This window comes from Myotis daubentonii, chromosome 11 (genome assembly GCF_963259705.1).
Source record: "Myotis daubentonii chromosome 11, mMyoDau2.1, whole genome shotgun sequence".
NCBI classification, from domain to species: Eukaryota; Metazoa; Chordata; class Mammalia; order Chiroptera; family Vespertilionidae; genus Myotis; species Myotis daubentonii.
In genome coordinates this window covers 26489310-26550257 of record NC_081850.1, presented here as the reverse complement: position 1 = coordinate 26550257, position 60948 = coordinate 26489310, and the positions used below count along the sequence as shown (strand labels likewise).

Here is a 60948-nt window from a genome sequence, read left to right as displayed (position 1 = left end):
AAACCCACCAGGACAAAGACCCTGCCTTGCAGAAAACTGGTTTTGTAGAGTGATTAGCTTATGAGGGTTTTATGAATATAAAAATATGCATAACGTACCATAAATACCATCAGGGAGAGAAAAGTAAGTAAGATTAGGTCTTTTGTGGCAGCCAGATGTGTAGCTCCAATAAACTCTAAGTTCTGGGGCCAAAATCAATGTTCTTTCCAATGTGACCTGTTCCAAACAGCCTCTGATAGGATCACTCAGGAAAATGCTGATATTGATGAGCCCTGGTAATTTGCTGCTAAAAATAAAACTGCCATGGTCCTCATCAATGATGAGAATCAGACTTACTGTACAAAACAAAAAGCCACAAGCCCTTTACTGTGAAGATGACTTTACCTCTTGGTTATGAAAAGATTTCTTTTCAGTGGGATCAGAACAGGATTGAACAAGTTTTCATAAAAAAAAAAAGTATGTAAAGTAAATGTGAGGAATCAGTACATGGGTTATATAAGACCAGAATAAAAGTTTCAAATCAAAGAGGGAACCGATCGATAAATATCACAGAAGAAATTAAAAATGTATAGTCATTGTAGGTAAATGACTATAAAAAAGACATATAAGACCATATATGAAAATCACACTTTGACTCCCCTCAGAGTTAGTTATTCATTAATGATTTGACCTTTCTCCTTCTCAACATTTGTTTGGGGAGGAAGATTAAAAAAGGACCGTTTCTCTGCCACGGACTTCCCTCACAGCAGTTCTAGAAGCAACTCGACATTATCTCCATTTTACAAAGTAAGCACTGAAACTCAGAGAGGTCAAGTCACCTATTTACAGACCGAAAGTAGGATCCAGATTCAGACAAAATGATTTCAAAGTTCAAGGTTTCCTCTGAACCCAAAGACATTGAGGTGAGTGGTGCTTAGTGACGGCAAAATAGGAAGCCGGGGAAGACCTGGAGCAGAGAAGACACTCGACAAATACTTGTTGCATGAACACATATTTATGCATTTGTAAAGGAAAATTCTATTAAAATTTTCCAAATGTTAAAGGCTAGTTAATGTTTAGAATTCACTTGAAAGGCTCATTTTCAGAACTTTATAAGATACAAGTTCACCAGGAATTCATAGCAGGTAACATCATGACTGAAAGACTTAATGGAAGATATTGGTCTTCATTCATTCATGCATCAGATCGATTTAGGAACTACTGGAAAACATGAGGATAAACAAAGACCACAGTATCATGAGTAGCCAGGCCACATAATAATACAATAAATGCAAAATGACATCAACGTAAGTGGTTTGGGGTACAGCAAGATTAGAGCAACTGGCAACTATCACTGAAGTAGGTCACTGGTGGCTTTCCATATATATTGAGGTTCGATTTTTTAAAATCCTCATCTCAGGATATGTTTATTGACTTTAGAGAGGAAGGAGGGAGGAGAGAGAGAAAAACATCAGTGTGAGTGAGATACATTGATTAGTTGCCTCTTATACGTGCCCTGACCAGGAATGAACCTGCACCCTTTTGGTGAATGGGATGATGCTCCAACCAACTGGGCCATAAGAAACAATATACATATACTCATAAGAGAAGGGCATTCTAGGCAGAAGGAGCGGTGGGTACAAAGGTGAGAAAGCATGAAAAAGCCTGGCTAATTAGAGAATTTGTAAAAAAGTTCAGAAGGTCTGGAGTATAGAACATAAGTAGAAGAGTGATGAAGAGCATGTGGCAGGTAGTCAAATTGTGAAAGACATTAAGGTTCAAATTAAAGAATTTGGTGGAAACACACAGACTTATGTCAGAATTAGTCCCATCTTCTCTACAATCTCAATTAAATGTGAGATCTAAAAGCAACAACCAAAGTTGTTGCTCGTAGTATATCTGTTGTTAAGATCAATGCATGGGAAAACTACCCATTTGTTAAGTCCTAGGCAATGTATCTGATCTCCTCAAGCACAATTAACCTGGGCCACTTTTTGTGTATTTCACAGCACTTTTCACTATCTTACAATATCTGTCACATTTCACTTTATTTTTAAAAAAATGTATTTTATTGATTTTTTTACAGAGAGGAAAGGAGAGGGATAGAGAGTTAGAAACATCAATGAGAGAGAAACATTGATCAGCTGCCTCCTGTACACCTCCTACTGGGGATGTGCCCACAACCAAGGTACATGCCCTTGGCCGGAATCGAACCTGGGACCCTTGAGTCTGCAGGATGATGCTCTATCCACTGAGCCAAACCGGTTAGGGCACATTTCACTTTATATTCTATAAGTGAATTGTGCCATTTCCCTCAACTACAATTTTAGCCCCTTGCTTATTTCTGTGTCTACCACAGAGGTTGGGTTAAATGAATGGCACCAAATGGAACTCAGGTAAAGTATTATTTCTTTCTCATAAATTTTATAATTGTTATCTTTATTGAATGAAGGCAATACCAGAAAAGGTCTCTCATAATATGGTTAAACACACACACACACACACACACACAGAGACCCACAAGAGAACACTGTGTTTGGTTACTCACACCTGACCCTTTGTTTTTCTTAGACTTGAGTCAGCAGAAATAGGGAGCCCATGAAGACAGCCTGTATTCCCAGCCTCTGTGACCCTGCTTACACATCTAACTATTGTGAACTTTACCCCCATTATTTTCTTTTGCAGCCTGTACATGTGTGTACCGTTTACCTGCATGAGAGAGAAACTCCCTCTTCTAAAGAATCCAGTTACAGAAATTTGGGAGGCATTGAGAGAGGTGGCTGGTCAACATACTAGTACACATTTCGTATTTCTGCATAGAATGACCAATTGATCTCTTTCAAGGTAATCTTGGCTCTAACTGCTAATCCAGATAGGAAGTGCGTAATCTTTACAGACCTACTGAAGAAAGGAGTATGTTTTTCTTTGCTTATCACAGGTTCAATTATAGGATAAAACCTCAAAGAAGTGTGTGCCAAGCCACCCAAAGGGCTCAGTGTAAAAGAAAAAAAAATCTAAAATGTTAAATGCTAAGGGAATACAACAGTTACATGATCTAAACCCCAAATAGGGCTATAAAGGGAATATGGAAATCAGAAGTAGAAAAGTTAATATTTTTCACGTTGCTTCCTAGAATTTTTATTTCATTTTTTTGTAGCTAACACATCACACATTTCCAATTAGATATTTATGTGAATTTACCCTGCCATAGTTAATAAGTCATTTTAGGGTTTTTTAAATAGTGCTGAATTCAAAAGGTATAAATCCTATAGCTAAAGGTATCTAATTTCATAGATATTTATGCTAAGCTCTTAATAATCATATCTATCAGTTTTATGCCATGATCTTATTATTTGGTATACAAGTACATTACTTTAGTTCAGGGGTCCTCAAACTATGGCCCGCGGGCCACATGCAAATACAAATATTGTATTTGTTCCCGTTTTGTTTTTTTACTTCAAAATAAGATATGTGCAGTGTGCATAGGAATTTGTTCATAGTTTTTTTTTTAAACTATAGTCCGGCCCTCCAATGGTCTGAGGGACAGTGAGTGAACTGGCCCCCTGTTTAAAAAGTTTGAGGACCCCTACTTTAGTTAATGATGCTTTAGTTTCCTATGGGAATTAATGTGATTTCTAGAAGTATTCATAGCTAGAAATGCATCTTAAGCTCTGGAAAAATGCAAACAACTAAAACCAGTATCATAGTTCATGATGAATTTTAGGAGGAATCAACAGTTCCTCAAGTTCCTTCAGTGAGGATTACTTAGGTACATGATTCAGGGAAGGGGAAATAGCATGGGAGAGAGGTGGTCTCAGATAAGGGGTTTCATATTCCATGATTGCAAAGAATTTAGGAGAGTCTTAATACTCTCAGGCTTGTCCATTGTGATCAATTATATAAAAAGATCTAAGTGGATAGCTTTTGAAAAATGATCTGTTTCTCTCTTCTCACCGCCCTCACCCCCCCCACACACACACACCAAGATATGTCAGTCTGTTCCACACCATCATGCTTCAGGTCTTATCTTGGTAAATTAATTTTGTTCATTAGATTCCACAAATAAGTGAGATAAACCAAATAACCTGTATACTTATGTGCTTAGTCCATGGACACAGACAATAAGGTGGTGAAGGGGTGGGGGTGGGGCAGAAGGGGGTCGGGGGACATCTGTAATACTGTCTGTAATACTGTCAACAATAATATGTATATAAAAAAAGGATATGCTTTTTTCTATCATCCTTTTGGTACCAGAAAACTCAATGTAATTTACTTGTGAATTGTGTGCACTCTTTTACATTGCATCAAAAGTAAAATTAAGTACCTTCTTTGGTTTCTGTGTTCTGTAAAAAATATATATTACTTCGGATTTCTCTTTTGAATATTCCTCTAATATGTGTGCTATCATTATAATATGCAGAAATTGTTTTTAGAAAGGCGAAAATGCACTATAAATCAAAAGAACAGAAAATAGATCAAATTATAATTCATTATTCTAATAAAAATAAATTATTATTTTTTCATCCCCTTGGAAAAGATGCAATTTCTGTAACATTATATTTTATTAGATAAATGTTTGGGAAGATTTGAAGTTTCTTTCCTTTTGGTTTTACTTTTTTCTACTGTTTTTAAGAGAAATAGCTTGGTTATATGAAACCTCTTTTCTGTCAAAGAGGGTTTAGTTCTCTTCTAATAAATTTTATATTAAAGAAGACAATGGAAACCAATGATGGGGGATCAACTCTCCTGTGAATGGGAAGAATCAGTGACTCCCAGTTTAGTAGTTTGGAAAGCTAATGCAAATCGGTGCCACCAACTAAGATACAGATTAAAGAAGAGATAACAAGTTTGAAAAGGAAGATGACGAGCTCAACAGTAGTGATACCATTCATTCATTCATTAGGATAAAAAAAGAAAAAAAAAAAGAAAGACAAACCATAGAGGGAAAATGTCAGCATCTAAGGTAACTACTCACTGAATCCTACCACAAACACCCACTCCAAACACTAGATGGGAGGCCCATTTCAAAGGTGAGCTTTCCAATGCTGATGTGAAAAATGGACCGCAGTTCAGGGAAGCACATAACACCTAATAACTTAGATCATCCCCTCGGGTTGAAAGGTAAAGTATAATGTAACACAGCCCACAGCCAGAGGATAAACCGGCTTGGGTTACCAGGGCATTGTCTGGCTGCCCTCATCAGAAACATAAACCGTCCCCACAAGTTTAAGATAAAACAGGCCAGGCCTGATCATTTGACTCAAACAAAACCATCTTAAGTGCCACTGCTCTCTTCCCTGCTGGCTGGGCCCAGGGCCCTGTGTCAGGCCCAGCTGGAGACTGTATCTACAAGGATTACAGTTGAGTTTTCTGAATCTGCCCTTTTCTTTTACACACTCTCACTAATATGATCATTGTGTTTTTATTGAAACAACATGATAAAAGGTGCATAAAGTCTGAAAACAGTAACTGCACATGGAGAAATTCTGCCAGGAGCAGTACCACCCTGAGATGAGTCTTGAAAGGTAATAGCTTTGTGGGATTTGGCCGCCTGTTGATAATATTTCATGTAAGTTTCCACGGCCAAAAAGAAACACATCAATCCAAGGGATTTTTGCAGCTCCCCCCACCCTGTCCCCGCCCCATATGTGAAAATACAGAGGAAAAAAGTGCATAATACAGGCTTCTAATAAAACTTTGAGGATCATTTTTACTGAGATGGCCATACATCTGTGAATATTAAAAATAAACTTTGGCACTTTTATTCTTTATTGTAATATTATCATCGTTTATTTCCTTCTCTATGAATATTTTATACCCCACCCATTCTATGACCCAACCCAAAATAAATCTACTCCAAGCAAAACATGTCTGCTTATCTAAACAATGCAAGCAAGTATAAAAGATTAAGACCAAGTCCCCACTAAAAACTGAGAATGTTAAAAAAATAAAACTGAAGGGTTTTTTTTAGCAATGTTTGCTTCAAATAATATTCTCCTGGAGACACTGTAAGCATTAAATATTTCAAGAAAGAAGCATTCCCTTTTGTAAAGTTTAATAAGCACTGAAATATATTTATATTTTTCATAAACGTGTAGATCAGATACACTAAAAAATTAAGGAAATTATTTGTAAGATTCTAAGAAAGTAGGTGATTTAGTTTTTGTTATAGTGATAATTGCTTCAAATGTTTCTTGTCTAATTAATCAATTCATTAATTAGTTGATAATCTATTATAATTCAGACCTCTGCTAAAAAGAATTATAAATGTAAATATATATGTATATATATACATGTACACAAAATTTATATAAATGCAGTTTAATTATTTTAAATATGAAAATGTCAAAAAAGGGGGCCAAAGGATTAAAAGTAAATGTTCTAAAATGTCCTGATTCATTTACGACTTTTGATGTTTAAGACTCACAGGATAAATACAGACTTCAGAGGAAGGTATTCCTTTGTGCAGTGAAGCTGAGAGAGAAAGATGGATGATTCCACTAAAAGTGGCTCAGATAATTAGATTGTGCCTCCTTTGTGGTTTTGTAAATATTTGTTTTTTTTTTTAAAAAAAACTCCTCAAAACAAAAACAAGGGAAGTACTATTGATTTGGCCTTTTTCTCTCTGTCTAAACTAAGTCTGGTGTCACTCTGACACTTTATTGAGATGTAATTGACAATGAAAAATTGTATACATTAGAGCTATACAACTTGATTTGAAACATGTACACACTGAGAAATATTCACCACAGTTAAGCCCCTTTTTGTGTTTTGTCCTTTGTTTACAGTTTGGATTATTTTTACCATGTATATGTATTAGCTACCTAAACTAAATATATAACATCAACACTAATAAAAGAGAAAAATGGTAATTGGTGTACGACGATACCCTTTTCATTGGCTAATCAGGGCTATATGCAAATTAACTGCCAACTAAGATTGGCAGTTAACTGTCAACAAGATGGCGGTTAATTTGCATATGTAGGCACAATGCAGGGAGGCGAAAGGGAAAGCAGGAAGAAGCCCCCTGCCACTGACAGTGATCGGAAACCCAGGGGGGAGCTAAGAGCTGGGGGGCAGGGCAAAGGCGGCCCTGGGGCCGCCTTTGCCCTGCCCCCCAGCCATGATCGGAGAATCAGGTGCCTTTTCCGCCCTGGCCAGTGATAGCAGGAAGTAGGGGTGGAGCCAGCGATGGGAGCTGGGCACGGTCGAAGCTGGCAGTCCCAGGAGCTAGGGGCCCCTTGCCTGGGCCTAAAGCGAAGCCCACGATCGCGGGGCCGGACGCCTCAGCCAGAGACATCCTGCAGGGGCAGGGGCGGAGCCCGCGCAATCGCGGCGCCCCCCGCTGCCACTGCAGGTCCCTGCTGCCCGGGCCCGACGCCTAGGCCAGAGGCATCAGGCCTGGGCAAGGGGCCGATCCTGCGATTGGAGGGTGATGGGTGTCAACGCCTGAGGGCTCCCAGTATGTGAGAGGGGGCAGGCTGGGCTGAGGGACACTCCCCCCACACACACCCAGTGCACGAATTTTGTGCACCGGGCCCCTAGTTGTTAAATAAAAACGATTTTGTTTACCAAAGATAAAATAACAAATCAAGTTTACTGAGTCTTATGAACTGGAGTGGAACACTGCTTATAATGAGTTGACCGACTCCATTTATGCAAAACCCCACTCTGGTCCTTTCGTGTGAAGTTTTGCAAAGCCTCTTGTGGTCAGCTGCAGGCAGCAAGGGGCTCTTTGGAGTTCAAGATGGAAATGAGACCAGGGCCGGACTGGGAGCTTTACACAATGTCAGTCCACCCTTTCCCTGTGGAATAGGAATTGTTGGCAAAGCAGACATCCTCTCATAGAATAGTCTCAGCTTTCTCTTTGAAAATATACAAAAAAGAAAAAGAACATTCTAACATGCAACCACAAGGAATGTGCATTAGGATCCTGTTTAGAGGAAACAAATCTGTATCTTGAATCGGGATTCTGACTGCCCTCCATATGTCTGTCTGAACTAACAGTAGGATGATCCTTGTCTTCATTTTCGTACAGTGATATTTGAAAGCCTACGGCATTCACTGCACTAAAGTAAGTTGTCAGTGAAAAGCAAAGGTAAATGGAATGTTCCAAAGTTATCCAGTAAATTCATCCTAAGAAAATAAACAACCAGAATAATTCAAGTCAAAAAATTCCATTACCACTCTTTTTTGTTCTAATTATCAAGTTTATTTTGGCTGCATTATCCTAACATCTATTATATCAAGACCAGAATATACCAAAATAACTGAATTGAGTTATATTTCACTATGAATAATAAGATTTAGTAGTCTGTTTGTATTTGAAAACTTATTTTGGAGCTATTTTAATGAATGTCCTAACCTTATATCTCCCTATTCTGCAAACCAAACAAGTTCAGTCACCTCAAAAGTTGTGCCAAATAAGGTAAGAAATAATTCCAAGGCGGGGGGGGGGGGGGGAGACATGTGTAATACTCTTTGTAATACTTTAAGCAATAAAAAAAGAAATAAAGCTGAGGCAATCTGAGGTTTCACAAATCCTTCACAGATTTGCTATGACTTTTCATCAGCATTTGTCTATTATAGTTACTTTTATATCCTCTAAAATGCTACCATTCATTTAAGCAAGTCTGAAAGGGAATTTTTATAAAAATTTCCCAGGAAGGTCTCATAATATTTGTATGTTATCAATTGCAGATTATGACAAGATTTTGGCATTGACATCTATGTGGTCTTGCTGGTGTGTGTGTGTGTGTGTGTGTGTGTGTGTGTGTGTGTGTGTTAGTTTATCCTCACCCGAGGATATTTTCCCATTGATTTTTTAGAGAGAGTGGAAGGGGGAGAGATAGAGAAAAACATCAATATCAGAGACACATGGATTGGTTGCCAACAACACATGTGCCCCAACCAGGGCCAGGGATCGAACCTGCAACCTAGGTACATGCACTTGATCGGACTCAAACCTGGGACCCATCAGTCTCCAGGCCGACACTCAATCCACTGAGCCAAAACAGCTAGGGTGTATTGCTGAGTTTTCTTTCCATTCTGTGATCCTAAATCAGTGATGGCGAACCTAAGACACGCATGTCAGAGGTGACACACGAACTCATTTTTTTGGTTGATTTTTCTTTGTTAAATGGCATTTAAATATTTAAAATAAATATCAAAAATAGAAGTCTTTGTTTTACTATGGTTGCAAATATCAAAAAATTTCTATATGTGACATGGCACCAGAGTTAAGTTAGGGTTTTTCAAAATGCTGACACGCCAAGCTCAAAAGGTTCGCCACCACTGTGACCTAAATTCTACTCCATACAGATGAAACGAAATTGTGCATTTTGCACTGTTACCCAGGAAGCTCATCCTCTTCAATAATGAGGAGGGCACTGACTGTAGTTTTCTTTAGGAATGGGAATATTGTGATGTAAAAAGGATCCGATACCCTAAGCCCAACGCTGAAAAACATCTGGTTCACTCTGGAGTGTTTCACCCCACAGTCAAAAGGAAAGAGAGTTTCTTGAAGCCCCATATCTCTAGCTTGCTTGCTGCTAGCTAGCTTCTCTGACTGTATTTATATGTATAATTTTTTCTACCATCTTGCCTTGTGCAATATAACACCAGGAGATGATTCTAGGATCTAGGCTATACATGCAAGGAAAGTATTATGAACTCTATACAATTAAGAAATATATAGAAGTATGTTTTTTCTCCTCCCTCATACTCACCCTCCACCCAGCCAAAAGTATAATCCTCCTAAATGAAATAAGGCTTAAAATCTTCCAATGGCAACACATTACCTGTGAGACAAGCACAAATGAATTGCAGGCCACACAAGCCCAACTATTACCCGGTTGCTACTTGTCTTCCTCATCTTTCACTTGATGATCTACAATTACCAGATTGCTATAGTTCCTCAATGCCCATGATGATGAGTCATGCATGGTGTTGTCCATGTTTCCTCTGCCTGCGCTCTGACAGACCTTGACCTGGTGACCCATATTTAAGACTTGGGTCATACATATCTTCTCCAGAAAGCTACTTCTCAAGCCACGAACCCTCCTGAACTCCTCAGACCGAACAAAGGGCCCTTCCTGTTGATTCCACAGGACCCTCCGCTGTCTGCCATTACAGAATGTATCATAATGGGTTTTCTTCCTCCTTCCTTCTCAGGAAACTGTGAACGCCTCAAGGTCAATGACAAATGTGTTCACCAATATTTTACTCATCTCTATGCTGCCACCCACCTTTCAGGATGGGAATGGGTGGAGAAAGGGTGGAGGGAGGGAGGGAGAGAGGGAGAGAGAGAGAGAGAGAGAGAGAGAGAGAGAGAGAGAGAGAGAGAGAGAGAGAGAGAGAGAAGCAAAGACAAAGATAACAAAAATGTCTAGAGAGAGAACCATGACACCAGAGGAATTCTAGAGCCAAACAATTTGCTTAAAGGAAAACAAACTTCATTACAGGAAATTGTCTGGTATGTCTCTCTTGCTTTCAATCTGAAAGAGTAAAAGGAACACAAGACTCAATTAATGTCCACGGGTTAGCTTCTTGGTGAATGGTAAATATTATCTCTGCTTCTACAACATGCTGCTTCCCCTCTAATCATTTTTCTCACTTGAAATGTCTGTTCCAGCTCTCTAGGCCCATTTAGACATAACTCTTTAAGCCTGGGCAAGGTATTATGTCTCCATGCTACCTTCTACAATTACTCCAGGAAACACTGTTTTTATCATCTCTGAAACTCTAGAACACTGACCCTTTCCTCTCACCACTCATACATATTTTAGGGCTTTCTTTCCTTCATACTTGTTTAATCCGATTAACATATTGATAACTGTATTGTGGCTAAACCACTGATACTCATATTTGATATTGACAATAAATAAAATTAATGCTCAATTAAATGTTTTTTCTCTTTTCTCTAATTTCTCTTTCAGTTAGGATATTAATAAATCTATGGAAAACAGTTGGCTAGATTTGAATGTATTTTAGACTTCTTTTACCCATCTGTGTGTTCTTTTCTTTTTTTTCATCTGTGTGTTCTTATAAAAACCTGGAATTTCAAGTGTCTGAGGGTAGATAAAGAAGCTGTTTATAGACTGGGGAAAGCTTACTTCCCCTAAACTAATTGAAAAATATTTAATGTTTAAATTTGCCAGGTACTTTCTATGTGACCTTGGGAAAGTATATTTATCTTTCAATTTTAGGTTCCTCCTTGTAAAATTGTACACCAGATGATAAGAGGAATCTTTCCAAATATAAATTTCCAATGTGTACAAACCCATAATATCTTGTTTTGATTGGTGTTAATGAGTAGTTTTATTTGTTTTTTACTTTTTTAAACATATATTTTAATTGATCTCAGAGAGGAAGGGAGAGGGAAAGATACAATCATCAATGATGAGAGAGAATCATTGATTGGCTGCCTCCTGCACGCCACCTACTGGGGATCAAGCCCACAACCCTGGGCAGGTGCCCTGACCAGGAATCAAACCATGACTTCCTGGTTCACAGGTCAATGCTCAACCACTGAGCAACACCAGCCAGGCCAGAAACACTTGTTTAAGAGCTTTTATTATTGTATTTACTTTAAGTGCTTTTAAAATAATACTAAGTTATTTCTCATACAACCCTCCACTCTGAGGAATGTGCTATTGGTAGCATCCTTCAACATATAAGGAAACTGAGGCTCAGAGAGTAACATTTGGAAAGCACAGGTGAGATTTAAATTTAGCCCTTCCACCCTAACACAGCTATTATAATTTCTATCTCTACCCATCTAGCCTTTGCATATACATATATTTCAACAGTATTTTTGTTCTGATTTCTTCATGGACTTTTGAAAGTTAGAACTGCCAGTATTCTCAGGAATACTTAGAATAGTCTAAGAAGTAACTTATGGAGAACAGGACTAAATAGGGGAGTAGCCACAGACTCTTGTGTACCAGTGGTAATCAAACATATGTTTAATCTTTACCTTTGAAAACATTACTTAGAAAGCATTGGCAGTTGAATAAAATCAAGAATACTAACCTCTAATAATAATGACTTACATTAAAAAACACATTCAGTCTCTCTTATCCTCACATCAATTCTATTGGGATATCTTCCTTTTGACTATCTCTGTTGTTGATTTTCCTTTTAATCCATCTTGTGCAATGTCAATAAATCTTCCAAAAATGCAAAATTTATACTAGAATATATCTTTCTTAAAACATTTAATTATTTCCTAAACATTTAAAGAGTTTACCTTTTAAAAAATTTTTAAATTTACTGATTTATATGTTATATAAATATATGTGTGTGTATAAGTAATATATAATACTTATAATACACTACAGGGTATGGGGCAAAAGAAGGTTTACATATGAAATAGAGTTTATTCTTGTATTATTTTCCATCTGAACTGTAAACCTACTTTTGCTGCACCCAGTATATATAACTGTCACAATTCTAAGACATTCAATTTTCAACCTATATTTATAGAATAATCTTTTACTCTGTGTTTTTGCCTCATCTTACTCAAGTATCCAATTATACTGAATTATTTGCTGTCACCTGCATATGATAGCAGCTTTCCATGCTTTTGTTTATATTGACACCTCTTCACTGATGGCATCCTATTCCTCCTTTAAGGCTCAACTCAAGTATCACCAACTCAATTTTCAAGACTTAAATGTAATGTAAACCTGGAAGTCTCTCAATCATACCAATGTGCTTCCAAAGCACTGCACATTTGTGCCATACATGACATTTTATCATCTTATTTCTTCATGTGCCTATTGTGTTTATCATGGAGCCCTAACATAGTCCTGGAATACAGTAAGCGAATACTAAAGGTTTATAAATCCATAAACTATACTAAGATGGCACAGAGGAACTGTTACTTGTATTTAACAGAAGAAGCATATTCCAAAAGTGGAAGTGACTTGCTGAGCCTACGGACTAAGTCCTAGAAGATATTAACACCTATTACGAGCACATGAGAAAGCTGGCTTCCCAAGTGTTCCTGCCTTTCTCATGATGTGTAGCAGGAACTGAAGAATGACAAGGCTGGGGATGGGGGTGAGGGAGGCTAAGTATGTGCAAGGAATACCAGGGCAAAGTTACAGGGACTGAATTATGAATGCTTAAATTTTATGACCACAAATCTCAAACATCTCTGCGAATTACTTTTCATAATTTCTTGGTCAATTGAGACAGCTGTTTCACATCTCTCCTTTACCCTCCATCACTCTTCAGGCACCTCCTCACTCACCAAAGCTGACCCTTCTTCCTTCAATAAAATAAGTAGAAGTAGCTGCATCACAGGCTTATTGCAAGTAAGATGGGTGAACAAATACACATATGATAAGGGAGTAAGGGTGATCTTATTTTGACATGTGGACTGCAGTGATGACAAAGGCTTAACATCTTGACTGGGAACAAGGGGTTGGTCTCACTTTCTGTCCTTACTCTGTATCACCGCCCCCCTTCTCACCCCCAGATAATGTTGCCAGAGAGAGAACGAGACCTCAGATATACTGCTGTCTTGGATCATTTTAACTAGTTCTCTGGATCAATGTTTATAAAAACAGAAAGAATAATGACAGGAAGAGACATGAAAGAATGAGTGAGACTTACAGTGACTAAAAGAAGATGGAGCATTTCATAACTAATTGGATCTTCTGTTGCCACATGATGAAAAGAAGCAGCTCTTTATTTCTTAGAATTCTTTAGGATAATGCATACTTTTTAGTAGTTAGATTTCCTTTCAGTGCCTGTAAGGGATGATAGGGCCACTGAGACTTAGGGGAGAGTCTGGGTGACAGTATTGCTCACTGAGATCTGTACTTGACACAGTTTAGAAATCACCTCATCAATTGTACTGGCTTATAAGACTGTCTACTCCCTCGAACTGTGGATTTATGTGTATTCCCAACACCTAGCACACTGCTAAATACATAGCAGATATTCAATTATGCTTATAGAGTGAATGCATGTTCTAGAAGTTGGGTGAAACTTCAATTCAGAATGAAACCGAATGCACCCCATTTTAAGGAAAGTTATCAATTTGAAATCATTACATTATTGATATGATTTGCATAGGACCTCATAAGACAAAAATTCAACTAGAAGCAGTGCTGAAAACTGAATATCAACATTATTATTCATTATCTAATGTGAGAATTAAACTTTCAGAACAAACTCCTATGTTATGGCTTGATCTTTTCATATTTTAAAAAAGCTCAGGAAAAAAACACATTTTAATAACTACTTTCACCCTAAGATGCCACTACTAAGTAGATTTAATTCGTATCTGTAAGATTTACTGTATTGTTCATCAGAAATTTCTTCAGAAAAATGGATTATTATTTCTTCAGTGTGTTTCAACATTAATACTAGTAGGTTTGTAGCCATGACCTGGAATACTTGTAGTGTAGGAAGAAGGGACAAATTGAGAGTTTCCTGCATAAAGTTTTCCTCTTTGATGCTGGTTCATTTATAACTTTTTTGATGTAGTTTTAAGGTGACATTGCCAGATCCAAGCATTTTCACATAAAATAAAAATTTACTTTAATCAAGGTGAAAGCACAAGGAAATGACTTTCCCTTAAGTCATCGCTTTTTACTTCTGTGGGTGCATGTTTTCCACTTCCTGTGGGATTGGCAATGCAGTCTATGATGTTTATCCTTAGCTTCTTACATCTCTGAGAGCCTTATAAGGCTCTGCATATGAATATACTTGGTTGGTTTATTATAAACAGGACATACTCCAAAGAAAAAAGGCTTATCATATTTTCTAACTGATCTTGAGTGAATCAAACTAGTCCCTGCTATTTAGAGCAAGTTCAAATATTTAGCCTTGCCAAACACAGGGTTTCTAATATTTTAACATAATGTTTAATGTTGCCTAACTTTGTTTGAATATTGCTGAAGGATCCAGTCAAAGGAAATCCATAATTCTTTTAGATTCACAACATAAGGCTTAAAGAAAAAGACATTTGCAATTATTTCTATCTTACAGGAGATTCTAATTTTGCATCAATTTCCTATATGTAGGGCAATTTACCTTTTTATTAGGAATTGCTCTCTTATCCAATAGGATTGTGCTCACGTAGAGAACCTTGGGATGCAGTAAGTGGATACTAATGGAAGGTTCTAACAAGGAACTCAAGTGATTCCTGGCTATGAGGAAATGCCTGGGCCTCTCCTCTTACTCAGAGCCCATTCACTGACCTGTTGATTCAGCTGGACTCTTTGAATACCTAAATCCAATAGACTTCTGCGTTTCAGTAAGGCTTTAGCTTTTTAGTCAAGAGAAACCTGAGTGTGAAGTAGAAAATGTGTGGAAGCTGGCACAGGGACGGCTGTTTCCATTCCCTTCATTATAAGTGAGATCTTTTTGTGGTTTACAAGAACGTCAAACCCGTGATCTTGCAGAGACCTGCCATTCTAGATTGATTTTGCATCAGGCTTATTTGGCACATCAATAGTCATTTATATGGATTCTACTTTTCCAACTCTTAAACATTACTCTTTGACTACTTATAGGAATCTGCCTCAGTCTCTCCATAATTCTGTTTAGGTTATGCTGTTTAGTTAATCAGGTTTGTCTTCTCTATTTTCTGTTCTTCCCACCTTTCTCTGTGGGCAGCCCAACTCCCAATGTAGGCTCTCAGACACTTCATTCTTTTATTTGTCGAGGAAGAACTTCAGGTGATCCAGGGTGCAGATGGATGAGGGTATTAGGAAGCCAGATGAGTTTTCATGTTAAGTTGATATAATCCAAAAAGTAAATGGAGGGAAAACTTTCCCACAGTCATGATTCACTTTCTACATGTGTAAATATTTAAGTTGTAGGTGGTATTTTCAGAATTTACAACCAAACTCAGATCTCCAAGTTTCCCACAGGCAGACTTCGCTATGTTTAATGGTTTAGGAGTTCATGCTTATCTAGTTAGCTAATTAGTTAGTTAGCTATATACAAAACTAATACCTTGTCTACCAAAAGTTAGAGAGCAAACACATCTCAGAGGAAATAAGCAGACCTGGGCAAAAAACCCAGCTCTATCAATAATTAGATTTTTATACATAAGCAAGTTCAGTTTAGCACTTTAACATTCCGGGATTTATTCTCTTCTTTAAAGGAGGAAATAATTCTGGTCTGTTAGGTGTGAGAGAAATCTAGAAGTGATATCTATCAACACATTGATAGGGTCATTTTGCTGGTCAGGTTACAAAGGCAGGCATCTCTTCTGCCCCTGTGGCTCCATATGGATCCTGAAACTTGGTTGATGAAAATAACGTCCTAGCATAGAAGACCACTCTTTGAAGATTATGGTACTGCTTTTAAAAGTTGCTATGAATAACAATTAAGAAAATAGATAAAATACAATACAGTGTACCTCAGACAGTGGACTCTTAGTTAATGTTAACCTTTCTTGTTTATGATGTTAATAATTACAGTCATGCTAATAAGCTGTGATGCAAATATATGGGTTGTAATCAAAATGCTGTGAAGCTAATAGATTGGATACCTGGGAGCAGGACACTGGTCAGATCATCATAGTCTGGAGTTTGGCCTTAGCCTATTGGCGCAGTAGTAACACAATGTTGGTTACTACTGGATAATTCACAACTTCCAAACTCACAAAGAATAAACTTAACAAGTTACAACGAGAAATGTAATTATCACTCACAATAATCCTACTAGTCACAATTTAATTCAGCAAAAGAAATCAGGGTAAACTATGGTTCATAAGACAGTGAAAACAGAACCAAGGTAGGAAGCTGGCTGAACTTAAAGGTGAAGGCTACCACATTTTATTAAGCTGATGAATCCACAGCCACTATTAGAATTAATTTACCAAATGGAGAGGACAAAGTATAACATAGAAGAAACAGAACTTTCTATCACCTAGTTACTGCTGGTGACTCACAATCGATGGATCTTATTATTTTTTCTCCACCTTTTCTAATATCCACGTTGGCAAGTTTCCTTCCATTGCCACTCATTCTTTCTTCCTTTCTTTTGTTCTTCCTTTTGCTTTACACGTTTTTCTTTTTCCCTCTCTTTTTTTTTTTTAAGGCAGAATAAAACACATTTCAATCGCCTACAACTTGTATATGTTAATAGAGCCATTCTTGTTTAATCCTGTTCAGTGACCCTGGCTATTCAAGATTCACATATTGACTTTGTGAGTTGTATTTACAGTTGACTAATCTCATGAAATGTACAATGATTTTGTCTGATTTGTTTCTTACAGAGAAGATGAACTTAATATTCTGGAGATAACATGCTTTACTCCCACCATGTATATCAGGAACTTACTCCTTAAGAGGTCAATTAAACACATAACACATCTGAAGTGTACCATCCCCACAGAAATGAGTGGCTGACATGTAATAATTTTCTACGGAAAAAAGCTTCAGCGTTGAACCTAAGACACTAGAAACCTAGGTCCTCTGCACCTCCAAATGCTCCTACCATCCCCAGCTTTCATGGCCCAGCTAGCCAGTCATGGTGGCTCCCAGGTCTGAGGGCAATTAGATTCCACACAGAAAAAGAACAGGACCAGTCGGTAGGCTTCTGACCAGGAACTCCTCTATGGGCTTCCCTTTTCACTGAGCTTTATGACACCCAGTCAGAATTTTTGTTTTTGTTTTTGTTTTGTTTTTTGTTAATCCTCTCCTGAGGATATTTTTCCATTGATTTCCCGAGAGAGTGGAAGAGAGGGGGAAAGACAGAGAAATATCGATGTGAGAGGAAACACATTGATTGGTTGCCTCCTGCATGTGCCCCAACCAGGGCCCAGGCCAGGGAGGAGCCTGCAACAGAGGTAAGTGCCCTTAACTGGAATCGAACCCAGGACCCATGGGTCCACAGGCCAATGCTCTATCCACTGAGCCAAACCAGCTGGGGCAGAAATTTTTATTTTCCTTACCCACTGTGACCTAGTCTAGAGATTCCTATATAGAACTTTTAAATTTCTTCTAAAGTAAATTTATTTGATTAACAATAGCCTCTACCTCCACATGATTATGGGGAGGGGAGGATTAAAACAATATAATACTAGAAATTATTTAACAGTTCCTGAAAAATATTAAATGCTCAATAATCCTCTCCTTCCCTCATACACTAAACTATAAGGACTATGAAAGTGATATTACATTCCCAGCACTTAGCACTGTGCCCAGAAGATGGTCAGTGGTCAAAAATAGTGGCTGAATGAATAAATGTACAATGAAAGGGAAAGAGGAATCAACACACCCTTTCACGTGGCTTCCTCCTTCTTCTAAAGAGTCCCAGGGCCCTCTGTCCTTTTCCACCACAGGACCCCAAAGGAGAGGCGTGAGCATTGCCTGGGAAAGGTAACCTTGCCCAACACTGTTAGCGCTAGCACGAAAGGTGTTGTTTTTCTTTTATTTAAATCTTAAATTCTTATAGAATTTTTAATACAAAAATTATGTTTTCAGCTATTCCATCACACCTTATTCTTATGGGTATCTGTGTTCATCTTTATGCTTACCCTCTGGCATCACACCTTTACCCCAGGAGTTTAGAACAGTTATGACGGGGGCAGGCACTTGGAATCCATGTCTTTTGAAGTTTCATACCATGGAATTGGGCTCCTCTGGCAATTTTACACAGACAAATATACAGACTGTTAAAACTCATCAGAATGAACACTGTGTGTGTAAATTGGAACTCAATGAAAATTATTTTTTTAAAAAAAGTACATATGTTGTATTGAATCCTCAGAATCATCTCATGGGAAAACCAGACGTCGTCATGTTTAAGAAATCTGCCACATTATTCTGTGCATGGGGCTTATAGTAACTTACATTTTTAAAAATGCTAATCTTGTATTACATCCATTCTCCCTCCTATACGGCATGAGCACAGATACCTCCAGGTAATTACGGACTGTGGAGGCAAATGATAGGTCATGTATGCAGGGTACTGGCATCTAGACTGACCCAGGAAATAAGATACTGAGTCAGCACAACTGTGGCTTATTTTTAAGAACAATGACCTAGCAGGCATTTAGAATCCAGGTCTTTTGATGTCTCAAGCATCAACCATTAGTTTGTAAGGCATCCGATTGACCAGTATTTATATTATTTGGCCGTCTACTGGATCCTCAGTTACATCCGTCTGAGACAGGGAAAGTAATAAAGCCAAAGCTAAATTACAGAGACCACTGTGGAGAGACACAGCCCCTCATTAGAGGATGAAACAAAATATTAGAGAGCCCCCTGAGGGTGACCCGGACTTCCGAAATTAGCAGGTGAAAACCCAAAAGTCCAGTGATTGTGCTCTATCGTCTGTCAGCAAAAACCACTTTCTTTGCTGTTTTTTTTTTTCATGTCTTCAATTTTCAAAGATTAGTTTAAGATTACAGGAGGCAGTGAGTTTTAATTAAAAGTAGATTAAATAGATTAGTGGACTGGAAAATGGAACAGAGCCCTGATGCTTAATACAGTCAATTATTACTAATATTTCTTGTAGTTCCATGAATTCATACTGTTCTATGGCTAAGCCCTATTTTTATTATCTTGTATTTCAAATGTAGTATATGTATTTACAGATACATTTCATGGATCCCTCCTTTAATTACAGCTGTTTAAATTATTTTGTTAGAAGTCTTTATTAAACAAAAATATCATATCTAATCCTTGATAGCACATTGTCATTAACAGAAGTTAATAATTCTGTAGAAGGCTTACTATCTAATTAATAAAAGATTGTGCTTTAAGGAGGAAGGCAATCACAATTTCAGTTATTTCATAGCGACGGTAGGAGAGGAAGCTGGTTAGGAACGTTGGGTTATTGCTTATGGAAGAAAGGAGAGATGACATTGGTTATCCCAAAGGGAGCTATTTTGTGAAGATGAGACAAGAGTCTAACTGCATTAGGAGACAAGATCTAGGAAGTCACTTAATGATTACCCACGTAATCACATTATGAACATGATATTTAAATACTGGGGTCTAAAAATAGCTGAATATTTGAATAACAGACAAGGTTGTAACTGTTATTGAAAATTAAGTTAGATACATGCAATTTATTATTTGGTATTATTTTCCTTCCTTTTTCTATCATATATTTTCCCCTTATTTTTTGGTATAAATTAACCAAATCACCAATTATTTATTGAATGCTTATTTTAGGGAAGGCATTCTGGTAGGCCCTGTGATAACCTTGCCATCAAAGAGCTCATAAATTCATTGGCATTGGGAAGTGGGAGAAAATAAACACATTAAAAACTGAGTGGCTAGACAAGACACAGATGTTCAAAACAGCAGGTGAAATGTCACAAGGCAGCTCCTGCTTCACTGCCTGAGGAACCCTTTGCATGTTCCCTGCAATTCAGAGGTGCCAGTGATCACTTCAACCTTGGAGGATGACCGAGGAATTCACTTACTTTACATTTTAATTTATTTGTACTGAAGTATATTAATGATGTAGAAACATGTGCATGGTAAGTATTCCTTCTACAAGTTTTCACAATTAGATACATCCAGAAACCACTAGCAAAACAAGACGTTAAATATTTCCATCACCCCAGAAAGATCTCTCACAACCCTTTCAGCCAATCCCGTCTCTCCCTCAGAGGCAGCATTTCTTGGTTTCTATCACCATAAATTAGTTTTCCTACTTGAACTTACATAAATGTGAGCACAGAACATAACTTCTTTTAATTTTGGCTTCTTTGGATCAACAGATTCATCCAAGATTCATCCATGTTGTAGATATTCAGGGTGGGGCAAAAGTAGGTTTACTGTTGTATGGAAAATAATACAATAATTAGTAAATAATAATAATACAAGAATAAGCTCTGTTTCATGTTCTCACATCTCTAAACCAACATTTGCCCCACCCTGTGTTTAGTACATTCTAATGCTAATAAAAATTAATAAGTTCTAATAATTTCCTTTCTAATGCTAAGTAGTTATGCTCTTAGTTTCTTGGTTATCTGTCCCGTGAAGTACTTAAAGCAATATTAGTTTTCTATTGAAACATAACAAATCCCAATAAACTATTATTTCATAATTCTTTAAGTCAGGCTTAGCTCAGGTGGGCTTCACTAAGTCCTCTGTTCAGGGTCTGGAAGGCCTAAGGCCTAGGAGCTAACCTGCTGGGCTTTCATATGGAACCCAGGGAATATCCCACTCTTGGGTTATTGGAAGAATTCAGTTCCCCGTGACTATAGGTCTGAGAGTCCCATTTCCTGGCTGGCAGTTAGCTGGGGTCCCCTTTTGGCAACTAGACAACACCTGTATTCCTTATCATTTAACTCCCCTCTCCCCCATCTTCAAGCCAACAGAGGCCCATCAAATCCTGTGCTTAGAATCTGATTTTCCCTCTGCCCTCCTCTTCTGACAGCAACTGGAGAAAATTCTTTGCTTTTAAAGTCTCCCCTTCAAAGGTCAAGTCTGCCATACAGTAAAGCATTAACAATCATGGGAGTGATATCACAATCACATGCTCTGGGTAGTTCAGGTTGTGAAATCTTGGGGGCCCTACCTAGGAATTGTGACTATTACATTAACTGGAATTACTGTCTCAATTTATTTATTTAAATGATTGAAAAGTGGCTGGAGGAGTGAGCAGGGGGCAGCAAAGGTTGACAGTACAGGTCAAAGAGCATCACCCTGGTCTGGACAGGACTGAGAACTCCAGACTAGAAAGAAACCCAGGAAACACCTCATATGCGGCCATTTGTAAAACACCAGGCAGGATTTACAATCTGTTGGAGACTTTTGGAATACTTAATTATAAAGTGATAAGAGCACAGCAACTAAGTGAGCCAGAAGATGAAGGAAAATACCTGCTATTAGAACAAAGAAGTCTAACAGGAAATGAAGCGTAATCAGAGAACAATATCTGGCTAAGCAATAAACTCACTTATATAATCACATTAAGCAGACATCCAGTACTGATTTAACCAAATTATGGTCTATTTTTACTGGGAAAATGGAAGAAGGAAAAGGGGGATGTGTGATATAAGACTGCTAAGATTAAATCTTCCATAATGTAAGGTAAACAGAAATTGGTAAATAAAGAGATACATCTAATTTTAAAATATGAACATAAATGACAGCATAAATTAAAAGAATTTGAGTAGGGGGTGATGAGGTAGGGCAGAGGGCTTTTCTTTTCCATTATAAAATGTGTGCTACTTGAATATTAAAGCGACATAGATTTAAAAATACAAATTACTAAAAAGAAAGATAGCATGCATGCAGACATTTCATGTTTCAACAATTACCCAAATATATTTAACTCATAATCTAAACAGAACTGGCTTTTGTACTCTAAGATTTTTTTTTTAAATTGTATTAGTTTTAACAACTTTATCTCATTTTAATTTTTTTGCTGTTGCTAATGATTAAAATAATTTTAAATCACCTCTACAGAAATCCATTTTTTAATGTATCTCACTTCTCTTCAATCACATCAGCTTGCAAGGGACTGGATATGGGAAGGGAGATTAATAACTGCATCAAAGTTGTGGGAGAAGCAGACTATAAAAAGGGCCTTCCGAACAAAGAAAGAAGCCTTTTTAGGCTCAAAATTTTAAGTAGACTGATTCAGGAGTTACACATTCTGGGAACATTGAATTCTAGACTTCAGCCATGCCCTGAGCCAGGTCCACCTATAACAGGTACAGGGGTTCTTTAACCTGGGGCTTCACGAAGGCAACACAAGGATTTGTCTAGACTCGCAGTGGTTCTCAACCTTCTGGCCCTTTAAATACAGTTCCTCATGTTGTGACCCAACCATAAAATTATTTTCGTTGCTACTTCCTAACTGTAATGTTGCTACTGTTATGAATCGTAATGTAAATTACTGATATGCAGGATGGTCTTAGGAGACCCCTGTGAAAGGGTCGTTCGACCACCAAAGGGGTTGCGACCCACAGGTTGAGAACCGCTGGTCTAGAGTGAACACTCATTAACAAGAACCACACACTGGCTTTCTTATGCCTGTATATATTCCAATAAAGAGAACTGATTCAGTGTGAGGTTTATCAGGCTCCAGTTTCGCCTCACCAAGTAACCGATGACAGCCCTCCACACTTCTCTGCTGAGAAAGTAATTCTACTCCTGCCTGGATCCTCTGTGTTGTCCAGGCTCTTCTCACACATGTTCCAGGTCTGCTCTGGTATTTCTGCAACTTGCTTCACAGCCCCTCTACTCATCCAAATCACTCTCTCTGGAAATCACTGCCTCATGATATGGATCCCTGTTTCTCTAATCCTAGTGCTTTATGCAGCCTTTTCAAAACTCTGTCTATTCTTTGCAATCATGTTGTTGTGAAATGTGGCATTTCCTATGTATCACCATTAAGCATTTCCTAAGCAAGGTGACTTAGGACATTACCATTTAATCTCTTCTTGCATGGGATCTTATTGGTAGCATAATTATGCGATACCTAAGAGACTTTAAATGGTAATGTTCTAAGTTACTCTGCTTATAATTATAGGCAGCTAATTTATATTATATATTTAGCTGAATAAATATATACCAAGAAGCTATATTAGGCTCTGAAATGATGAATGAGATGCACTGTCTGGCCTCAAAAATCATAGAGCTGAGAAGAGAACAACAATTAAGGAGGCGGTTTTAACCCAGTTTCTCATGTGCCGTAATGCAGAGGGCCGCACGAGCTCGGGTAGCACCCGAGAGGGACACTGAACACAGGCGTAAGCGGGGGTGCGAGGTGGCTTTCATAAGAGGCCACTCTGACTCTGATCATTATTTCGAACAATATTCCTTGATGTAGGAAAACAAAATCCACTTTATTTCTAACTTCTTCTTCTCCTCACAGAGGCCCCACTGAACTCCCAGCTCACAAACTTTCCCACCTTCCTTCCTGGCATGACATCCCATTAGAACCTAGATTCTCAGCGGATGTGGAAAGAGATTGCTCCGTGTAGGGAACACGCACAGTCTCAGCTTGTGTGTAAAAGATTCATGTCACCGAGTCCAGCATTTGCTGGCCACTCCACACTAGCATTTTAAAAAAACAAATAGCAAACACACAAAACTTCCATGTCTTAGGGAAACACAACAGACGCGCTTCCTGTTTGCTCTGCCGCTCTCAATGGTCGGGAGCTGACAGCTGCAGCAGGAATCTCACTGTCAGTTCCTACCTTTCTCGACTCCCTATAAGAAAAGAATGGCGTCTTTACAATTCTTTTCACAAAACCTCTTGGCCCACATGAGCAAATCGAACTTTTAAAATGACTGCATCTTTTAGAGTTACGTGGAGACAGAAAACATTTACACTATAAACTATAAAATACCAGAAATTCCACTGGAGCAGTACCCTGTGTGTGTGAATACTTTTCCCCCCAAGGCTGAATATTCTGCAAACTGGTGCCTGTTTAAAGAATTTGGAATAGCTCACTGGAAGACAAAAAACAGAACTAACTTTTCAAGCTCCAATCCAGCACAAGAAACAGCAGGGAAACTTATGAGTCAAAAATTAAGGAAGAGAAAAAAGGAGGCAGCTGATTGCCTACACTCCACTGTTAAATACAATGATGCAGAAAAGTGCTAAAATTGTCCTATCTAAAGAAACTTGACCTTGAAAAACCTGGGCCTGCACAGGGGGTGGGGCAGAGTATGGGGACAATGGGCCCCACAGCAAGTGCAAGTTGTGTGGCCAGAGGGATGGCTTTGGGGAAGAGGTGGGGGCAAGTGTGGCCTCTTTACCTCATTGGGCTGCCCGGACATTGCACAGGCGGCTGGCTCCAGATGATCTGAACTCCAGAGCTTGTCTTTGACCACCCATAGGAAATGGTTACAGCAGCTGCAATGCAGAAATACTCAAACCCTATGAACCCAAGTATGGAGTTGATGTACTGGGCAGACACATAGATGCCTCTGGAAAGTTGCACAGCCATATACGTCCCAGCATAGAGAGGGGCCTGCCTTCCATTATGAAATCTCTTACTGAGCAGTTAGGAATAAACTTATGTGTAAGAACATTCTATAGTTGATTCTGTAGAAAAAATAATGGAACTTAAACCCATTAATATATCATGTACACACGTTTTCAGTAGCAACCTTATCTTCAGGATCCAGAAAAAAAAAAAACACCCTCAAAAAACCATAATCATTGTGAAAAGAGTCAGTCTCAGTAGTTATCTCAAAGGACTGATGGCAAGTACTATATCTTCAAACACTATTAAAGGCCAGGAAACAATGAAATGTATAATACATACATTAAATGCTGAGATTTAAGAATTGGCAGCTTTGGCAAGAGGGGGCATAAGGACAATAATGGCAGAAGCAGCATTTGACAGGACGAACGCTGGTGTACCAGGCCCCTGAGTCTCTGCTAGCTGGCAATATATTTATTTATTTTAAAAATACAACCATATTTAGGTGGCATTTTTTATAAGCTGAAGAAAGGCTATGTGACTTTTCATCAGAACAAAGAGGTGCAGGGTTTCTAAATAAAAGGGATTCTTCCAAAAAATAATAAAATAAGAAACTTGATCTCATGTATAAGATTTAACTTAAAAATTACCTCCATCACCTACCATAGCACCTCATACTGAAATGCATAAATTGGAAGGAGCAAAATCTCTAAAGCTTTAGCCTTGTATATATCAAAGGTCTTAAATTCTCGATGGCCTGGAAGCTAAGAGGAGCTCCTTTTGACATGCCTATGTACCTAGCAAGGTGGGTCAGATGCAAGGGATCATATCCTAGTGGTAAGGTCGAGGAACTAAGGAGGAGCAACTAGGGCAGCATCCCAATGGCAGCTCTGGAGAGATGAGAGTGTAAGGAAGAGAAGCGCGGAAGTAGGGAGCAGATTCTTGCGAAGAGTCTGAGGCTGACTTTGGTTGAGGATAAAACCAAACCACCTTTCTAGGATGCTTACAAGGTACAAAGGGAGGAGGTCCATGGCCAGAGGAGGAAGACCTGTGATAGACACCACCTCCTGGATGGTCAAAATTATTGCTTTTATGCTAGAAACAATTTTTAAAAGTGAACGTTGACATTTCCTGCTAATTTGTAGAGTTAAATAACTTGGTGGTTCTTTTTAAAAAATATTTGTTTGAATACCTGCGTGAAAGGATCTCATTTGAATACAATGTGTCGCATGTGCTCTCTCTCATTAGTAGGAAGAGAATAAAGAAAGCATCTGCAGAATAAAATATATATGGAACATCTGTTTAATCTCCAGTACAATTTTATCACCTATATAGAATGCTACTAGATGTACCAGATACTAACATCAAAGCAAAATGAAATATCTAAGGTTGGCTCAAAGGATCTTTCGGGTACTTCTGTGACAGAGGCAAGAGAGGTGACAGAAAGGCTGCTCAATTTTTACTATATTGCTAGAGGTAATTAACAATATTTACCAGATTAAAAAGTATATTCACCTTTCCACTTACTAATAGAGCTAAAGTTACAGTGATTAGTGAGTTTCTTCTTTCTAAAAACTCATGTTTCTGTTTCATTTTTCTCTTAATGTACTTTCCAAACATACAAAATATTAAATAGCAGTGCATATTATATTACTTAGTGAAGTTTATTTCAATGGCAAATCTCTATTGCTAGAGCACACTCCTAAAAACCAAGATGTGGGATGGCCTTGGTGTGATACGTAATAAGTGTAATCAAGTCAACAAATGGGTACACAAAATTCAGTTTAAAAACTCCCAGACACTTAAAATAAAATATTTCCATATAAATAAGTTAAAATATTTTCAAAAGGGTTGTGGGAGGATGGTAGCAGAAGTGACATAATTTGTTGTTCTTTCTTTCCTGAATAAAAATAAAAATGAATATGATAGAAAAAAATTCCATAGTCAACATCTACAACAGACTTAGGTGACAAGGAATTATCATAGATACAAAAATACAAATAGAAAACAACTAACTAGCAATAGCTCTAAGATATAGAGTATCAGTGACTTTGCAAAAGGAAGCAAAGAGAAGAGAAGGAACCTGTCAAAATGCCACCAGGTACAACTGGAATCTAATGGGTCATTTTGAGCAAAGAAATAGTAACTGGGAGAGGATACTGAGGTTGCAATTTGCAGGCTGGAGCAAGAGGGCTTTGAGAAATTCTGATGGTAGTCTGACTCTGGACCCAAAAACTTCCTAAAACTAACAGACTGGCAGTACATACCCTCCCAGGATAACTTCCCTCACTCTGAACAACTGTTAGAAACAGAATTCAAACTAAGTGCTACAGAGATGATAATGTCTAAAAGGGAAAAAAATAAATAAATTTTAAAAATAAATAAAATGGGCAGGGTATAGAGAAGGAAGACTTCAGAAAATATAAAGCCATCTATTTTATTACTTTGTAAAACAAGAACTCTGGAGTGGCTCTGTTGATTATACAATTTGAACTCTGGCTACCCCACATTGTTATATGCTATATTTGTAAACCAAGCATTTGTTTTGAAAACTTAGAAAGAAAAAAAACTAAAATATTTAATTAATAATTTTGTATCCATTTACACTGAATTATATTAATTAATGTTTTGTACTGATAATACATTGGTCTTAATAAACATTTATTTTATGTAATCAATACTTTTAATATTTAATTAATACACTTATATGGTCTTCAGATAATATTATAGACATTGGGGTTAAATAACACAGTATTAAAATTAATTTCACCCCAAAATATTAATTTCACCCACTTTTTATTTTTTTTAATGTGACTACTTGAAAATTTAAAATTATATATGTGTTTATTATAATAGAAGTTCCAGGAAACAAAGGAAATAAAGATCATTAGAAAACAATATAGAAATGTAAATACTGACTAAATATTGGCATTAAAGGGATTAATCTGTATTGTAATGATTCTAAAAGGATATTTGTTTTTTAGCCTTAGCTGGTTTGGCTCAGTGGATAGAGCGTCAGCCTGCGGACTGGAGTCCCAGGTTCAATTTCAGTCAAGGGCACATGTCTGGGTTGCAGGGTCAATCCCCAGTAGGGGGCATGAGGGAGGCAGACGATCAATGATTCTCTCTCATCGTTGATGTTTCTATCTCTCTTTCCTTCTCTCTTCCTCTCTGAAAAATCAAGAAAAAATATATACTTAAAAAAAAGATGTTTGTCTTTTAGAGATACATACAAAAATGCTTATAGATTAAATGACAAGACATGGAGAGAGGGTTGAGAGAAGTAGGTGGACGTTTAGAGGAAACCATATTGGTCATGAACTCATCACCTGAAGTGAATGGTAGGTACACACAGATTTGCAATACTCTTCATTTGAATGATGTTTGAATTTTTCCATAATCACAATGTAAAAACCAAGAACAAGAAACAAATCTACTTCTATAAATTGAAAAACACTTAAAGAGAAATAAAGATGGCTCCACAAGGTGCAAAATAAATGGGAAGAATGTCAGAATAAAGGCTCCTTTTCCGTAACGTTAGCACCGAGATGGGAATGGAAGGAGGCGTCACTACAGCCGGTCAGTTTTTCCATTTATGAAATGTTCCAAATCTTTATGAACCATCTGGAGAACAAGGATTTGGCTCCATTTCCATTCCACAGTAATAATGAGACATTTATTGAGAAAGAATGTCAAAAGGAACAGCTTTTAATGTGGCTATATACACACACCAGAAACTGAAACACTTAAAGCAGTCTTCACCCCAATTTACAAAAAAATCACACATAACATAATGTCAACAACAACATCCAATTATTCTGGTAATATACTACAGTGTAAAACCAAAATTTGAACTCTGACAGAATCTTGGTTTTAAGATTATGTTATAATACTGCCAAAGATTTTTTTAGTAATGAGATAACCTTCCGTGTATTATTCATAATAAGGCATTTTTTATATTTAGCAATATAGATATAGGAGAAAACATATATAAAACGATCTAGAAACAGTATTTTTTTTCCAAAGGAGCATTTTATGAAAGACTAAAAAACCGTGGATTTCCAAGTTTTTGCCTCTTCTAGTTTGCTCTCTTTCTGAATTTTCATTTTTTAGACAAAAATATATAGATCACTCTATATAATTTCTAACATAAATGTGTGTGGTGTTATAAACTTTGGATCAAATAGCAAAGTTTGCTCTGGCCTCTCTTTTCATTATACTCCAACTCCAGTCTAAAAATAAACTCTGGCCACCAAGTAACCAGGAATGGTACAGAAGAATGGGTACAGAGGATATAAAAGTGATCTTTAGTGCCCATTTGGTCAGACAATGTGTTATGCCCCTCATGTGTGTTACATATGTAAGTCTCATTTGAACAACCTTGTGAGGTGAATGCATATTTATATTTTATTGGCAAGGAAATTGGCGAATAATGTTCTCTTGGGACTTCAATTTAACTTAACAAACCTTCCTCGAGTGCTTCCTTTGTAGACACTGCTGATGGTGCTGAGAAATCCGAGAAGAATTTTTATTTATGATATTATGCCCATTTTATTTATGATATTATACCTGCCTTCCATTCACTCATAGTTTACTGGGGAGGCAGACCAAAGAGGAACTGATCAGAAATTATTGTATGATAAGTCCTGGGGAAGTGCAGGTGATTCCTAGCCTTTTCATGCGCCAGAAAGGCTTCTGAGATAAAGTGAGACGTCCGGTGGGCTACAGCGAGTGGGCACGGGTCTCAGGATAGAGAAAGGGAAGTGACTCAGCAAAGAGAACAATGTGTCTTCCCGGGGAAGGAAGAAAAATGGATGGAAATAAACTACAATCGACAGGGTAGGTCCCAAGAGGAAAAGCGGAAAAGAGAAAGGAATACAGAACAAGAAAACATAGACAGGGAAATAAACATTAAAGAAGTGGTCCCTTATACTGTACTCATCTCACGTGCATTTGGCATGGCCTGGTTTTTTAACCAAAAGGGAAATGTAAAAAAAATAAAAATAAATAAAAATTGTTTGCACCAACCCCTGGCTTTCTTAAGTGCTCTCGATCAGTAAATAATAAGCTATCTTCATCATAATCTCTCTCTCTCTCCTTCCACACAGCATGGGCATAGCTAGGGAGTTGCGTGCTCAGGAAAAAGATGAAAGAGCTGCCTCCTCCGTGTGGAATTCGTCTTGGTGAACTCACGTGCACAGCTACGTGCAGGAGGCCAGACCCCTTCCCTGTTCTCGTCCAAGTGTTTCACAGCGTCATACCCATTTTCACAGTATCAGCTGCACACGGAGCGGGTGGAGCAGGCTGCTTCCTATCTGCTGACAGTTGTCTTTACCAACCTGTTAGCCTGAAGTGCATTCTACAGAGCGCCGGGGAACGATGCGGTAGTGGAAAGAATGATTTCAGTATTAGAGCAAGGGCCGCTGTCACTGCCAACTTGACTCCCTTAATAATAACGAGGGGAAAGGCAGTTGGCTGAGGGGCAGGTGAGAACACTTTGCAGAAGGCCGAGTCCCGCGGGAGCCCCCTGTGAGGCCAGCACCGAGCGAGCGCAGGCCTGCCAGGACCCACATGTGCAGCTCTGGCTCTCAGAACGCCACGCATGCTCTCAGCCGGAGCCAGCGGGCAAAGAGCAAGGCGTTGGACAGTGTGCACGGTCCTGCTCGCTCTTAAACACACGCTGGGGTTCACAGGCTTCGTTTCAGCATTCGGAGCTGGAATCTGGGATGCCTGGGATGTTGTCATGTTTAAGCAAAGTCACCGAGAACTGATCAGAGATCATCAACTGAAATATGCATTTCTGCATAATGGGATATTAATGAAGGAATAGCAGCACGGTTAATATGCCAAGTTCTAAGACATAATGTTGTTCTGTCAGGTTTTTTTTTCTATTTGATTATAAATAACCAACATTTTGGCATTACATGAGAAGCAGAGGTTCCGTGAAAGGGACAGGAAAGTAGTTTGATTTCCTTCCTCTTCTCAGACCGGAAGGTAGAGGACTACCTGAAGCCCTGAGCTGCACATGCAGCACAGTGTCGCCGAGGCCTGGCCTGGCAATAAAGATGGGACTGCTGCCTGCAAGTGTCAGAGCGGCGCCTGGTGTGCGTTTGCGGAGTTGCCACTCTCTCCAGGGCTGGCGTGCTGACAAAGTCAGGAAAACAGCCCGCATTCCAGGTGAGGGCGGGTGGTGGCAGTGGCTAGGGGTATGGGGGCAACGAGCCAAACAAAACAGAAAACCAGGACAGCTAACAAAGAGGAAGGTTGTGCAGCTGACAGTGGTGAACAGGATCTGGAGACAATTCTGAAATGGAGAACAAATGTCTGATTGTACGCAGTGTCTGAGGGCATGACCCTGGATGCACCGAGAGCTGACCGGCTACAAATAGCAAGAAAAATCAATTCAGCTAACCACGATTTACACTAACTTTCTCACATGGCAGGGATTCTGGAAGTAGGCAGATCCTGGCTTTGGTTTAGCTGCTCACCCACGGCAGAGCTCATGGTCCTCTTGACATTCTGATCATGGTTGCAGGTTACTGCAGCAGTAAGTCATCACCACATGCCCATTTTAAAGCCGGACCATGGGATGGCCCATGGCAGAGCATTTACCCTCAAACCAATCCCTCAAGTTAGGGAGGAATGCAACCATTCTAGGAAACATGTAACTCATCTATAAGATTGGGGTCTAGAGTGACTAACCTGATCTTACTTGCCTGGGACTATCTCAGTTTTAGCACTGAAATCCAGATCTCTGGAACCTTCTTGGTCATAAGCCACTGAGGGTGGGTGGTCACTGTGCTGGTGTCACATGGCCATCTCTGATCAATTTTCCTGAGAAGAAGGGCTCTCCACCTATTACCTGAATTAGAGTCTCTTAGTCATAAAGAGTGGAGGATGGTTTTTGTTCTGACCGATTCTCTCAACCGTGGCTGCACTCTAGAATAATCTGGGAAACTTTAATAAAAGTGACAATGCCTAGGGCCTAGGCCCTGCTGTAGTGATTCTGAATTAGTCTAGAGTATTTTTTGAGGATTCACACATTAAAAACCTAACCAAGAGATTCTAATGCACAGTCATGGCTGAGAAGTAAACTACTAGAGAAGTTTAACAATGGGATCAACCACTGAATACTTAACAAAACAGGCCTAGAACAAAGATTATAACTTATTAATGACTGGCAACATAATAAATCCTGAAATCAATGTGTTTAGTTTTCTAAAACAATTATTTTTTTTTTTTTACTGATACTCAAAGGTAAGCAAAGTCGATGTTATTTATTTCCATTTATAAAGCTGAAGCTCAAAAATGTTGTTACTCACCCTTGAGAGATCCCCCTCATCTACATTGCACTTAATGCATCCTGCATTGCCAAATTTCCATTTCACAGGACAAATATTGAGGTACATGCTTGAAAACACTCTAATATATACAATAGTAATTTACAAACTTTCATTTAATTATCATGTCTATAATGATGGTAGAATGGAATTAACTCAGTGGGGCCTAACCAAAATTCTTTGCACAAGCAAACCCTAAAAATCATCTACCATGAGTTCCAAGAATAAGATAAAAATAAATGGGTAGAAAAAAATGAGAATCACATTAAAATGATTTTGTTCTATGTTGGTGAGTAAAGGGATGAATAGAAAGGAAGAATGTTACACGCATTAGAAGTCTGCTACTTCAATCTCTGAGTTGTCAGGTGGTAGATCAGCTCTGGAGTCCATCCCATTGATAACAATTTATTTGCTTACTTTGCTTTTCCCTTCTGGATCTCTCTATTAGCAATAACACTGCACTTGTCTGGAGCTGAATGAAAAGTTGGCCTTGGACATGAGAGTTGTGGGGTGTTAGAGGTGAGAAACGTATTTGTGATGCTAAGAACGAACCTATATATTCTGTGGCAGGATCATGATCTCAAGTCTCACCGTTCTTTAATCTTCTGGGTAATAGGAATGTGTTAATCCTTGTAGACTGGGCCAAAGGAAATTGTATGAGTCTGTGTCTCACATGGAGAGTTGGGCCACATGCGGTAAAAGTATGCCCACCATAGTCTGTGAAGTGAGAGTAATTGACAGAGACTATCCAGAACTCTAAGAAAGCAACACAGCCAGAGAGAGAATCAATAGAGTTGTTTGGCAAAAGGGTATTGCTCCAAAAGTGTTCCAAGCATCAGTTCTGGGAAGTAAGACTAGACCACAAATGGAAATATCAGCTACTATTTGAAATGTAAAATGTGTGGTGGGTGAGAGCAAGTGGTTAGTAACAATGATATAATGAAGTTTTATCAATGACTATGTGCCAGGCATTATGCCAAACACCCTAAAAACGTTATGTTATTTCATTCTCACAATATTCTCATGAAGTCGATAGCATAAATGTCCCATATAATAGACAGGAAAACAGACTCAGAGTAGACTGAGTTGCTCAACAGCACATGACATGGTGGAGCTAGGGTATGCACCCAGGCATTTAATTGCATAACATTTCAGAAGTCAAGGGGGCATTTCAGGATCTTGTGGCAGCTTCTTCTTCATCAGACCCTCTCTCAAAACTCAGGTCTGTTCCTTCTTTCTATTGGTCCAAGAAAGGACCAGTAATCATGCAAGTTTAGCTGGTTGGCCATGCGTCGGTGCGGGTTGTAAATGACAAAACAGGAGAGTTAATTTCTCTCTGAAGATATTCCTGCTCTACCTACTCACTCTCTGCTGGATAGCAGACATTTGTAGCAGAATAACTTATTAGGCAATTAAATTCTTTGCCTACCTCCTGTTGGAAGAGACAGGCAGAAAGATGAAAAGATAATTGTGCCCTACACCAACCCAAGAAGTTCCAAGTTTCTGATTTCTCTCGGTATTTGGTAATACGTTTTGTGCTGCCTGGCCCAACATAGAAGCTGCTGGGCACCTGCTGTCCAACCTTATCAAGGCTTTGTGTGGGGGGAATTTAGCTGTGTTCCTCAGAGGGAGGAGAAGGGGACTAGGTTAAAAGAAGGGAATTGTACAAATGTCTCCATGGTTCCAGGGACTGGAGGAAAGGGATGTGGCAATGGGTTCCATAAGGGGTGTGTCCCATGGGGAAGTCCCCAAGGAGGCAGCAGGACTTCTGATGGGGAGAGCTTATGTGCTTCCAGTGGGGAACTGACTGTCCAGCACCACAGTCTTCGAAATTGCTGCCAAAGATGCTGGGGCCACACTGGCAGAGTCTGTGACATTACCTGCCTCTGAATGGACCATAATGTCTTGTGCAATGAGCATCCTGGTGGCATCCTTGAAGGACTACAAGGCTATTTCCTGCCTTGTTGTTGCTGCTGTGTGTGTGTTTTACCTCTGAGAGTGTACGCCACACTAAAGACAAAAAATGATCCCCCAGCAATAAATTATATTCGTTTTCTTCCTGCCTTGTAAATGAGTGCTTAGAGCCAGATACAATTTAATATATAAAAATTAAATATCAACTTTCTTGTCCCTCACGTTTGTGGAAATAATTCAAACTTTTACATCGATTCTCCTATTTAATACAAGCAAGCGTTTTAAGCATCTCATCAAGGTATGTAGTTACCCCCTTGCGCAGAAGGGGAAATCGAGGCAGGGAAGGTCAGTATGCATTCAGTGGGCTGACGTCATCGAGGAAAGAACCGCACACAGAAGACCTACGTCTTGTGTCTTGTGAGGAAACAGTCTGGTTGAAACTAACAAAAGCCACAATTCAGCAACTGACCTGAGGATGTGCAATGGAACAGCGTGATGGTTTCCCTGCTGCGGCCTCACACCTCGGCAGACATCCAGTGGGGCCACGGGGTCTGGCGCCAGAGCCCAGGTCACCGCCTGGCGCCTCCCATCTCTTGGAGGGCCGTTGATTTTCAGCCTGCACATGCGCAGTTCACTGCCCTGTTCTGCTTTCTGGGGGTGGGGATGGGAGGGGGGAACGGTCCCGCCCCTGCCCTGGAAGGACCAGAGGTCAGAGTTTATCTCCCACCCCCCAGGGCTGGGTTTCCGAGGCAGGCGCCCACCCTGCACTGTGCCTCTGGGTGCGGGTTTGTTGACAGGTGGCATGAGCCACACTCCTTAGAGATGATTCAGGGATGAGGCCCTCTAGCACGGGACACCCTCCTTCTCTCATCTTGGAGGTCTGCCTCCAAAGAGCTCCTGAGATCTCGAGATCAGCTTCCTGGGCAAAGAGAAGAGGCAACAGTGCCTCAGGCCTGACTGCTCCCTTCTCTGAGCAGCCCCGTGGTCAGCTTCTCTCTTCCCCCCTGCCCCTCCCTGGCCCGCATTTACTCCCCCCAGGCCAGATCCTGCCTGGCTCCAACTGCACTGTTTGACTTCCTGGTGTTAAAATTAAGTACAAAAGGTAGAGAGAGAGAACTTTAAAACTCCCTGAGCAGACAAAACCCTTTAAACCACATAAGTGAAACCTAATTTAGCATATTCTGCAAAACAAGCAAAACTGGTGCTGCTTGAAAATGCCTCGGATAATCATAAAAGAAACTTAAGTCATCTTCCTAAAAAGCCTATAAGATAATCACTTTTAACCAATGCCCTGCCATCTGGAACCCCCATTGCAATAATAACCAATCATTATAAAGTTAGAAAACTTCCCCATTTTCACTGTATAAGCCATCCTGTGAAGTCATGGCCCCAAGTTCCCTATCAGTCTTTCTGTTTAAAAGCTCCCAGGTCACAAAGTATTCTTAAATACACAATAAACTCTCACTAATTACTTACTAAAAACAAACAAACGGAGTTTAAACCAAAAAGGGAATTAATTGACTGAAGTAACTGAAAAGTCCAGGAGCAAAGCTGGCTTCTAGCAGTGGGACTTAACTGATGTCAGCAGAATTGAGTTTCTAAGCTGTCTTCTGCTCTGACTTATACTCAGGTTTTAGGTGTTGGCAGGATGACTGCAAATAAGTCCTAGGCTCAAGTGCAACTACAAATTTTCATTTCTGTCCTGTCGGTGTGGTTCAGTGGTTGAGCATTAACCTAGGAATCAGGAGGTCATGGTTGGATTCCTGGTCAGGGCACATGCCCTGGGGGGTGTGCAGGAGGCAGCCAATCAATGATTCCATCTCATCATTGATACTTCTCTCTCTTCCTTTCCCTTCCTCTCTGAAATCAATAGAAATATATATATTTTAAAATGTGCACTTCTTTCACAATACTTCCTGCAAAAGTCTCATTGGCTCCAGTTGAGTCACTGAACCAATTACTCTGACTAGGGCAATAGAATGCTCCTTTTAGCCTGACCTGAGCCACCTAGTCACCTTGAGTGTAGAGATGTATAGAGATTACAGTTCCACCCACACATGGCTGAGTTCCCACCCTGGATAGTCCTCCATCTGCCCCCTCACCTTGGGAGAGGAAGAAGTGAGGGTCCAGAAATGGTGGCTGCCAGATATTGACCATGGATTCACAAGCCTCTCAGGCAGGGAGGGGGAGGGCACACTTTTTATGTCCTTATATCCATGATTATTGCCAAACACAACACAGTGAACTATCCTGTTGTGGGGGCAATGGAGGCAGTTCAGAGCTGCCCACAATCCAACGGTACAAGGGAATATACCAACAAATAAGAGTGAGAATTATGTCCCAGGAGACTCTGGTAATAGAATAGCAATGTTCCCAGAGGGTCAGGATGTGAGAGATGAAACTAAGAATTATTTCAAGGGTCAAAAGGTTAAGGGAGATAGTTAAGGCTGAGTTCCCAGATCCTCAACCATAATCAAAAGGCATCCTGAGAGCCAGTGAACCAGGAAACTCCCAAAATCTAAATGGAAATCTGAATAGTCTAGTGGCTCAAGAGGTCAGAGAATGCTTCCTTAGACCAAGAATATCCAGCACAGCCATCTCTTACAGAACATCTTGCTGAGAAATTACAGCTGCCATTATAGGTGCAGCTGCACAGCCAGCCACTGGCTGTACCTGTGAAGAGCCCTCTCGCTTCAGATGTCTTTCCTTCCAGTATCTCTGAGTCCCACTGGGACTTGCCATTTCCCAGATGCGTGACCACATGGAGGACAGCAGAAGCACGGATGAGCACCAGGAGCCCTTACCTCCGGCTCATGCCCCAGGGAATAAATTCAGGTCCAACTGAAGAAAAGGACACGCCTGGGAGACCCGAATCAGGAGGGCATCAGGGAGCAGCGGCAGGATTGAGACCTTCCTGTGCCAGAGTGAAGAGCTACCCTGGCCAGTGCACGGGGCCACCAGAGGCGCCTGGGAACAAGTATTCCCCACTACCTGACACCGAAGGAACAGGCTCCTCCAAAAAGTCAATTCCCAAGAGAGAATGAAGCATGTGTTTGAGTGACTCTGTCGCAGGAACATAATGAAAAGACAGGGAGGTTTTCTGCACAAAGCAGGCCCCGCTGAAAGCAGCGCTGTCCTGGTGGACAGAAAGGTATCTGAAGCGCAGGAGCACAGGGGCATCATGCATCTGAACATCTGAACGTGGAAAAGAAAGTGGGGTTAGATGTGGACTTCCTGCATGGGAGGAAAGTTAGTTCAAGGAGGACCTAAGCCCAAGCAGAGCTGTAACTGGTCATCCCTCAAACTCAGTGGTTCTCAACCTTGGCTGCACATTAGAATCACCTGGGAATCTTTTTAAAATCCTGACTTTTGGGCCTCATCCTCCGGAAATTCTGTTTCTTTGTTATGGGGTGAGGCCACAACATTAGTAACAAAGAACCTGCTGTTGGTAGGATTTCCCCCAGACATTCTCCATCCCTTCACTTACCTGGAATTCAAGAGCTCATCTTCTTTCTTGGCTGAATTTTTTTTTACAAGGACAGACTGATTATAAAACTATACATAAATCTAAATGCCAATTAAGTTGAAATTTTAAGTATTTCAAAACTATGTAAGTTCGTTTTTACAAAAAAAAAATTGCCAAAGACCAAAGAAAGTGAACTATTTCTGTGGTTTAGAAAAATTTATATACCCTAACAAAGAGTATGCAGTGACATTTTAAAAAAGAATAGTTAAGCCCAGCCTGGGTTGTTCAGTGGTGAGCATTGACCCATGATCCAGGTAGTCACTGGTTTGATTCCCAGCAGGGCACATTCCCAGAATTTGGGTTCAATCCCAGTAGGGAGGTGTACAGGAGGCAGCCAAAGGATGTTTATCCCTCTCCATCCCTCTCCCTCTAAAAATCAATAAAAATATACTTTTAAAATAAAAATAAAAAAGAGTAATTAAGCATAGGAACAGATTTTTCCTTCATAATAATAGGCTAGATTTTTTCAAATATATATATTATGTATAAAATCCTCATAAAACCTATGATCTATACATTATATTGCTTTGGTATTGGAATTAGGATTTAGATAAGGAAATGTTTCTATATTTTATTTACATGGTTCAAAAATCCCCACACACAAAAAGGTGTAGAGTAAAACACATTCCCTCTCAACCCTGTCTATCTACTCTATAAATATTTTTATTAGTTCCTTGTGCATCTTTCCCAAACAAATCAAACTTTTATCTGATTCATCTCCCCCTCCTTACATAAAAGTTATATATATATATTGTTCTGCTTCTTTTTTTTTCACTTAAAATTATACGTTGAGATTGTTCCATATACTAACAGTGTTTTCTCATAATTTCAGCACTGTTTTTAATAATTATTTAACAAGTGCCCTTTTGATGGGCATTTATGTCATTTCCAATTTTGTATTATTTCAACTAGTGTTGTGACAAATAATCTTGTGTATTTTCTCTGTTATATATGTGCAATATAAACTCCCAGAAATGGGGTGGATGAAGCACAAAAGTTTACAACTTGGATAGATACTGAATTGCTGCTTAGAGGACTTGTAACACTTCGCACAACCCCCAGCAGCATCTGGGTCAGGGGGTGCCTGTGTGGGTGGTGTAAATTTCAGTGTGTTTTCACCAAAGCTAGTGGTAATGTCCTCTGATAACATTACTCACCAGGGTGACCAACAGTTTTAAAGTGATAGCCATCTACATTTACACAGAACTACGGCTTGGAGTTAAAACATCAGAATGTACTAATGAGCAGTTTATATCTTTGAAGACATAACTGTGGATTTCTGGAAAGTTGCAGAAAATAGATCATGTTTACACGCTACAGAAAATCATCAGGTACCTGCCAAATGATAAACAAAAATTTTACTCCATAGTGACAGATAATAATCTTCTGTATGACATAACTATAATTAAATATTATTTTCTTAAATTTATACCAATTATTGAGAAAAAAAGTTTAGCAAATTTATCCTTATCTGGAAGCTTTGTTCGGAAAATACTAGTCATAAACCCAAAGGAAGATCAATTAGGTTCTTATTTATTTAGAATGGAATAGTAGTGAAAACAACAGTGTTTAACTTGAGAGAGCACTGGGTTTGAATCCCAGTGCAGTAGCCTAATGTAGTTAATTCTTCCCTCTCCACCTTTGCTCTGCCCCACTGTGGACAGAATATATTTCCCTGGTTTATTAACTTTGGAATTTTAAGTGGAAGTAACTGTGTCACTTCCCATTTTGCAATTCCCCTCTCCCCTTGAGCTCCTTCCTTTCTGCATGAGAAGAGCATGACTCAGACGGTGGATCTTTATTTCAGAAGGAAATGGTGCTCAGAGAAGACTTGAATCCAACCAGCAGTCTGGAGCCACGCCTCGCTGAACCCGGACAAGCACAGCTAACCAGAGAAGCATAGTCGCACCAGCTCATCCAAGAAATAAATAGTGGTGATATAATTCTCTGAGTTTCTCAGGTTGTTTTTGCTGCAGCAAAAGCTGATCAACACAACTACTAACTGTGTAACTTTCAGAAAATTTCCTTAAACTCTTTACACCACCATTTTTAAATATGTAAAGTGAAAAATAATAGTTTTAAGGATTAAAAGCAATAAGGCAGGCAAAGTGCTTAGCATGGGACCCTGCATGTAGTAAATGACCAATGATCAAAATATGATCAACAGTAACAATTCCATAAAACATGGAGACTATAATTAATCACACTGTACTGTATATGTGAAAGTTGCTATCAGAGTAAATCTTAAAAGTTCTCATCACAAGAAAATAAAACTTTGCGATTATGTATTTTGATGAATGTTAACCAGACTTACTGTGCTCATCATTTTCAAATATATACAAATACTGAATTATTGTGCTGTACAGCTAAAACTAATACAATGTGATATATCAACTAGAGGCCTAGTGCACGAAATTCATGCACTGAGGGGGGGGGTGTCCCTCAGCCCAGCCTGTACCCTGTCCAATCTGTGACCCCTCGAGGAATGTCCGACTGCCCATTTAGGCCCGATCCCAACATCCCTCTTACAATCCAGAACTGCTGGCTCCCAACCCCTTGCCTGCCTGCCTACCTGATTGCCCCTAACTGCTCCTGCCTGCCAGCCTGATCACCCCCTAACCGCTCCCCTGCCAGCCTGATCAATGCCTAACTGTTCCCCTGCAGGCCTGATCCCCTATAATGGTCCTCCCCTGCAGGCCTGGTCACCCCCAACTGCCCTCCCCTGCTGGTCCAGTCACCCCTAACTGCCCTCCCCTGCAGGCCTGGTCCCCCCGCAACTGCCCTCCCCTGCAGGCCATCTTGTGGTGGCCATCTTGTGTATTTGAGTGATGGTCAATTTGCATACTGGTCATGACTAATTAGCACACCCCTCTCTCATTATATAGGATTACACCTCAATTTTTTTTTTTTTTTAAAAAAAAAAAGAGTAATAATCTCTACTGAGACATAAGCTCCATGGGTTTTTTCCCTTTTACAGTTCCTGGAACAGGACAGTGCTTACTCAATTTTCTTGAATAAATAAATGTATCAGTGAAATAAACTTGCTCTATTATAAAGAAACATCATCTTCTCCTCAAAGAAGAAGGGACATGAGCTCAGCCATGGGTTAATTTAGATCATACCTCGTAAAAAATGGGAAGCAGGGAACTAGCGAACAGTAGAGTGAGCATAACACAGGCTACTCCTGGGCTACACAGCATATTGGAAAGAGCACACATTTTGGAGTCTTAGACCTTGTGTTCAACCAGAGCATGCCATTTAGCACTTATGTCACTTAGATGAATTACTAGGACCTGTAGTTGCCATCTCTTAAAATAAGGATGATACTTGTCTTATATAGGCATTAAAAATTTAAAAAAGAAATAGTATATACATGTTTTTAGGTACCTGTTAATAGCATAACAAATCTTAGATTGCCCCTTCTCTGGAAATATTCTTGCTGTGATAGAGATAAGAATGGGAATATTTTGGGACACAATGAAATAGATATTATATTATTTTACTTTAAATTCTCAATTACTTATGCCAGATAACACTATTTTAGAATCTTCCTAATCTACTGCTTTAAAATGAAGTTCTTATTTAAAATTCACTTTAATGTTGCCTCTTAGACTTCATTTAGTAATTCCATACATAATGTACTTACACTAAAAATGTACTTGCACTTTTAATTACAGGGAGTTTTAAGGAAAATAGTAATTATAAAGAAAGATTTAATTTAGGCCATGGATCTTCAAAACTCCCCAGAGAGTGAAATATGGCTAACTATACTTACACTATATTTTCTTACCAAGTTATATAAGCTCTTCTGTGAAATAAAGGTAATTGCTTTTTCTGAATTTGCCTATCAGGATACTATTGGCCTACATTAAGCAGCTTTATGAAAAACACACCTGTGAGACTCATAGCTATGTCAGTTGAAAGGAAATAATTGAGGACATTGTTCAAGAATATTACAAAGTGTCCTCCTTAGGGTAAACCCTCAGAGAAAATGCCTTTCTGGTCTTGGCAGGAATATGTGTGCTTCCTTTGAGTAGTCAATATGCTTTTAAAGTACAAAAACTGGTAACTGTCCAGGTTTTCCTTTTTACATTGATTGTTAGATATCTAAAGTTCAATTTGTGACCTGCCCGCACCTCTCCCCCAAACAGTTATACCATCAGTACTCAATGGTAAATGTAAAGGACTCTGCTATGTTCTGAATGTTTGCACTCCCTTCTCCCAACTACTAAGTTAAAGTCTCACCTCCAAGGTGATGGTATTAGGAGGAGGGAGGGGCTTTGGGAGGTTATTAGTAATAATCATGAATGGGATTAGTGCCCTTATAAAAGAGGCCAAGAGAGCTCCCTTGCTCCTTCAACTTGTGAGGTTATAGTGAAAAGATAAACGTCAAAGAGGAAGGCGGGCCTTGACCTCACCAGATCCTGAATTGGCTGGTACCATTATCTTGGACTTCCAAGCCTGCAGAACTGAGGGAAATAAATGTTTATTGATTATAAGCCACCCCGTTTATGGTATTTTTGTTAGAGTAGCCCTAAAGGATTAAAAGACACTGTGATATATGTATTTTTATATTAGCCTTGGATCTTCATTAAATAAATACACACCCTCTCCTGGTTTTATTTTGTATACCATATGTAGCATGTGGTATGGTGTGTGTGTGTTTTTCACCTATCCTATCTAATAAAAGAGAAACATGGTAATTAGCATATGACCGCTACCCTTCCCATTGGCTAATCAGGGCGATATGCAAATTAACTGCCAGCCAAGATGGCGGCCGACAGCCAGGCAGCTTGAAACTAACATGAGGCTTGCTTGCTTCAGTGACGGAGGACTGCAACATTCCCCACCTGCCTTGCCCGCTGCCTTGCCGGCCTCTGAGCCTGCAGTTTGAAACATTGTAACAAATATAGAAGCTAAACAAAACCCCAGAAACCAGCTTTCAGCGAGCTGGGATCTCAGAGCTGGAGCTGATACAGAGTTTCGATTATAAACAAACCAGATACTTGCTTTCAGCAGCTGAGGCCTCAGAGCTGGAGCCAGGCTAAAGCTGGTCCAGAATAAAAAAGAAAAAAAGGAGCAGTTGGGAGCTTCATTCCCAGCCTGAAAACAGCCCTCAGCCCCTCACCCAGACTGGCCAGGCACCCCAGTGGGGACCCCCACCCTGATCCAGGACACCCTTCAGGGCAAACCAGCCAGCCCCCACCCGTGCACCAGGCCTCTATCCTATATAGTAAAAGGGTAATATGCCTCCCAGCACCGGGATCAGCGTGACAGGGGGCAGCGCCCAAACCCCCTGATCGCCCTGCGGCTCTGTGTGTGATAGGTGGCGGGGCCACAACCTCCATATCAGCCCTGCTCTGTTCCTGACAGGGGAAGGCGCCCCAACCCCCTGATCAGCCCTGCTCTGTGCCTGATAGGGGGGAGCTCCCAACCCCCTGATCGCCCTGCGGTTCTGTGTGTGACCGGGTGCGGCGCCTCAACCCCCCCACCCCACTGGCCCTGCTCTGTGTGTGATGGAGTAGAGCCATAACCTCCCCATCGGCCCTGCCCTGAGTGTGAGAGTGGCGGCGCCCCAACCCCCTGATCGGCCCTGCTCTGTGGGTGATAGAGGGCGGCGCCCCAACCCCCTAATTGGCCCTGCTCTGTGTCTGACAGGGGGCAGTGCCCCAACTCCCCTATAGGCCCTACTCTGTGAGTGACAGCGGGGAGCTCCCCAACCCCCTGATGGGCCCTGCTCTGTGCGTGACAGGGGGAAGCTCTCCAACCCCCTGATTGACCGTGCTCTGTGCGTGACAGGGGGGAGCTCCTCAACCCCCTGATCGGCCCTGCTCTGTATGTGACAGGGGGCAGCGCCCCAACACCCTGATTGGCCCTGCTCTGTGGGTGACAGGGGGTGGCGCCGCAACCTCCCCATCGACCCTGCCTTGAGTGTGACAGGGGGCGGTGCCCCAACCCCCCAATCGGCCCTACCCTGAGCATGACTGAGGGTGGCATCGCAACCTCCCAATCTGCCCTGCTCTGTGTATGACAGGGGGCGGCGCCCCAACTCCCCAATCGGCCCTGCTCTGAGCCCGACCAGGGGCTGCACCTAGGGATTAGGCCTGCCCTCTGCCACCCGGCAGCAGGCCTAAGCCAGCAGGTCATTATCTCCCGAGGGGTCCCAGACTGTGAGAGGGCACAGGCCGGGCTGAGGGAACCCCCCCTCCCCCCCGAGTGCACAAATTTTTGTGCACCGGGCATCTAGTCCTATATAACAGTGATGGTGAACTTATGGCACACGTGTCAGAGGTGACATGCGAACTCATTTTTTTGGTTGATTTTTCTTTGTTAAATGGCATTTAAATATATAAAATAAATATAAAAAATATAAATCTTTGTTTTACTATGGTTGCAAATATCAAAAAATTTCTATATGTGACAGGGCACCAGAGTTAAGTTAGGGTTTTTCAAAATGGTGACACGCTGAGCTCAAAAGGTTCGCCATCACTGCTATATAACAAAAGCGTAGGTGGCATTGTTCGACACCCTCGTGTGACACTGTCACAAGATGGCCACCACAAGATGGCCAGCAGGGGAGGGCAGTTGGGGGTGATAGGGCGAGCAGGGGAGCAGTTAGGCATCAATCAGGCCAGCAGGCGAGTGGTTAGAGAGTGATCAGGCTGGCAGGCATAAGTGGTTAGGGGCAATCAGGCAGGCTGGCAGGCGAGCAGTTAGGAGCCAGCAGTCTCAGATTGTGAGAGTGCAGAATCAGGCCTAAACCAGCAGTTGGACATCCCCTGAGGGGTCCCAGATTGGAGAGGCCTGGCTAGGGGCCACCCCTCTTCCCCCTCCCCCATGCACGAATTTCATGTACTGGGCCTCTAATTTTAAAATGTAGAGGGAGGACTATTTTTCTAGATTTTTTAAGAAGTTAGATTATATTATCTAAACTCATTCGTTTGAAATTTTTTTCACTTGAATATATTTCAAATACATATTTTCAAGTCATACCTAAAGATCTAACATATTATTATTAGAAATTTCTAAATATATCTTTAACAACAGTTACTTCATAGATTATTAAGATAAAAATTAAGTTCACTTATTAATTCTATTGAAGTATGTTATTTAGGCCATTAAATTTTTCCATCTTCTCCTTTCTTATTTTTTCAAAGTTTATTTTGTTACACCTCTGAAGACTTGATATTCAAATATATGTTCTCATTTTAACAATGATTGCCTTTTAAATGTTTCTATTTTTGACTTACATGTTACTTATTCAGGCATAGAAATGATAAATGGAAAATGAGATGATAAATGAGGAATGTCTTGTTTATGAACTATGAAGCTAAGAAGCTAATGACAAGGAGGTCAGGGTGATGTTACCAAAAACACTTGAGCTGTGTGATGCAGCGGAAGCCAGGTGAGAGGTTTAATAATGGTTTCTCCTAGATCTTGGCATATGTTTGGTAGTAGGAGTCTCTAACCAAGAACTACTAAACAGATCACATTGTCAAGGAACGCCCATATAGAAATTGATTATGAAAATAAACCTGACATATTTGGCTCCTACTATTAAAAAAAAGTTTATTTTACTAAAGAAAATAACTCTATTGAAAGAAAAATATTAATGTAATGCAATTAAAGGAATATAAATATAATAGAGAAAAGGATATATAAGTTTAAAGAAATAGTAATGTCATTAAAGCAATAAAAATATATGTAATGCTATAATAATTAAATCTGGATGATAAATGCTGGTACTGGCTAAACATCCTATCAAATGAGACTCTATATCATATTTTTCATAAAATCAAAGGCACATATCTGTACAGGTATCATATAAGCAAAATACTCCTTTGAAATAATAAACTTTAAAAAACCTATGATCTTTTAAGACAAGATTTTCTGAGAAATAGTTGTAATTCTCCTACAGGATTCCTGTGAAATCCAGTCTCAAAATAAATTATCATGTCAAACTGAATATGGCTTAGCTTATCAAACACAATGGGCTGTCACGGTACATCTGTTGTTCTGTCTGACTTGTCCAGGGCTTTTGAGTTCCAAAGTTGACCAATACGAGAGAATAGCTATCCTAAATTCATTTGATTGTCACAGAATAGATCATGTAATGTTAAATTAAAAGACTGTAATCTTCTAATTTTCTTGTTTTTAAACTCCTGTATTAAGAATTTAGGCAATTAATGCTAATAAACCTTGACTCTTAAGTTATCTTTCCCAAGGAAAACATAATCTATATTATAATTTCCTAAAGCAGCGGTTCTCAACCTGTGGGTCGCAACCCCTTTGGGGGTCGAACTACCCTTTCACAGGAGTCGCCTAAAACCATCAGAAAACACATATATAATTATATATTGTTTTGTGATTAATCACTATGCTTTAATTATGTTCAATTTGTAACAATGAAAATACATCCTGCATATCAGATATTTACATTATGATTCATAACAGTAGTAAAATTACAGTTATGAAGTAGCAACGAAAATAATGTTATGATTGGGGGTCACCACAACATGAGGAACTGTATTAAAGGGTCGCGGTATTACGAAGGTTGAGAACCACTGTCCTAAAGGCATCCTAGCAGTAATTCATTTTTGTCCCATGGTCAACCAAAATTGCAGTCGTGTACTCAAGTTTGAGTGAGATTTATGAGTAGTTCAATTATGCTTGTAAATAAAGCTAGATCACGAATTTTCTAGCAGCTCTGAATTGACAGAATTATAGCAGTCTCTTCATATTATCTAACTTTGATGTTCTCCTTTATTTTTTCTTGACATGATTATTGATTGCCCAGGTGTTTTGAAGTTATTACTAACTTTAGATTTACAGTTACAACAGATGGCTGAAAAGAAAAAGATAACTTCAACGATTCTATAAATTTGATGACTTACAGCACTTCTAAAGACTATTAACTAAAGTTACTCTATCATTGTCTACCTTTAGTCACATAAAATCTATCGAGAAGTAGCTATACCCATAATGAGTCCTTTATTAACGACTTTGGCTGTCATTTAAGACCAGACAGAAGGTCAAGCTAACTTCCCAAGTCTGGTCTCACTACTCCTGTGTGTGTACATTGGCTTCAAATAACTGAGTAACTCATTATTCTCTGAACTTGCTACACAATTTCCTCCTTACATGGCCCTTTGTTCATTCAGCCAATATTCATTTATTAAGGACCAAATATTGTGTTCACTGCTGGAGTTGCAGTGAGGCACATGGTATTCAAAATTATTGTTCTAATATTTTATTTTTATTTATTTATTTTTTTCTCAATGTCTCCTCAATCACAATACAGACTAGGCAAAGAGCCTGAGCTGAGGTGTATATGGGGCAAGTTTACTCTGCCTCCTATTTCTGTACAGTCAGTGTAAGAACGCAGTCTGTGGTAAGCACCAGGAGGCCAATTGTTCTAATATTTTGGTGGAACTTTCAAACAAGGAAGTCCTATTACAACATAGTGTGGCATGTTTTTACTTTCTCCTAATATGCCCTTCCTTGTTTCAAGAGCAAAAAATGTGAATTCTCAAAAGTAACCTCAAATGGGACTTATACATAAAGCCTTGCCATATAATAACCTTTTTCATTGCTAATTTGTAAAACCAGTGAATTATTGTCGGAGGGCATTCAGTAGCAGTGCCCCAACATAATTATTTTGCACTTTGAAAATGTTAAAATAGTTGTGTGGTTTTTAATGTTACAGCGAGGCAGATTTCAGAATCGTCACCTTACTAATAATGTTGGTACACTTGCATTTTAATAAAGTTGCTATTCAATTTTAGTGAAAAAGCATGGCTGTTTTACAAATGTTAAGTCAAGATTTAAAGTATCGTTGCAGGTAAATTCAAAAGTTCACTTGCCTCATCAGGCCTGTGTGTTCAGGGGTTGAGTTCCCCCAACAGGGCAAATGCCCAGTTGCAGGCTCAATCCCCAGTAGGGGGCGTGCAGGAGGCAGCTAGTTGATTATGTTTCTCTCTCATAGATATTTCTATCTTTCTATCCCTCTCCTCACTTCCTCTCAAAAAAGAAAGTTCACTTGTCTCATAAAATTCATACTAGTCCAGAATATTTGTGTAGTCTTCCTTTTCTCCCAACCGCAACAGAATATATTGAATTTTTAATGTTTTAGTGCTGCCTTTTTCTCTGTATTCGTGCTGCTACAAGCTTCTTAGGGACTCCTTCTCAGCACAGGCAATAATATACTTTTTATCTTGAACTTCTTTGCCGTGTACAAGTGACTTGTTCTCTCAGATTGTAACAAAAGTCACTACTTAAATACTTTTTGGTAAAGTGCAACATAGGGAATACCATATTGTAATAACTATGCATGGTGTCAGGTGGGTACGAGCCTTACCAGGATGATCACATCATAAGGTATGTACATGCTTAATCACTATGTTGTACTCCTGAAACTAATATTGTATGCCAACTGTAATAGAACATTTTAAAAAATTTAAAAATCGTACTGACATATTGAAGAGACTGGTCAAGTTGCTGGAAAAAACTTGTTAGACTTCAATCCTACCTTAGTACACCTCCACCTGAGGAAGTTGAACCTTCTGCTTCATGTCCTGATTAAGCACTTTAATTTTTTAAAATATTCATATTTTCTTGACACTAAGTCCTGCCTCCATTTGAATGAGTGTCAACCTGAGCACTTGCCCTTAGTAGGTGCTAGAGAATTTTTTTTTTTTACTTCAGTTTATTGAAAAAGAGAATAACCTTGAATTATCAATAACTCAGAAGTTAGAAATGTTATTCCTGGAAGATTTTTTGAAGAATATGCAACCATCAGTCTCTATTGTTATCCTGTGTAAACCAAAAAGGGGATTCTGTCATTTCCTTTATTTGAACTACGCTTCACTATTGGCCTCATTTAATAATATGGGAACAGTCTCAGGAAAACTGTCTCTAGCTGCTTTGTGGATACCACTGAGGATCGACACTGTCCTACTGTCTATACTTTATGAGGATGGATGGCAGCAGTGTCCCTTCGGTCAGTAAGTCTGTGTTCTTCTAAGGAGTGAGCTGTCTTTTGTCACACAGAGCAGTTAGAGAGGATGCTTTGCAATTAGACGGTCTGGGTTCAAATCTTGTGGCCACCACTTAGATGCTGATAACTTTGTTTCCTCCTTTGTAAAATGAGTATAAAACTAGTTTTTACCTTGTAGGGTTATTGAAAATATTAAGTCATATTAAACTAGAGACCCAGTGCATGAAACTGGCTCTCTGACAACCCCTGAGGGGTCCCGGATTGCAAGAAGACATAGGCCAGGCCGAGGGACCCCACCAATGCACGATCAGGGCTGGGGAGGAATGCTGGAGGTTGGCCAGCCAGGGAAGGACCGTGGGAGGGCTCCAGGGCATGTCTGTCACATCTCACTCAGTCCTGATCAGCCAGACCCCCAATACCAAGCTAATCTACTGGTCAGAGCATCTGCCCTCTGGTGGTCATAGTGAGCAGTTGAGCCACCTTAGCATGTCATTAGCATATTATGCTTTGATTGGTTGAACAGATGACTGGACACTTAGCATATAAGGCTTTTATTATATAGGAGGATATACAAGGTATCTGCCAAATGTCTGACTCAGAGTGGGTACTCCCTGTGAGCTATGATTCTTCAGAGAATGATATATTTTGAAATTTATTTATTTTTTCTATTTTGGGGGACCTAGGAAGAGTAAAGCCAAGTGTGTTACCTTTCTGACACTGTGACTGGATATAAAATCTTCAACTTCTTTTTCTACATTTATCCTCACAATCTATAATTTTTTGTTTAACTTTATTCTCTATTTGTTGTATTGCATATTATTGTAACTAATTGTATGCCCCCCAATACAGGGTGGGGCAAAAATAGGTTTACAGTTGTGAGTACAGGAAACAAGGATTTATTCTTGTATAATTATTAATTATTGTATTATTTTCCATACGAACAACTGTAAACCTACTTTTGCCCCACCTTGTATTACTGGTAGAGTTAGGGAGAATAAAAATGTGTGTACACATATATTTTCATTTGAATCTTTTACTACTTCAAGACAAAATCTTTGAAATTAGTGATTGAAAAAGGGAATAAGAAGGTTTCTAGGAATGTTCTCATTCTTGATTCCCATTATCACTTTGTGATAGTTAATTAAGATATAATTTTTGCTTACTTTTTTATAGTCTTGTTGTTTGTCATATTTCACATTAAAAAGATTTTGAATGTTCTATACCCTTTAATCAATTCTTTTTCAAACCTAGTAAAAGATAATAATACATTTTCTCACTTCATGTTCAGGTCGACTGCCTCATTTTTCTCCAGGCCAAGCTTATGGGCCATTTCTATCATTTACAGTATTTTCAGTTGCAAGTAATAAAAAAGCAACTCAAACAGGCTTACACAATGCAGATACATTTTCTGATCACATAACTTCAAAATCCAGAAGAAGATCATTTGTCCAACAAGGTTTTGATCGGGGCTTCTGCTCTCTTCTGACATTTTATCACCCCGCTTCTGTGGTTCAGCCTTCTGTGCTACCTGACTTCCCTATGACCCCAAAGTGGCTTCCAGCAGCTACCAACCCACATGCCCTTCCAGGGACATCCCAAGCTTTACAGAGAAGCAGCATTCCTGAGTCTCTCTCTGATTGGAGCTGCTTAGATCATGTAGCCCCTCAAGCAATCACAGTGTCAAGGGAGATATCTTTTTTCTGACTGAACAAACGAATCCCATCTCAGAAACTGAGCACAGCAGCCATCCCACTCAAAGGGTCTGAGTGTTTATGAAAGAGACAGATGAAAAGATCTTGAGATAGCAAACTAATGTATACATCACTGCTTTCTTTAAATTTGGAGCTTGGGATGTAACACCATTGATAGTAATAGACAAAGCCACCATAAACTATGAGAACCAAGGGTAAATTACTTGATTATCTGATTGAGTCACTCATTCCTTTATATAACAGAATTTTGCTGAATCCTCTATATAGACAACCATTAGTATCTAAGCCTTTGGGACACTAACAGACCAATGACTGGCAGTGGTACAGTGGTGGCAACGGTGAGAGTGTGAAAAACACTATCTCAAAGGAGCAGTGCTTGCTCAGTGCTATCAAAACTTTCAGAACTCCCTCTGAGAAGCAACGAGAGCTTACTTTTACTCTCCTTTACATTTTTGCCCTTGAGTCTTCTCTGAAATGTGTGACTTCTGGGTGATGTCATAATTCAAGCATAGTTATATGATTTTACTCAGAACAAATTCTTAACTTATTTTATGTACTTTCTGTGGATCCAAGTAAATATATCCTAAGGTATGTTACAAATCAACCACTCCCTCATAGCTCTTTCTAATTATAAAACAAGTGACTATGTATTAGGAATCAGACTTATTTTACCATCAAGTAGATGGGTGGTATTTCAATAAGTGATTGTTTTTATTTTCACACATTAACTTCTGGACAAAATAAAATATAATATCTACTGAAATATGTATTTGCCTCAAAGGGAAATGGCAATTTATTTTCTAACTTGCACACACTCTCCTACAGGTCTAAGCTTCATTATATGAAGGCAATAAATCAATGTTTAGGTAATAAGCACTGGGAAAAGATCTGAATTTACTTTTTTAAACATATCATTTTCCAAGGTCTTAGGGCCAATGATCCCTGAATCTTAATGAATGACTTTCTGTATATTGTCAGAGATTTACATGTCAATTAAAACAAAGTAAAATGAAAAAAAAGTAAAATGGAATCATTAGTCATTAATACTTAAGAGGGAAATACAATTTTTAAAAATACTCTTATTAAATTGGTCAATTATTTTACAAGTCATTTCCTTTCCCTGTAAATAAGTGAGTTATCTGTCCTCGAGAAGAAGTCATCTCTAGAGGCTATTTCTGTACACAATCCTATATTTCTTTTATTCACAGCCAGTGAACACAATCAACTCCGGCAGATATTACCACATTATTCACGAAGTTTACATTCCTTTTGCTCAATTCAGTGTTCCACATCAAAGTCTACTGCTGATTAAACACGTGGATATCAGTGTCTCTACACATACATTTACTTATAATCTTCAACCTTAAATTCCAATGTTGGCTTTCTGTTTTACATCCCACATAGGACTGAAATCATATGGTTCTTGTCACCTGACTTATTTCACTTAGCATGACACTGTCAAGATCCATCCATGTTGTCACAAATGGCAATTATTTCATCATATTTTATGCTGAGGAGTAGTTCAATGTATAAGTGGTTTCACTCATATGTGGGACATAAAACAGAAAGAAACAAACAAATTCATAAACACGGACGACAATATGATGGCTATCAGAGGGGAAGAGAGGTCGGGGGAGGATGAAATGGGTTAAAAGGTCAAATACATGGTGACGGGCCGAGACTAGATTTAGGATTGTGAGCACAATGCAATCAATATACAGATGATTTATTATAAAACTGTACACCTGAAACTGATAGTATATAATATTGTTAACCAGTGTCACCTCAATAAATTAATTAAAAATAAATTCCATGCTTGAAATAAAGATGTTGACGATGGGATTCTTTTTGTTCACGTCACTGATTAAATGAACTATATGACAAAAGTTTACATTCCTTTCTCTTTTTACAGCAGCTAACTTATCATGTGAGGGCAGCATATTGCAGATATGCAGAATATTCTGATAAATGGCTTGCTGTTTTATAGAATTTTATAATAATATAGAAAGAGCTTTGGTGGATAATAATTTTAATTCTTCTTTTCCTATTTAGTTGATTGCATCATTGCTTTCTAAGTATTTATAGGTGGATCATTACGGCAACGGGTGCAAATGAGCAGCTTTACTTAGTTGTAGTCAATTTTGTACAACATGTGTTAGCACACATTCTGGCCAAAAACTACAGTATGTTAATTCATCCACTGTATTAAGTATAATGTGACTTGAACTTGTACTGCACTTTGTTACTTGAGATTTCCTTCTCATTTTTTTTATAACAAAAATGATCAACATGGGATTTTAAAACACTGAACATCATAGGAATACACTATTAATTTATCAAAATACAAAGTCAATGAACATGATTTGAAAGCCTAACCTCACATGTAACAGAATAAATGCTAATTAAAACATGATACATCAGCCCTGGCCCATGTGGCTCAGTTGATTGAGCACTGTCCCAATCACCAAAAGGTGGCGGGTTCCATTCTTGGTCAGGGCATATAGCCAGGTTTCAGGTTCTATCCCTAGTGAGAGCGTGTGCAGGAGTCAACTGATCAATCTTTCTCTCTCACATTGATGTCTCTCTCAAATCAATAAAAAATATATTTTAAAAACAGGATACATCATTTTTAATCCATCAAATTACAAAACAGATGATGGCGTGCATGTTTGTTATTAATCCTCCTCCAAGGATATTTTTTCACCATTGATTTTGAGAGAGTGTGGAAGAGAGGGAATGGGAGGGGAGAGAGGGAGAGAGGGACGGAGGGAGGGAGAGGGAGAGGGAGAGGGAGAGGGAGAGGGAGAGGGAGAGGGAGAGGGAGAGGGAGAGGGGGAGAGAGAGAGAGAGAGAGAGAGACAGACAGACAGACAGACAGACAGACAGACATTGATGTGAGATCAGTTGCCTCCCTCATGTGCCCTGACTAGGGCAGGTACTTGCCTTTAACCAGTCCTCAGGCTGATGCTCCATCCACTGAGCCACACTGGCCAGGATGGTGGTGTGCATTTTTATAAGGGTTAAAATGGCATTTACATACTCATTGATAGGTTGAATAAATTTTATATAAAGCTGAAAAAACTTAAACAGTGTATGGACCCTATTCTTTCCCTAATTAACCAGGGTGGGTTAGTTTTTTATTCCATCTCTCTTTTAAAAAAACAACTTCCCTTTGATTTATAACTTTTTCTCTAGTTCATGAAATGGCCTGATTCTATAAAAGATTAATCTAATATTAAGAATATTTTTATAGCAGTAAACAATATGATATATAAGGATCTCTTTCATTAGGAACTTAAGCATCCAGGCAGAAGCTTGTAACAACTTGTACAATTTATTCATGCCTGCATAATGTAAAATCGAGGGGAAAATTGTGCAATTATTCTAATTCTTAGTTTTTAAAAGAGCAATCTTCTGATTATACTTAATCTTTTTGTGAGCTATGGCTAATTTAAAATTATTTTTCAAAAATAATTTGATCTGGCCCGCAGGCACTTCTGCTCAGTCTTATCCAGTTTTATTTGCATATGGATTCTTAAGGTAGTCACCAATTTTTACAAGTGACTGCCAGTTTGCTCTCAGTTTTGTTTATTTTTAACATATGTGGCTCTAAGGTTTCCTGGCAATAAAGACCCACACATGAAACTCACTTCCACTCAGTAATCTCCAAACCACAGCTGGAAGAACCGATGTTTGTAGAGGATTGCCAGTAGCTGTCCTTCACTTGACTCTTTAAGATCTTTTGGATGGAGACCCCGCTTGAGAGCGTAGTGACCACTCCCACCGCAATACAGTCACTTTCCTTCTGTCCTATGTTGATGTCATTGATCAATGCTTAAAGGAACTTGATAAGAAATAACTTTGTGGAACTCTATTTCAACGCTTAGAACATTGCTGAAGATGTTTGTTACACTTCATAGTCTTCTATGTGGTCCCATAGAAGAAATTCCTTTCTGCCTCAATATAGAGCATGCTGATTCATTTCCAAAAAGGTGATTTGTATCTATTAACAAAAGTTAATCTAATAACTAAATAATTTATAACCATTCATTGATTCAACTAATATTTACTGAGCATCGCCTATGTGCTATGCTCTGTTCTGGTGCTAGGGATACAGCAGTGAACAGCATAGATGAAAACATTCTCGTCATCAACTCGAGAGTGTTCACTTGTATTTGTCTTGGTTTTCCAGAGAAAGAGAATATATACATATATGCACATAATATGTATATATTCATACTTCACAGAGTAAAACACACATATATAAGATATATTTTTATTTATTTTTTGAAACTTCACCAGGATATGTTTACTGATTTTGAAGAAAAAGAGAATGGGAGAGAGGGGGAGAAGAAGAGAGGAGGAGGGAGGGAGGGGGGGAGAGAGGGGGAGAGAGGGGGAGAGAGAGGAGAGAGAGAGAGAGAGAGAGAGAGAGAGAGAGAGAGAGAGAGAAGAGAGAGAAATATTAATGTGAGAGAAAAACATTGATCGGTTGCCTCCCATACACACCCTGACTGGGGATAGAACATGCAACCTTTTGGTGTATGGGACAATGCTCCAACCAACTTAGCCACCCAGCCAGGGCTATTAGATATATATTTTATGTAAAAATGTATATTCTTCCATATATCTATGGAAGTGGCTCAGTTGATCATGGAGGCTGAGAAGTCCCAAGATCTGAAGGGTGAGTGGGCCAGCTGGAGACTCAGGAGAGCTGATGGTTTAGTTCTGGTCCGAAGGCCAGCAGGTATAAGGTCCAGGAAGAACCTGTGTTTTAATTTAAGTCTGAAGGCTGGAAAAAAGCCAGTGTCCCATTTTAAAGGCTGTCAGGCAGGAAGAATTAATTCTAACTCAGGGAGCAGAGTAAAAGTGCTGTCTATTACAGCCTTTAACCTACTGAGTCAGGCCACTCACTTTACAGAAGGCCATGTGCTTGACTTGGCCCACTGATTTAAATGTTAATCTTATACCAAAACACCCTCACAGAAACACCCAATGTAGTTGTCACAGAAAATTAACCATCACAGCACTCATGAATTAAAGACTAAAGCTTCTCAGACTTCTCCTTTGAGTTCCAGACTCACATATCCATCTGCCTCCTAAGCATATTGTCTTGGATGTTAGGTCATAGGCATTGAAAACATCATGGAGTGACCAAGAAATGAAAACAACCAAAATGTCCTTCAATAAGTGATTGGATAAAGAAGATTGTGATACAATGGAATACTGCTCAGCCACAAGAAAAGATGAGATACTGCCATTTGTGACGATATGGATCTTGAGAATATCGTGCTAAGCAAAATAAGTCAGATGAAAAAAGTCAAGAACTATATGATTTCACTCATATGTGGGATATAAAACTGAAAGCAACAAATGAACAAATAAGTCAAACACTCATAGTACAACAGTGTGGTGGTTATCATACAGAAAGAGGGTTTGGGGAGTAGGTAATAAAGGGTAAATAAAGGTCCAATATATGGTGACAGAATTTGACGTTGGGTGGCAAACACACAAAGCAATATACAGATGCATATGTCATAGAATTGTACACTTGAAACCTATATAATTTAATTAATGTCATCCCAATACACTTAATTAAACAAACAAACAAATCATAGAGTCAAAAGAAAACACTTGGTTCCAAACTCTTGACCTCTTGACTTTTAAGAAAAGGCCCTGCCCCTCTGTAAATGGCACCATCACTTGCCCAGGGGCTCATGCCAACAGCTTTGGAACCATTCCTGGTGCTTCTCTTGCTCAAATTCCTCAGTAAATGTGACCATTATTATTAAGGCAAAGCTCATCTTTCTCCAGTACTGTTTTCTTCAATGCATTATTTATTGAAAACAGAGCAAACTTATTAAAGAAACAAATCTGATTATATTAAATTAACTCCACCCCCTTCATTAACCAGATATTCTTTAATAGTTCCCAATAGTCTACAGAATAAAGTCCATTATTCTTAGGGTAATATAAAGGGCCTTTCATGAAGACTGTCTCTCCCATCTCCTCTCTCATCATGATGAACTCAAGCTATTTGTATCAGCCTTCCAGCTATCCTAGGCTCTTTGTTATATTTCTCTGAATGGGCCCAGCTCTTCTGCTTCCAGGCCTTTACATTTGAATTTCCCTTTTCTTAGCTTGCCCTCCCCCAGCCTTCTCTACTGCATTCATGTTTCTTTCAGAACCTGTCCAAACACCACTTCTGGGAATTCTCTCTGATCTGCTAAGTCTAAACTAGATACATAGCACTCAGTGATACTTCCATTAGCACTTTTTACACTCTGATAATTATCTGTTTGCTTGTCCATTTCATTCTGAACTTTAACTTTCTTATACACAGAAGCTGATGGAAATTCACATAGGAATCACCAAGCACAGAACCTGATACATATTAGGTACCCAACTATTCTGGAAGGAAAAAGGAAATGAGAGAGGAAAAAATAGATTGCATAAAGTTCATGGGTTGTTAAATTTCTGGAATTATAATCCTACGTTGCAACTGGGAAAGCCATGATTACCTAGGGTATATGACAGAAAGGAGCCAAAGTGATGAGACAGGATATAAAGAGTGGGAGGAAGTTCTCTTTCTCCAGGCTATAAAATTCCCTGACAATTCTCCTATCCAATAAAAAGATCCCTACCATCCCATGGGTGGTGCTAGTAATCTCCCTGTTCCAATGGGATAGGGTCTAACAACATACCAACATTCCAGGACGAGGGCACTTAAGCAACACAACCCATAGAGAGCCATGGACCTGATTTACGCCTCAGCTCTTCCCCTACCAACCATCAGTCTAGAGCAGCGATTTCCAACTGGTGTGCCACGAGAATGTTTAAAACATGCAATACCTGACTTTTAGTCAGGAGCACTGGCTTCTTTTTTCTTAGATTGTCAAATAAAAAAAATTACAACAGTCAACAAAACAATAGCCCTACATTATGAATGCCCTGCTTGAACCATAAATATATAGGTCATATAATAAAGTTGCATTTTGTTGGTCACTTTGCATAATAAGGTTGCACCTGATTGGTTAATTCTTGGCACCAGGAATCCTTATATACAAGTATAGGCACCTGATTTTTTAAAAAAGTTACTTTGAAGCAAGAATGGTAGGTAATTACTATTATAATATATATTTTTTGTAAATCAATCAAATTATACCTATTTTTGTTATATAAGCAAAAATATATTTTTGATGTGCTGCAGAATTTCAGTAATTTGTGTGTGTCATGAGATGACAAAGGTTGAAATCGTTGGTCTAGAGGGGAACATGATACCACTAGCAAAACCACAGTCAGTATCCCATAGTTTGCCTCACTCCCCAGAATAAAAACAAATCAATGAATCAACTGATGGAAATATACACAATTTCCCCAAATGTTTAAAAATAATTTTCCAGGAAAAAAAAAGTTCCACCTCATTATAAATGTCCAGATGGTGCCCAGAAACACCGTCTACTTCTTTAATCATTTCTGATTAAGATTATTCTTTCTAAGTGCCAGCCTCAGTGATAAAATGTGGAAAAATTATCAGCATTAAATAAGTGTATTATCGTGTGCGAGGTATCTATTGCCATAGAAAAGATTACCCCCAATTGACAGCTTACAACAACAGACCTTTTCATCTTACCGTGCCTGTGCATTAGAAAATCGGAAGTGGCCTACCTGAGTGGTTCTGGCTCGGCATCTCCCATGAAGCCACGTGGCAACATGTCAGCGTGGGCTGCAGTCACTGAAGGCTTGGCTGGGGCCGAGGATCCACTCCCAGCATGGCTCCTTCACAAGGAACTCGCAGCCAGGTCCTTGCTGGCCGCTTGCAGGAGGCCTCTGTCCTTCCACATACACCTCTTCCCTGGGCTGCTTCAGTGTCCTCCTCACTCTCCCTGAGAGTGAGTGATGTAGGAGAAGAGCCGGAAGGAAGCACAAGGCCTTTCATGACTTATTATAGAAAAGGGCATCGAGTCGTTTCTGCTATATCCCACTCACTAGAGGCAAGTCACTAAGTCCATTCTACATGCAAGGGGAGCAGAATTAAGCTCCCCATTTTGAAAGAAGGGGTATCAAAGCATTTGTAGACATATTTTCAGCACATATGGATAATATTAAAACAATATATATATATATTTTTTACATAACACAGATGCATAGTATTTCAGCTTCATTAAGTCTGCTTTTGGAATGAAACCATGAAATTACAATATATATTATTCTATGGGAACACAGATTCCCAAATTACATTTTGTAATAAAATTCTTCATAATGTGTATCTGCCTCTATTTGCAATGAGTGATGAGGGGGAAAAGTGCACAGCTGTTTCCTTTCTATCCTCAGACTAAAAAGAAAGCACCAAATTCTTTTAATCCTCTATGCCTCTCCTTTACTTCCCAGAGTTTAAAATGCCTTGATGAGAAGAGAAGTCATGTGATAATGAATGCACAGCAAATAAACAGTAACCTGAGTGAGACTTTCCATTGGTATGTCTGGTTGAAGAAAGAGGAGGATGCTTGTGGTGAAGATTTGTACCTATTACTTTCTCCTTCCTTCTTTTAACTCCCCTCTTCCCCATTCCCTTCCCCTTCTCCTTCCTTTCCCCCCCTCCTCTCCCCTTCACTGGGAACCAAGATTTCAGCTGACATAACTAACAGAGGGACAGGAAGCCAACATTTCTGGGACTGAGCTTTTAGCTTCCCTCAGACCCCTTAATTTATTCTGTTCATACAAATTAAGCAACTTGCTTATTGTCGCCACCATTTATCTTGCCCCTGGGGGACGGGGGATCCGGGGGAGGGAGGGGGAATTTTTCTTTTAACTATTGGGAAGCTCTCTGCAGGTCAGGATCCTGGTTGAAATTCTGAGCCTTGCCACTCATAACAGCAATTGCACACGTTTTGCTTTCCACCTGTATACTATTGTCTCCAGTCCTCTTATCCCCACCAGTAACAAGGAGCTTGAAACTAAACAGTATCTCCTCCCAACCCCTGCAGAACATACCTGGCTGGTGGGTTTTTAGCTTTTTGCAGCATAGCCACTCTGTCATGTCAAATTTGATCCCTTCCTTCTCTATCTGCTCCAGCGTCTCTGACTTTTCTACTTGAGTTAGTGTAGGCCTTCACTTGTTCCATGTATCCAGAAAGTTAGAATCTTCCACGTCCACCCCAGCAGCGTATTAGTTGCATTTGCCAGGATGCAGGGTATTAAGACCCATATCGTGGGAAAGTGCTTCCATATTGATAAACTCCCTGTAATATTACTTAGTTTTCCTTGACCCAGCTTAAGATCCAGACGCGTCTATATTCTGCACTGTAGCTTCATGTGAGGTCTCAATCTCCTTCAGCAGGAGACCCCTTAGCATGCCCATAATGTCCCTGGCCAAGTATGTCTTGTAAGTTTACCTTAGTTATTGGTTTGGTGGCCAGGAGCAGAGAGAGAGTAGGTCCTGCGGGTAGGTGTTCTCTTCCAAGTCTGAGGCCTCGCATCCTCTGCTTCCTGTTCAGGTGAGGGAGGATCATTAGTCTTAATTTGGAAAGAATGGGCTGCTTTTGCAGGCCGAGAGAGTAAAGGGGCTGGTGGAGGCAAGATTTTTTTAATGCATTAACCCAGATGTTTCCATCGCAAGTGTCAGGGGCCCCACTCAAACCCCAAACTGGACCTGACCTTGACAGAATAGACTTGACTTCTCAGCCAACTTCAGATCTCCATATACTTCCCTTTCATTAAATCCCGGGCCTGGTATTCAGCCTTTGCTGGGTTGCAGAGGATGAAAGACTATTTGTGCTGCCCAAGAGGTCCTCGGGTTTTCACACACTTGCCTTGAATTGGTGATTTATCACCTTCGTATATTCCTTAACTTTTTTCCAGGGCTTGATTGCCTCAGCATTAGCCATCCACCTCCATAGTCCTTATAAATACTTCTTACACCAAACCTCATAAAAGTAAGATATTTCACCTATCCTTGCATTCTCTTACACTTGTATCTCATCACCTTTAGGCACTCATGAACATTAAGTAATTGTTCAAGTATAGCACAGGTGGTATGGTTTTCACATCCAGCCAACCGGTGGGCAACCCACCAAAGTGTGATTTCAGAATAGTATGCTTCCTCAAACAACTTCTGGTGCCAAATGTCTTATGTTAAGCTCCCCCAGGAAACCATCTCTGTTACAGATTTGCATGCATGTCGTTTCTTGGGAGTTCTTGCAGAAACACTCTCTGCAAGGAAATGAGGAAAGCAGGTCTGAGCAGAGAGAAAGGTTGGACTATAATGCAGTTGCAACAGAGGCCTCATAGCTTCCCCCGGGAGCTCTGGAACCAGAATAGACTAAACAGTCCTACCCTGAGGCAAGGAAGCTCAGTCACTGGTGTGGGCTGACCTCTCACTGCAAGGGGCCCAACCTTTAAGGGGCAAGAGGGTTACTTAGTACAGGAGAATTCCTGGAGGGACTCACCTGTGAGCTGTTTTTAGCCAATACACCCAACAAGTGAGCAAATGAGTGAGTGCTCCTTGGGAGCAGGGGGAGGAGCTAGATCTAGATGGTGAGAGTAAATCACTTAATCCACTATACCAGTGGTTCTCAACCTTGGCCGCACATTAGAATCAC

At 39.5% G+C, this 60948-nt stretch overlaps 1 non-coding gene and 1 pseudogene across 1 annotated transcript; one reads left to right on the top strand and one right to left on the bottom strand.

Annotated features, from left to right (window-relative positions):
* The first annotated feature begins 23619 nt into the window (after window positions 1-23619).
* Window positions 23620-25310, top strand: LOC132212700 (PRELI domain containing protein 3B-like; annotated as a pseudogene).
* A 21605-nt stretch (window positions 25311-46915) lies between these two features.
* Window positions 46916-47047, bottom strand: LOC132212905 (small nucleolar RNA SNORA51). The gene has a single exon (XR_009447844.1). It is a non-coding gene; the product is annotated as a small nucleolar RNA SNORA51 (small nucleolar RNA).
* Between the last annotated feature and the right edge of the window lie 13901 nt (window positions 47048-60948).